This window comes from Oncorhynchus keta, chromosome 31, assembly GCF_023373465.1.
Source record: "Oncorhynchus keta strain PuntledgeMale-10-30-2019 chromosome 31, Oket_V2, whole genome shotgun sequence".
Taxonomy (NCBI): Eukaryota; Metazoa; Chordata; class Actinopteri; order Salmoniformes; family Salmonidae; genus Oncorhynchus; species Oncorhynchus keta.
This window is the reverse complement of record NC_068451.1, coordinates 8,472,668-8,543,997: the sequence shown is the minus strand read 5'-3', so window position 1 is coordinate 8,543,997 and position 71,330 is coordinate 8,472,668. Positions and strand designations below refer to the sequence as shown.

The window sequence follows — 71,330 nt, the reverse complement described above, 5'->3', positions numbered from 1 at the left end:
TAATAATAATATATGCCATTTAGCAGACGCTTTTATCCAAAGCGACTTACAGTCATGTGTGCATACATTCTACGTATGGGTGGTCCCGGGAATCGAACCCACTACCCTGGCGTTACAAGCGCCATGCTCTACCAACTGAGCTCAGTAACATCCCAACACAGATCTAGGATCAGCTTCCACCTCCTCCAATCCACACCTGGCAAAACCCCCAAACGGACCATAAATCAGCATCTAGGGCAACTTTATTCTACATCTGGGTCGTGTTCATTAGGCACCAAATGGAAGGAATATAATTTGATCTCTGAGAAATGAAGCTAATTGATTACACCCAAATTGGCCATTTTAATTTATAGTATTCATGTAATTTCCAATAAATATAGTACCTAACATTCAATTTGGACCATAATTATTTCTGACAATGAGTAAGACAGGAGGAATCCAATAGAATTATCAGCAGTCACCCACAGACCACAGACACCAATCCCACACCAACAAACAGTATACAGTATCATGTCTCTCTATCTCTGACAAGTGGTATGGAGCTGCTGCTTGTGGTATTGCTTCTTCAACCTTTGTGATTATGTTTATGGTTTCATTCCCCATTGAAGTCACTTGTAATTCTTTACCATAAATGATTGTGAAGGTACCAGGTTTTTCCCACTTGATGCCACTATTCCTGCTGCTGCCACCACAACCTTTTCATCTCATCATGAGGAAAAGCTATAGGTTTTCTACACAAAGTTGAAAATAAAATATTGTGATCCATTTGTGACCAACCGGTTCGATTCGGTCTTAAGTAGCAACATTTGAAATGGTGTTCTTTACATCGGAAATGGTATATCATACACTACAGTTGAGGAACAATGGGAAAGTAATGCTGCTTTGAAAGTTGATAAACTTGTAACCCCACTTCTGAGAAAATAGCCCTGGAATGTTGTTGTACACATACTGGAGAGTTCTTCTTTGTCTACACCCATTCAGCATCATTCACACCCTCTTAAGCCTTAGCCCCGCCCATCTCTTTAAGGATTCACATACATGACAACATGACTGGTGTATATTAACACCAATAAACCCATCAGTTTAAAAATGAATATACAAACCAGGCAACTTATAGCAACTTTCTTAACAATATTTTGGTTTGTTTCTAGCTTGTTAGCTAGCGAGCTAACGTTAAGTTACAGAAAAATAAACTCACAACACAATCATCATTTACAAGTTAACGGCCAGCTAATTACAGAAAATAGCTTACGGTTGCGAGTGTGACAAAATAAAAGCAGGGCATTCTACCAGAGAATTTTAGAACTTGGTCATGTCACGTTGGCCCAACGTTATATCCTAATTTTACTTTAATGCAGGTAATGTTGTCCTTCACGTTACCGTCACTGGAAAACACACACTATATCAAATCAAAGTTTATTTGTCACGGGCACAGAATACAGAATGTGTAAACGGTACAGTGATATGGTACCTTGCATAGTGGAGTATTTTGTTTAGACCTGCAGCTAGCTAACTAGCTAAACAATGAACCATAATCCCAACTCATAATGTTACTACGCTACATCAACCTGCAGGTAGCTAACCAACTAGATTCAACGTAAGCTAGCTAGCTAGCTAACATTAGGCTATAACTAGCAATGCAAATGGCTCTGAGATACAAATAATATTAGTACACAGATCATACACGTAATGTTAGCTAGTCGATGGACACAGCAACTCACTCCAGGGTTTTTCTTTATTTTTTTTACTATTTTCTACATTGTAGAATAATAGTGAAGACATCAAAACTATGAAATAACACATATGGAATCATGTATTTAGCAAAAATGTGTTAAACAAATCAAAATCTATTTTATATTTGAGATTCTTTAAAGTAGACACGATCTGCCTTGATGACAGCTTTGCACATTCTCTCAACCAGCATCATGAGGTAGTCACCTCGAATGCATTTCAATTAACAGGTGTGCCTTGTTAAAAGTTCATTTGTGGAATGTCTTTCCTTCTTAATGCGTTTGAGCCAGTTGTGTTGTGACAAGGTAGTGGTGGTACACAGAAGATAGCCCTATTTGGTAAAAGACCAACTCCATATTATGGCAAGAACAGCTCAAATAAGCAAAGAGAAATGACAGTCCATCATTACTTTAAGACATGAAGGTCAGTCAATCCGGAAAATGTCTTTGGTCTGATGAGTCCAACTTTGAGATTTTGCCTTCCAACCGCCATGTCTTTGTGAGACACAGAGTAGGTGAACGGATGATCTCTGCATTTGTGGTTCACACCGTGAAGCATGGAGGAGGAGGTGTGGGGTTGCTTTGTTGGTGACACAATCAGTGATTTATTTAGAATTCAAGGCACACTTAACCAGCATGGCTACAACAGCATTCGGCAGCAATACGCCATCCCATCTCGTTTGCGCTTAGTGGGACTACCATTTATTTTTCAACAGGACAATGACCCAACACACCTCCAGGCTGTGTAAGGGCTATTTGACCAATAAGGAGAGTGATAGAGTGCAGCATCAGATGACCTGGCCTCCACAATCACCCAACCTCAACCCAATTGAGATGGTTTGGGATGAGTTGGACAGCAGAGTGACGGAAAAGCAGCTCAGCATATGTGGAAACTCCTTCATGACTGTTGGAAAAGCATTCCAAGTGAAGCTGGTTGAGAGAATGCCAAGAGTGTGCAAAGCTGTCATCAAGGCAAAGAGTGGCAACTTTGAAGAATGTGTTTAACACTTTGTTGGTTACTACATGATTCCATATGTGTTATTTCATAGTGTTGATGTTTTCAATATTATTTTACGATGTAGAAAATAGTAAAAATAAAGAAAAACCCTTGAATGAGTAGGTGTGTCCAAACTTTTGACTGGTACTGTATATATCTGAAAATGTAGCTAGCTGGACTCTCTTACCCATGTACATGGATGAACGCTTCTCCCTCTCTGTCACAGATGCCATGGTTGCCCATCTCAGCCATTACTTACACTTCCTGGGGTCCAAACATATTAAAGTACTCACATTACATATACAACAAATGATAAAACAGTATATCATATAACATTATTACACCACTACATATCTACAATACAAAATGTTTAATACCACCATAACCAATATCACAATGTATGCATATGCATGTGTTCATACCTTTGTGTCTCTCTTCACAGTCCATTGTTCCATGAGGTGTATTTTTACCTATTTTTAAAATCTGATTCTACTGCTTGCATTAGTTACCTGATGTGGAATTCCATGTAGTCATGGCTCTATGCAGTACTGTGCACCTCCCATAGTCTGTTCTAGACTTGGGTACTGTGAAGAGACCTCTGGTGGCATGTCTTGTGGGGTATGCATGGGTGTTCTATCGTCCGCTATTGTCCTCAGTCATTTTCCATTCAGATTTTCAGACCCCGATAACTTGTCATTGTTGATAGACAACAATAAAGACAAGTATTGTACTTCTGAATTCCACACTGACTTTACGGAATTCAGAAGTACAATTCTTGTCTTTCATAATTTGGTCAGATATGCTTGTATGTGTACTGTTAGTGTTTGTTGCTAGCACGTCATACCTACGTTTGCATATCTTGCCAATGAAAAGTCTTTCAAGTAGTTGGCAAAATCGGTGGGTTTTGTGATGAATGAGCCATCTGATTCAATCAATGATGGAGCCGAGTTTGCCTTTTTTCTGTAGACTGTAGACAGGGGTTTCATACAACAGGCTTGTGTTCTCTTTTCGACTTCCTTCGCATATTTGCAATCAAACTTTAGAATCTCCTTAGCTATCGTACTCTGCTTCCACCGGGCATTACACTGATTTCAAAACTCTGTCCTGCAGAAAGTGGAGCCCAATACTATTGCAGTTATTTGTGATATATTTTTTAAAAAGCTGCGTTAGAATATATGACCTACACATAATGAGCAGCCATTTGTTATAGACAGAAGCATGCTACATGGCAGACCAATCTGAACTCATCTCTTGGCATGTCCAGCCCATCCATTATCGCAGCCAATCATGGCTAGCGGGAAGGTTCCTGACTTTTTCCATGGCTAAATCAACTAGTCTCGCAATTTAACAATTGTATTCGTATTTACAGATGGCATACACGTTTGATATTACTGCACATGAAAGGTCAGATGTTTCAGAATGCACTTCTGCCCCCAAAAATTATGTTTATATGCAAATAACTCTCCTGTGAAGTAGTGACGTGTGACATATGCCTAGTTTCCTGAAACGAGTCACATTTAATAAACACAAGAGACCAGAAAATGTATAAAAGGGTGTGGTGGCAGTATTAGCAACAGTGGCATCTAGTGGGCAAAACCTGGTATTTTCACACTAATTTATTTAATTGACCTTGAACAAATGCACATCCCAGCCTGTGATAACCTCTGGCTTCTATCCTTTGACCCTGTCCTTTGTCCAATCAGATGGTCTAATGAGTGAGGGGGAGTTCCTGGACATAACAGAGATCAAGCGGCATCAGGCGGAGGAGTTTGAGTGCATCACCAACAATGGAGTGACGCAGCCCGACATACGCAAAGTCAAGGTCACTGTCAACTGTGAGTGTCCCTACAAACCAAAAACACATGCATGCACTCACATACACAGACACACAGAAACAGTCACAGACACAGACACCCCACACATAGTATACCTCCCATAAGATAATACTATACTGAACAAAAATATCAAATCAACATGCAACAATTTAAAGTATTTTACTGAGTTACAGTTCAGATGAGGAAATCAGTCAATGGAAATAACTTCATTAGGCCCTAATCTATGGATTTCACATGACTGGTTACAGATACCGTAAAAAAAATGGGCCTCAGGATCTCGTCGCGGTATTTTTGTGCATTCAAATTGACAATCGATAAAATGCAATTGTATTCATTGTCCGTAGATTATGCTTGCCCATACCATAACCCCACTGCATCCATGGGGCACTCTGTTCACGATGTTGACATCAGCAAACCACTCGCCTACTCGACGCCATACACATGGTCTGTGGTTGGGAGGCCGGTTGGACATACTTCCAAAATCTCTATAACGATTTATGGTAGAGAAATGAACAATCGATGATTTGTCAACAACTCTGGTGGACATTCCTGCAATCAGAGTGCCAACTTCACGCTCGCTCAAAACTTGAGATATCTGTGCCATTGTGTTGTATGCCCAAACTGCAAATTTTAGAGGCCTTTTAATGTCCCCAGCACAAGGTGCACATATGTAACGATCGTGCTGTTTAATCAGCTTCTTGATATGCCACACCTGTCAGGTGGATGGGTTATTTTGGCAAAGGAGATATGCTCAATAACAGGGATGTAAACAAATTTGTGCACAAAATTTGAGAGAAATAAGCTTTTTGTGCATATGGAACATTTCTGGGATCTTTTAATTGGAGCTCAAGAAACATGGGACCATCACTTTACATGTTGAATTTATATTTTTATTCAATGTATGTAAAATATCACTGAATATGTAAGATTCAGTTATGTATCAATATGTATGAATGCAATATCTGAAAAGTTTTAGAACACCTACTCATTTTTACTATGTTTTACATTGTAGAATAATGGTGAATACATCAAAACTATGAAAGAACACATATGGAATCATGTAGTAACCAAAAAGTGTTAAACAAATCGAAATATATTTTATATTTGAGATTCTTCAAATAGCCACCCTTTGCCTTGATGACAGCTTTGACACACTCTTGGCATTCTCTCAACCAGCTTTACCTGGAATGCTTTTCCAACAGTATTGAAGGAGTTCCCATATATGCTGAGCACTTGTTGGCTACTGTTTCTTCACTCTGTGGTCCGACTCATCCCAAACCATCTCAATTTGTTTGAGGTCGGGGGATAGTGGAAGCCAGGTCATCTGATGCAGCACTCCATCACTCTCCTTCTTGGTCAAATAGCCCTTACACAGCCTAGAGGTTTGTTGGGTCATTGTCCTGTTGAAAAACAAATGATAGTCCCACTAAGCCCAAACCAGATGGGATGGCGTATCGCTGCAGAATGCTGTTGTAGCCATGCTGGTTAAGTGTGCCTTGAATTCTAAAGAAATCACAGACAGTGTCACCAGCAAAGCACCCCCACACCATAACACCTTCTACTCCATGTTTCACAGTGGGAAATACACATGTGGATATCATCCATTCACCCACACCGTCCCACAAAGACACAGCAGTTGGAACCAGAAATCTCAAATTTGGACAAATTTCCACCGGTCTAATGTCCATTGCTCATGTTTCTTGGCCCAAGCAAGTCTCTTCTAATTATTGGTGTCCTTTAGTAGTGGCCTCTTTGCAGCAATTTCACCATGAAGGCCTGATTGCATTAGCGTCGAATAGCCTACCGATATGCAACTTTTCAGGGAAGTTAGGAACCAATATACACAGGCAGTTAGGAAAGCAAGGGCTAGCTTTTTGAAACAGACATTTTGCATCCTGTAGCACAAACTCCAAAAGTTCATGGAGACGAAGAGCACCTCCTCCCAGCTCCCCACTGCACTGAGGCTGTCACCACCAATAAATTGAGAATTTCAATAAGCATTTTTCTACGGCTGGCCATGCTTTCCACCTGGCTACCCCTACCCCGGTCATCAGTCCTGTAACCCCCACAGCAACTTGCCCAAGCCTCCCCATTTCTCCTTCACCCAAATCCAGATAGCTGACATTCTGAGAGAGCTGCAAAATCTGGACCCCTACAAATCAGCCGGGCTAGACAATCTGGACCCTCTCTTTCTAAAATGATCTGCCAAAATTGTTGCAACCCTTGTCTGAGATCCCAATGATTGGAAAGCTGCCGCGGTCTTCCCCCTCTTCAAAGGGGAGACACTCTAGACCCAAACTGCTACAGACCTATATCTATCCTACCCTGCCTTTGTAAGGTCTTCGGGAGCCAGGTTAACAAACAGATCACCGACCATTTCGAATCCCATTTCAATCTGGTTTTCAGAGCTGGCCATGGGTGCATCTCAGCCACGCTCAAGGTCCTAAACGATATCCAAACCGCCATTGGTAAGAGACAATACTGTGCAGCTGTATTCATCGACCTGGCCAAGGCTTTCGACTGTCAGTCACCACATTCTTATCGGCAGACTCAACAGCCTTGGTTTCTGAAATGACTGCCTCGCCTGCTTCACAAACTACTTCTCAGACAGAGTTCAGTGTGTCAAATCAGAGGGCCTGTTGTCTGGACCTCTGGCAGTCTCTATGGGGGTGCCACAGGGTTCAATTCTCAGGCCGACTCTTTTCTATGTATACATCAATGATGTCGCTCTTGCTGCGGGTGATTCTCTGATCCACCTCTATGCAGACAACACCATTCTGTATACATCTGGCCCTTCTTTGGACACTGTGTTAACTAACCTCCAGATGAACTTCAATGCCATACAACTCTCCTTCCGTGACGTCCATCTGCTCATATATGCAAGTAAAACTAAATGCATGCTCTTCAACCGATCGCCGCCCACACCCACCGCCCGTCCAGCATCACTACTCTGGACGGTTCTGACTTAGAAGATGTGGACAACTACAAATACCTAGGTGTCTGGTTAGACTGTAAACTCTCATTCCAGACTCACAGACTCAGATCTCAATCCAAAATTAAATCTCAAATTGGCTTCCTATTTCAAAACAAAGCATTCTTCACTCATGCTGCCAAACATATCCTTGTAAAACTGACCATCCTACCGATCCTTGACTTCGGCAATATAAAAACAAAATAGCCTCCAACACTCTTCTCAGCAAATTGGATGCAGTTTATCACGGTGCCATCCGTTTTGTCACCAAAGCCCCATATACTACCCACCACTGCGACCTGTATGCTCTTGTTGACTGGCCCTCGCTTAATATTCATCACCAAACCCACTGGCTCCAGGTCATCTATAAGTCTTTGCTAGGTAAAGCCCCGCCTTATCTCAGCTCACTGGTCACCATAGCAGCACCCACCCGTAGCACGCGCTCCAGCAGCTATATTTCACTGGTCACCCCCAAAGCCAATTCCTCCTTTGGCTGCCTTTCCTCCCAGTTCTCTGCTGCCAATGACTGCAACGAACTGCAAAAATCACTGAAGCTAGAGACGCATATCTCCCTCACTAACTTTAAGCACCAGCTGTCAGAGGCAGCTCACAGGTCACCGCACCTGTACACAGCCCATCTGTAAATAGCCCATCCAACTACCTCATCCCCATACTGTTATTTATTTATTTTTGTTCCTTTGCACCCCAGTAGCTGTACTTGCACACTCATCTTCTGCACATCTATCACTCCAGTGTTTAATATCTATATTGTAATTATTTTGCCCCTATGCCTATTTGTGCCTTACCTCCCTTATCGTACCTCATTTGCACACACTGTATATTGACTTGTTCTATTGTATTATTGACTGTATGTTTGTTTATTCCATGTGTAACTCTGTGTTGTTGTTTGTGTCGCACTGCTTTGCTTTATCTTGGCCAGGCTGCAGTTTTAAATGAGAACTTGTTCTCAACTAGCCTACCTGGTTAAATAAAGGTGAAATAAAATTAAATTAAAAACAGTCTCCTCTAAACGTTTGATGTTGAGATGTGTCTGTTACTTGAATTTTATTTGGGTTGCAATCTCTAATAATAAGCATATCCTCTGCAGCAAAGGTAACTCTGGGCCTTCCATTCTTGTGGCGGTCCTCATGAGAGCCAGTTTCATCATAGCGCTTGATGGTTTTTTTGCTACTGTATTTGAAACTTTCAAAGTTCTTGACATTTTTTGTATTGGCTGATCGTCATGTCTTAAATCACATATGTCAGAGTCAAGGCCCGCGGGCCACATCCGGCCCGCGAGAAGGTTTTTACGGCCCCTGGGATGATCTTGATTTATTATTAGAACCGGCCCGCAGACCGCAGCAAGCCGGCAGCCGCAGATCTTTTACACGCACCAATACTACATTTCCCACAATGCAACGGTGGCGCACCGAGCAGTAGGCTGCTTCATTTCAATATTTATTGGCACAGCAGTTGTCAGCATCACAGTAAAATTAACTTTCAGATACCCATCAAAAATGGCAAAACGGAAGGTGGACACTGAGAACCGGGGTTTCAAACAAGGTGGGAGTCGGAGTATTTGTTCACGGAGGTAGCTGGAAAACCTGTGTGTCTTCTGTGTGGAGAAAGTGTGGCGGTACTGAAAGAGTATAATCTGAGGCGACATTATGAAACGAAACACGCGGACAAAAACAAGAATATGGACATGGAACAAAGGCTACAAAGGCAGAGGAATTAAAGCGAGGCCTCAAATCTCGACAGGCTCTGTTCAAAAAAGCCAAATCACAAGGCCAGGCTGCTGTCAAGGCCAGTTTTATTTTGGCAGAAGAGATCGCTAAATCAGCCCGGCCATTTACGGAGGGGATTTCATCAAAAACTGCATGATTAAAGTTTGTGACGAAGTTTGCCCAGAAAAAGGCAACTCTTTTTAAATGTGAGTCTGAGCAGAAACACCATTGCCGAGAGAGTAGACCAGTTGTCCATCAATCTAAAAGAGCAGCTTGTGAAAAAGGGAAAAGATTTCATTGCATATTCCTTGGCTGTGGATGAGAGCACCGACATTTCTGACATTGCCCAGTTGTCAATTTTCATCCGCGGAGTGGACTCCAGCCTAAGCGTGACAGAGGAGTTTTTGGCTTTACGTCCTATGCATGGCACAACTACGGGGCATGATTTGTATGAAGAGGTGTCAAGATGTGTAAATGAGATGGAGCTGCCTTGGGAAAAACTTGTGGGTTTGACAACCGACGGAGCACCTGCGATGTGTGGACACAGGAGCGGACTGGTGGCGAAGATACGGGAAAAGATGCAAGAGGAAAACGCGACAGGTGAGCTGACAGCTTATCATTGTATCATACACCAGGAAGCGTTGTGCGGTAAAGCCTTGAAAATGGAGCATGTAATGAGCATCATCACGCGCACAGTTAACTTTATCAGAGCCAAAGGTTTGAATCACCGCCAGTTCAAGGCATTTCTGACGGAGTTAGAAACGGAGCATGGTGATTTGCCTTATCACACAGAGGTGCGATGGCTAAGCCAGGGAAAGGTGCTTCAAAGATGTTTCGAGCTTCGTGAGGAGATTTGTCTGTTCTTGGACAGCAAAGGGAAAGACACAACACAACTCCGAGACGAAATGTTTCTGTGTGAAATGGCTTTTCTGTGTGACATTACGAGTCATCTGAATGCAATGAACTTGCAGCTGCAGGGTCGGGATCGTGTCATCTCTGATATGTACAGTACAGTGAAGGCATTTAAAACCAAACTGACTCTGTGGGAGACGCAGATGCGGAAAGAAAATTTGAGCCACTTTCCCAGCTGCCAGACCATGAAAGAGAAGCTCTCTACCAGTGCGTTCCCCGAGCGCACAGTTGGCTGATAAAATAGGTATGCTTGCCGCTGACTTTCGACGCCGATTTGCTGACTTTGAAGCACAAAAAGCAGGTTGGAACTGCTCGGTAACCCATTTGCTGTTGACGTGGAAAGCTCACCACCAAACCTCCAAATGGAGTTGATTGACCTCCAATGCAATGATGCACTGAGGGCAAAATATGCGGCAGTGGGTGCTGCGGAGTTCGCCCGTTTCCTCCCGACACAATGCCCCAGCTGCGCATCCAGGCTGCTCAAACGTTGTCTATGTTTGGCAGCACATACCTGTGTGAACAACTGTTTTCTTTGATGAACTTGAACAAAACATCACACAGAAGTCGACTTACTGCTGAACACCTCCACTCAATTCTGAGGATTTCCTCAGCTCAGAGCCTTACCCCGAACATTGATGAACTTGTGGAAAAGATGGGACACCACCAAGTATCACCCTCAACCTCAAACAAGTGAACATTACTGTGCAATCACATATTTAGAGTTTTTACTCAGTTCAAGTTTAAAAGTTAAAGTTTAATATTTGTTTTCACTGCATGTTACTTCTCCTTAAACAAAGTGTTGTTTTTGATTAATAGATTTTTGCACTTTATTTTATTGTATTTCAATCCAATTATATTTTAAAAATATTTCAGTTGAGTGGATGATAGAAAATTGCTATTATTGTTTTTTCTTTGAAGTAAATTTAGCCCACTTTTGCTAAAATAGAAAATATAGGCTACTGATGGTGCCTTGAATACCGGTTTCTTTCATTTAATGTTCATGTTATGGGGATTTTTATATAAAGGAAATTTGTCTTTTGTGTCTGTTGAAAATTAAAGATTACTGACAGAGCCATAAGAAAATATTGCTTTATTTATCTGATCATATTGGAATATATTTGTTAGGTTTTCAGTAGGTTCAATTAGGTTCACTAGACTATATGCGTCATTTAAACATTTTTCAATGAACATTCGAACAGTCCGGCCCTCGGCTTGTAGCTAAATTTTTATTTGGCCCTCCGTCCATTTGACTTTGACACCCCTGTCTTAAATGAATGATAGACTGTCATTTCTCTTTGCTTATTTGAGCTGTTCTTGCCATAATATGGACTTGGTCTTTTACCAAATAAGGATATCTTCTTTATCCCCCCCCCTACCTTGTCACAACACAACTGATTGGCTCAAACACATTAAGAAGTAAATAAATTCACTTTAATAAGGCACACCTGACTACCTCATGAAGCTGGTTGAGAGAATGCCAAGAGTGTGCAAAGCTGTCATCAAGGCAAATGGTGGCTACTTTGAAGAGTCTGAAATATCAAATATATATGGTTACATGATTCCATATGTGTTATTTCATAGTTTTGATGTCTTCACTGTTATTCTACAATGTAGAAAATATTTAGAAAATAAGAAAAACCCTTGAATGAGTAGGTGTTCTAAAACCTTTGGTCGGTAGTGTATGTCTTAAGAAATGTATATGACGTGTATTTATCAACCTCAACCTTTCTCGACCTTGAAGGTAACTGAGCCTTTCTTTGTCTGAGCTTAACTTTTAATCACTATCGTTGTGTACATATGTTAAAGATTTCTCTCTTCTCCCTTGTTCAGACCCTCCCATGATCACAGACGTGAAGAACATGCCAGCCCAGCTGGGCAAAACAGCCATTTTGCGCTGTGAGGCCATGGCAGTACCCACGGCCTCCTTTGAGTGGTACAGAGATGACCGGAGGTAAGAAAAATACCTCCTCCTTTTCCTTCACTTTTCTCTAATAGGACAGTTTTGCTAGCACAGGCTGGAATATGTTCCAGGATTCATCCAGTGGCATTGAGGAGTACACCACCTCAGTCACCGGCTTCATCAATAAGTGCATCGATGATGTCGACCCCACAGTGACCATACGTACATACCCCAACCAAAATGAATAGATTACAGGCAACATCCGCACTGAGCTAAAGGCTAGAGCTGCTGGATGCTTATAAGAAATCCCGCTATGCCCTCAGACGAACCATGAAACAGGCAAAGATTCAATACAGGACAAAGATTTAATCCTACTACACCGGCTCTGATGCTCGTCGGATGTGGTGCGAGCCTACCAGACGGGCCTTCTATGCTCACATCGAGGCAAGCAACAGTGAAGCATGCATTAGAGCACCAGCTGTTCAGGACGACTGTGTGATCACGCTCTCCATAACCGATATGAGCAAGAACTTCAAACTGGTCAACATGTAGGTTGCATCACCACCTTGTATAAAAACTGCTGGGGCCAAACTTCCTGCCATCCAGGACCTATATACTAGGCGGTGTCGGAGGAAGCCCCGAAAAATTAACAAAGACTAACGCAGCACCAAGTCTAGGTCCAAAAGGCTCCTTAACAGCTTCTACCCCCAAGCCATAAGTCTGCCAAACAACTAATCAAATAGCTACCCGTACTATTTGCTTTGATCCCCCACACACTGCTGCTACTCGCTGTTTATTATCTATGCATAGTCACTTTACACCTACCCTAATGTACAAATTGCCTAGTAAAATATTTTCTTTAAACTGCATTGTTGGTTAAGGGCTTGTAAGTAAGCATTTCATGGTAAGGCCTGTTGTATTTGGCGCATGTGATAAATAACATTTGATTTGATTTAATAGGTTAGGTAGATTTTTTTCCTTTATTACTAACACATCCAATGGGGCACACCAGGAAGTATTGTAGGTTTAAGTGCTGTTAGATTTTTATTGGAATTGTCAGGTAAGGTAGTGACAGAGTGGAGGGGGAATGTGTTTTTCTGAGATCTCTGGGGAGAATATAGTAACCATTTCCCGCTAAGAGGTGTGATTTAATATTCTCTCTCTGTCTCTCTCGATGGCAAAGGATTGGATTGTAATGAGTAATATGGTAAAAAGAGAGAGAGAGAGAACACACTCTATTAGGGCACACCAGAGAGTATTTTAGATTTAATTGCTGTTAGATTTTGACTATTAGAATTGTCAGGTGAGGTAGTGACAGAGAGGAGGTCTCTCCGTCTGTCGCTCTCCCACTCTCTCTCTCTCTCTCTCTCTCTCTCTCTCTCTCTCTCTCTCTCTCTCTCTCTCTCTCTCTCTCTCTCTCTCTCTCTCTCTCTCTCTCTCTCTCTCTCTCTCTCTCTCTCTCTCTCTCTCTCTCTCTCTCTCTCTCTCTCTCTCTCTCTCTCTCTCTCTCTCTCTCTCTCTCTCTCTCTCTCTCTCTCTCTCTCTCTCTCTCTCTCTCTCTCTCTCTCTCTCTCTCTCTCTCTCTCTCTCTCTCTCTCTCAGGCCGGTAGAGAACGACAATACTCTGAGGATCAAGAACGAGAAGACGCGCTCACTGCTGCTCTTCACCAACGTGACGGACAAACACTTTGGCAACTACACCTGTTTTGCCTCCAACAGGCTGGGAGCCTCCAACGCCAGCATGCTGCTCTTCCGTGAGTCTCTTAATGCATTCACACAAACACACACACATACTTAAGCATGCATACGTACACACAGCTAGCCACATGCAAACATACACTCATGCATGCATACCACAGGAGGTTGGTGGCACCTGAATTGGGGAGGACGGGCTTGTGGTAATAATTGGAGAAGACTGAGTGGAATGGGTTCAAATACATCAAACACATGGTTTGCAGGTGTTTGATGCCATTCCATTTGCTCCATTCCGGACATTATTATGAGCTGTCCTCCCCTCAGCAGCCTCCTGTGATGCATACACACACAGACGTCCATACATGTGTCTAAGCTCATTCTACTTCACTCAATCACACAAGTAGTCAAATGTGCATGCACACATACATAGAGAAGCAAACCAATGCAAACATACACCTAGTCACACACTGCATTGCCCCATCCCCATCTCTCTTCCTTTCCCTGCTCGCGGTGTTGGATCTCCTAATCCCCCTCCCTCCTTCCCCAATCCCTCCTTCCGTCTTTCCATCTCTTTATTCGCCACCCCATTACACCAAATAGCTTTTCTCCTCCATTTCTCCCTCTGTTCTGTCCTGTTCTGCTACCCCAGGAAGTTGTCGTTTCTCTCCTTCTCGCTCCTCCCGTCTCGCATTAGCCCTCCCCAATGAGCGATTTCCAACACTGTGTTCTCTCTCTCCCTCTATCCCACCCTCTCTCCCGCCTTCCACACTCTGCCATCTTAAGTGAGCCCCTTCATCTCCTCCTTTTCTCCTCTTTTATTCCCTCATTCTGCTGTTCTCTCGGCAAGTCTCCCTCCAATGACTCACCCCCAGCCAGTCAGTCTCATACATCCTTCTGCTCCGCCTTGCTCCATTCCCTCCACTCCGCCTTGCTCCATTCCATCCACTCCGCCTTGCTCCATTCCCTCCACTCTGCCTTGCTCCATTCCCTCCATTCCGCCTTGCTCCATTCCCTCCATTCCGCCTTGCTCCATTCCCTCCACTCCGCCTTGCTCCATTCCCTCCACTCCGCCTTGCTCCATTCCCTCCACTCCGCCTTGCTCCATTCCCTCCACTCCGCCTTGCTCCATTCCCTCCATTCCGCCTTGCTCCATTCCCTCCACTCCGCCTTGCTCCATTCCCTCCACTCCGCCTTGCTCCATTCCCTCCACTCCGCCTTGCTCCATTCCCTCCACTCCGCCTTGCTCCATTCCCTCCACTCCGCCTTGCTCCATTCCCTCCATTCCGCCTTGCTCCATTCCCTCCACTCCGCCTTGCTCCATTCCCTCCACTCCGCCTTGCTCCATTCCCTCCACTCCGCCTTGCTCCATTCCCTCCACTCCGCCTTGCTCCATTCCCTCCACTCCGCCTTGCTCCATTCCCTCCACTCCGCCTTGCTCCATTCCCTCCACTCCGCCTTGCTCCATTCCCTCCATTCCGCCTTGCTCCATTCCCTCCACTCCGCCTGCCTCTGTGTCTTATCTCTCCCATCATTTGTCCTTCTCCTCTCCTCTTTTACCTAATATTCATCATTATAAATCGTTCATCATCAATCTTCCATCATTATAACAAGCTGGGTCTGAACTGTCTATACGAATGGGACACAGACTGAAAATCACACCACTCTGACTAATATCAGATCGCTTCGGGGATGGTTTTACTCTCTGTCCCTGTCATTGCACTCAGACTTAATTTCTATCCCAAAATGTTTGACCTCTTTTTACTTGTAGCTTACGTTTTCTCCGGTTGTTTCCTTTTCCCCTTACAAATTCTTCTCCACTCTTTCCTCCCTCGCTTTCCTCTCTCCTTCCGGTGCCTGTCCTTCTCTCAGGGCCGGGAGCCGTGTACGGGCGAGGCGTGGCCGTCAACGTGGGGGTGAGTGCGGGCGTCGGCTTCTGGCTTTGCCTCTCTGTCTCTCTCCTGATGAAGGTCTAAGAGCTTTTCCTGGAAGTCCCGTACCACCTGCGGAAGGAAGAAGGAATTTCTTTAATTACGAACCCATCACTGTGAAACAAAAATGATATGCATTCTTCCAGGAGCCATTGACGCATCACATCTCACACCCACACCAACTCCCCCCTATTCCTCACCCCACTACCTCCCCCTTGCTACCTATATTGCCACTATCACCATTATTGCCACTATCACCACTTCATGCTGTTTCCAATGAGGGTCACATTGGTGATGTCTATGATGTCTGTGTTTATTAAGAATGATAATTGTGATGATGATGATGATGATGATGATGATGATGATGAAAACAGATATTTAACACCAGAATAATACTATTATAAATCTAAATGATGACTGATCTACACTACTGTTGGTCTCATAGACATTTGAAAACTAGGAGTAACAACACTCCTATTTATGGTTGGAACTACTCTATAATAACAATGATGAGTTATTATGATGAGGGTCACGTGACCTTGTTGAAAGCTGTCCATTGGCCCGTTGGCCCTGTGACATTTGACCCTATGATCACACAAGTACCGTTTTATTTTGTTTTTAACCGTGTGGCAGTGTATAGGACGCGGCTGCTACGATTGATGTCAAAACACACATGAAGGGCGGGCAGTGGGGGGTTCTATATAGTCTTTGCCCTTCTAGTGCATCCTTTTAGGATCGCAACCAAGACGAAGCATGTGAGAAGCCCCCCCCCTCATCGTTAAGGTGGTTTGTGCTCTGTCTTGTGTGTAAATATAATGCAGTACAGAAGCCATGCCGTTACTAGAGGCAGTCTATCCACATCCAACCCTCCCATTGGCAGTGGCTAATGTGGATCCTAATAAAATATCCTCAAAAAAATATCCAGCAAAATGACATTATCCATCAGCCTCTATTACAGTTTTCATAACCAGGAAGCGACTGTAGAAATAACAATCGTGTCTCCTGCTTTGAAGGTGTTGACCAGTCATCCTCCTTCCTTGTCGCTTGTTGATAGCATGTACCGGTTAGAGATGTTCCTGTCGTGAAACCTCCCTCCCACTCCCCCTCCTCCCCTGCACTGTGTCCGTTTTACTCTGCAAGGTTAAACTGCTATAACTTTTTTGGTGTTGATAATAATACTGATGATGTTAATAAGTATTTAAATAAATATGAAAAGTAATTCCATGTGAGAAAAAAAAAAAGAACACATACTACTCCAGAGCTCATGACGAGCCGTGTGTGCTAAAACATATTTTGTACTTAATCCCTCGGAGAAATCGACACACGTTGAACTGAACGACGACGACAAAAGACGAAGTTGTCAGGTTTTCAAGTTGTGCTCTTTTTGACAAGGATTTTAAAAACACATGGAAGTTGATCCCGAGGGAGTCTTTTCATCCAAAAGAGTCCACAGTCAATGAAACGTAATATCGTTTGTAAACGTGTCTGTATTAAAACCTTTGTTTTCATGCTGTTAACTGTATAATACATGTTACACACATTACATATATTCAACCAGCTTCCATAGCGTGTCACTCTCCAGACAGACCAGCTCCATGGATAAATGACTTAAAGCGATGTATGTAAAGCAGCGTCCCTGTAAGTCAGTCAGCCCCTGTATGGCAGGACAGGCGCACCAGGAGATAAAGATGTAATTAGCCATTACCTATGGCTGGATAAGCGACAGGTCCTACACTCTCCACTTCCCCCGGTGTCCTTCCCGCCAGCCATGGACAGGCCCCATAAATCACGTTCAATCCTGGCCCTGACAGCATCCTCCTCAAGGACACCCTCGTCCCTGTAAAGCAGACGCGGCGCGTCCTCACAAACCACCACACCTGGGCCCTGATTGAACCCCCCCCAGGGTTCAATTATCCAGCCACTTTACCTGCACAGATCAACCACTGAGACATGTGCTATGAGGCTCGATGACACCCCAACTACCCATCCGCTGTCTCTCTGTCATGTCCTGCTGTGTCTATGTCTATATGCAAACTTCCCCATAGTGATCCAACCTGAATGGAGAGGTTGGCTCACACTAGCAACTAGCTGACTACCCACAATTCCTGTGACCTTACAGGAATATGCAGCATCCGTATTCAGTATTCTGCGAATAGCTGTCATCTTTTTTTGTTTGATTTCATTTTAACCAACCTGCTAACTAAGATATAGGAGAGGCATCCAATCGGGTTAATCTGTGCTATGATATATAAGGGCGCCCCTAACAATCTATTCAAGAATGGAACTGTTTTAGTAATACTATTGTATGAAGTGTGCTAATATATGACGAGATGTGAAGCCCTAGCCAGAGTGAATGTCCCCTTTAGCAGGAGGCTAGTCAATGAAAACCTGTTTGTCTCACTGAATATAGTGTGAGACGTGTTCTGTTGATGCCCGTTGCTCTATGCAATGTAGTCAGTCACTGGTATGTCTGAAGGGCAACAAACAGACCCACTTGTGTTCATCATGTTTTGCTCAGACTCACAGGACATTGATTGGTATCGATTTTCAAGCACAAGAGCAGGTTGTTTTGGTCAGTGATTCTGTTTTTCCTTCTTTGTCGTTTTCTCTCACTCACGCTGTCTTTCTGTCTGTCTTCTCTCTTTCACATATTCTGTCTCATGTCAGCACCCAGCTCAATTTTATCAGTGGAATAAACTTCTGTATGTACATACTCTGTCCTTGAAGAAAAAACTAAAAGAAAATAACAACAAAAAAATAACAAAAACATACTGTCATGTTTCTCAATGTGGGTTTGAAAAAAAGCATGTAAATGTTCGTTTTGGGGGGACTTTGAAAAAAAAAAAGCTGTATCTTGTGTTTGGGCTTTAGGCTGGGGGAAAGGCTGGGAGATGTGCTTTTAAGTTCATGCAATGGAGGGCGATATGTATGGTGGGCATTTGTAATAACCCCAAATGAGTTTGAGTGTCTCCGTGAGTTAAATGTGAAAGTTAATCAGACTCTGTGTGGTGCAGAGGACTGGAAATGGGAAAAGGAAGGATGCAGCAAATGCACTTCCTTGATGGACAGTGGGAAGAAGCCCAGACTGGTGGGGACAAAGCTCTGAGGCAGAGGGAGATGGGATGACTCTGACCAGACAGTGAACTCTCCATGGGAGAGAACGAGAAAAGACAGGGAAGACACTTGATAGGATAGCAGCTTAGATAGCATTCCTAAAATGACCGCTGCGTCGTCCCTCCTGATCTGCTAGCCTATCAAGCGAGCGCTTTACACTTTAATGAGATGGTGTGGTGTCATGTAGCTTGACCTGTAATTACAGCACAGAGACATACTGTGTGATTCCAATGGTCGTAAGTGGTGCATTCACATGTGGTGGGGGGGGGGATACTAATTCTACGGGCACCACTCGAGCATTGCTAAGCAGCACTTTTTGGCTTATGTTGATGTACATAATATAAACGAACTTGCTTCATTTATATATTAGATTATTTAAATGTTTTGAAGAAAATTATAACCATATTTGGGTGGTGTGTTTTTATTTATTTATGAGTGACAAGTCTAGTAATATATGAAAATACAGTGGTAGAGTAGCAGTAGAAGCTAGATAACTATACAACCAGTCACCATTTGAATGTACTCATTTTTGTGTTAGATCCTGAATCACTATAACCACTATATTCCCACATCGAACACTTCCTCAACACACTTTCAGTTCCAAATGCAATGGTTAATCGATACATTGGACTGGATCGCATGAAATTAGAGCAATTTCTCCCCAGGGTCACTTTACAAGGGCCCAAAGACAGAATTGTCAAGTGTCTATAGCAAGGCCTTAGAATAAAGAGCATAATTTATCATGCCTTGATACAAGACACCCCTAATTGCACATTGATTTTCTCCCCATCTCCGAAACGATTTGGCCGAGCTATATTGTCAACTAAGGTAAACTATGTGTTTAGAGAACATACAATGAAGAATGAGTCATTCGTCTTACTTTCATGTCAGTTGAAAGAGTAGCTAGTCAAGGCACATTTTTGTTATTTCTGATAATGAGATGTCTAACAATTGTCTGTATAATGGCACCTTCTAGTACATTATATTTTATTACTGTACTCAATTAAAAGATTGATACCAAATGTTAATTTTTGGAAATGTCAGTACCTATCGATACTGTGTATCTAGAGGCTTATGTCTGACAAACACAGCCGACTCTTTAGTAGGAGTAGAGTCTAGAACGATAGGATGTACAATAGAACAAGACGAGATAAAGGGGAATAGAACCGTAGCCATGATAGTATTTGGTCAATATTCAACTAACATGATAAATTATCAGAAATATGTCAGATTTTCAGTACCGGTACTATGTATCGGTTATACACAAGAAGATGTGTCTTATTGAGGGACAGACTCATTGATATATAAATGATGTCCTTAGTACCAGCCAGGTCTCTCCAGCTGTTGTCCTTCACACAATAGCCCACTAGTTAGATAACAATGTGTTATCCTAATGATCTATAGTTCACCAGCTATTCTAAAGGCCTGTTCAATTCTTATGAGCAGAGTCAACGTTGCGAGTGTATTTAAGCTCCAGTAGATTTCCATTAGCTGTACTAATGAGTGCATCGATACACAACATGCTGGACTGAGGTGAGCTACATGATGGAAATAGGTCATTATTAGATAAACATGCTGACTACATGTTGCCAAAGCAGAGGAAGTGATATTTGCCTTGACTCACTGAGGGCTAAGCTTGGAAGTTGAATGAGGTAGCTAGGTTATATAGTAAAGTTGGTAGTAGTTGAATTGATAGACAGACAAGGACAGAATTGATTGAGCAAAAAGATACGATTATTTAGATAGGTGGATATTTTGTTAGTTTATTGTTTCTATTCTGAATTCCAATTAGGATATATTATTATTCATGTAAAACATTGACATTATTTGTTTGTGTGGATAGTGGGTTAAAGTAACACTTGTGAGCCACATAGGCAAGAGCAGCAGTCACTTACTCCCACCTCCATCCACACAGACAGGCCGGCACTACAGCTGCTGGTTGCTTGTCAACCACCCTCTCCTCTCTAAGAATGTAGCTAGTGGATAATTAACAGTGTACCAGTGTTAGTCCATCCACAGCTGGAATAACAGAGAGTTTGCACACTACCAGGCAACAATGGAGGCGCCCACCAGCCAGCCTCCTTAGTCATGGGGTGGCAGGTAGCCTAGTGGTTAGGGTGTTGAACTAGTAACCAAAAGGTTGCAAGATTGAATCCCTCAGCTGACAAGGTAAAAATCTGTTGTTCTGCCCCTGAACAAGGCAGTTAACCCACTGTTCCTAGGCTGTCATTGAAAATAAAATGTGTTCTTAACTGACTTGCCTAGTTAAATAAAGGTAATACATAAATAAATTAGAAGCCTGCCTAACATCTCCAATGCTGAGTGCCCCATTACTTGGCCTTTGTGAGTCACCACCACAAACCTGCCATTTGGCCAGTCAATCAGCTGGGTAAATATTGGTTGCCGTGGCGAAAACTGACAATGGAACTATATTTCTTTCTTGTCGAATGACAGCATCAAGTGATGTTCTGGCGTGTGTTCATATGATAAAATTGGAGAGAACCTGTACGGTGTGATTAAGTCGCAAACTGTCTGAGACTGTCCTATTAATGTGAGATGTATAGATTTGAATTTATGACACAATATACGATTGGGTTGTCATGACAGTGTTGTTTCACCAGAGCCATTTTGAAACTTCTGGGGGAAAAATGACAATCAGGTAATAACAATGCACAAAGACAAATGTCATCTTTATCAGTGCGAGAACTAATAACAAATATTAGGGTGTCTTAGGTGTCCAATGCAATCAAGTGGATGAGTCTACTCTAGAATGCTTGGTTAGTGTTTGCAGACATCTTATGGAGATGTCATGCCCATCTCTCTCTCTCTCGTTGCCCCTCTGGCCCACGTCCTTCTCCATCTCCTTTCCCTCTCTGTGGAGAACACCTGGCACCTGTGCCCCCCCCCCCCCCCTCTATGCCAATCCCGCTGCCTGCTGCCTTGCCACCTCTCTGTAGGCCAGGTTCCCACCCTGGTAAATCTGTGTTATTGATTTGTGAATGTGTGTGTCCGTGTGTGTGTGTGTGTGTGTGTGTGTGGATTATCTGACCTTCACATGGCAGGCATGTTGGTTTCAATCTACCCCAGGACCTCAACATTATTATTTCTGTCTGTGTTGACTTTTCAAGATTGCATCGATATAACTTACTGAACAAAGCAAAGGAACACAAGCAGCATCGTCTTCCATCTTGACATATTTTCTGTGCAGTGAAGCGATGTTGATTAGGATGACTCTTTTGGTTCATTTGATCTCCGTTCTGTCTCTGTTTCTGTCATATCTATGTGAGTGGACAATTTTTTCTCTCCAAATCTATAGAAGTGGAGTTTAAAAAAAAAGAAAAGAAAATATATCAGAGGGAGAAAAAAAAATAAACAAATAATGTTGTTTTTAACAGAACTCTGTGTGAGTGGTTGATTGTTGTCGTTGTTTAAACTTTTCACCTGATGCTTGAGGCCAAGTTGTACATTGTCTTTTTTTGAATAGGAGTAAATCAAGAGGATATCTAAATGCAGAGGGAAACAGACAGCTGAAAATATAATACCTTAAGTACCTAATCAATATGACCTTAAAGTTCCATTAGATTGCTGTAAATTATTTACATACTTTCAACGGGAGTAAAGATCAGTGAGAGATGGATGGAAACGGCAGTTTACTAATACATGTCAGAAACGGTTGCCAAATGTTATGCTAATGTTTCTGTTGAGGTGCACAGAGTAGGTCAGTCCCCACTTCTCTTGTTTATGACAATTCAGAACATATTTAATCCAGTGAAAGGGGCTATAAGAGGGTTAGGCTGTTTGTCTCCTTTTCAGTCAAACTGCTTCTGGCTGTGAGTGGTACGGGTTTGGGGGTCAACTTTTGGGTGAGGTCAAAGCTGTGGTTCATACTGGGTGGACAGCGGAGTCAAAGTAACTCGGAGCGTCTTTTTTAAACGATTTACCTAAACATTGATGACGGTGAGTCGCACCCCTCATATCCGAAAGTATCCTAAACATGCGGTATGACATACTGCACTATTCATCAGAATATATGTCAACCATACAAGGACTGCTCTTCTACACACTTCTACAAAAACGTTCAGAATTATAAAATAAACTAAACTTTTTGTACTTGAAACTAATTGCAGCTTTAATGATGGCTTGCTAGTTCTTTTCAAAGTAAACAAATTCATTTGAAATGAGATAGAATCTCAAACCTTGACATTGTATTCTTCACACAGTAACCACTTTGTTGGTAAGTAATTAGCTAGCTGACATTCTGTCCAATGAGCACCTTATCATTGCGAAAGAGACTGAATGGTTTTGGCGTTGCTTGTGACTGTAGACTGCCTTTTGCTTGCTGTTGCATTGCGGTTTGTGCAGACATCAAGAGCGAGGCCTATTTGCCTGTAAGACATAGACTCGTGTGGTCTCTGACGTAACAGGCGCTGAGATTCGTCTTGTTTTGGAGCCTGGGCCTATTAATGAACATTGGAACATAATTAAGCAGCAAAAAACAAGCTGACGTCTCGTTGTCGTTGGAGGGAAGCTTGACATTCAAAGTCACTGTTCGAACAGTCCTTTCACCACTGGAGTTTGTAATGAGAAACAAACGCATGACAAATAACCTGGACCTGTGCGGGCTTCTGTTGATAGCAGGCCCAATACCAGGTTAGTGTCTTCCAATCATACTAGGATGCAAATAATCTCACAAATACATTTTTTATGTTTATGACGTTTCAGCACATTCAGTGTCATAATTAATACTTATTATACAATATCCCTAAGCATATTACAGTGCATATAGATTTACCTAATTGCATAAATTCTGCCTTTCTGTTTTGACTTCCATTCTTGCAATAACAAGACTCCTGTTGACAACACTAATGATCTAATTACTTTCAGAAGTGTGTAGAGTCATGAGTTGTTTGTTTGTCAAGATAAGAGGACAAAATCTCATTAGTCAGGGAGAAAGTCACTCCAACTCTCTCATTTTGACTTTAATAAAATACTGTGAACATCTCCAAATACACCTCAACATCATGGGCAAGCTTTGGGGCAAATGCCTTTGAACTGAAGGTCTTGCTGTTTTCGTTTTGTTTTGTTACCTTGATAAGGAAGCATTCACTGGCTGCACCCTCACTCAGCCCCGTTAAGGATGGTAGCGGCAGAGAGGTTAAAGGTGAGAGCGAGGGGACAGCACAAAGCTCATTGTCCTGGGTAAGACAGAAACACATTTGCATGGTTTCCAAATCTGTTTGTGCTATCTTGACAACTCATATGGCTGTTGCTTGGCATGGTAATGACCATAGGATTAAGCATTAAAGTCTAAGAACTTGCTCTGATAAGAAATGAACACATCTGCCTTTATTCTTGGAATGTCTTATTGTAACTCATTAGAGTTTCTCGTCATTTTTTCTGTCTTTGTTGGTATTGTTGTTGTTGTTGTCATTGTTGTAATTGTCTCTCATTTGTATCCTTTGAGAATTTGTTTGAACCCAAATGGTTAGCAGGGAGGCAATTCAATTTAAACTAGTGGGCTATGCATCACCATAAAGAAGACTAACCAAGCTCAAATCTAAAAAAATTCTAGCCACATGGAAATTTCCTTTCAGTTCATCTTTTTGCCTGAGTGGTTTCGTGACAGATCCAGATATAATCACCCCGGCACAATGCATTGTGGATTCTATTGATCTTTGCAGGGAATTGAAACTCACCACAGAACAAGGCAAAGAGGGAACGTGAAATGATTATGTGCAAACCCCTCATGCGAAAGAGAAGGTTTCTCCCAGCGTTTCTCCAGTGGGGTGCACGTTACAAAGTCCTGCATCATTTACAGAACCATGAGTGTGTTATTTTGCCACAACTGCATTACCAACATGGCCTGAATATGTCGAAATAGTGAAATATGACATGCAGTATAACTACTATGGTTAAATGTCAAAATCTGACATATTTCTAATGAGCGGCAGGTAGCCTAGTGGTTAAGAGCATTGGGCCAGTAACCGAAAGGTTGCCGGTTTGAATCCCTGAGCCAACAAAAAATATACTGTTGTGCCCTTGAGCAAAGCACTTAATCCTAATTTATCCTGTAAATCGCTCTGGATAAGAGTGTCTGCTAAATTACTAAAATGTAAATGTCATGAGATAGATGGTATTGCATCTCCTCCTGCCCCTACTAGCACCCCCCTCTGTGCCCCAACTCCTCCTCCATGTCCCCTCACACGGACCAGTGGGTTCTCCTCTGTATCACTAGTGGGTTCCACCCACACCACCTCACCCTAACCTGGACACACCAGAGTGGGGAAGATAGCCCCTACCACTTTGTTGGCAGCAACTGCACCCTTCACCCTGCTTACCCTCACACCAACCAATCGCACAGCCTGATTCCAAAGATCTCAACTCCTAATTGGATGGGAGTTGAGTTTACTGTTTACAGGTGACGGACAGCTCCAGAAATGAAGTGTACGTAATCAGTGTGCTGTCCCTCCCCCTGCGGGGGTCTGTGGATGCTGGGATCTCCTACACCTGTAGTGTGCAGGATCACCCTGCACTGGACTGACCCCTGTCTGCCTCCTTTTCCTGGGGTGAGCTTTAGTTAACACTACCGTATATTTCACTAGACTAGTTCTCATATGGCTCAAATATCTAGTCTCAGCCAACAGCTTGCATGGCAGCCGAGCGGAAATGGAGGAAAACTCGCCTCCCTGCGGACCTGGCATCCTTTCACTCCCTCCTCTCTACATTTTCCTCCTCTGTCTCTGCTGCTAAAGCCACTTTCTACCATTCTAAGTTCCAAGCATCTGCCTCTAACCCTAGGAAGCTCTTTGCCACCTTCTCCTCCCTCCTGAATCCTCCCCCTCCCTCCTCCTCTCTGCAGATGACTTCTCGTCAACCATTTTGAAAAGAAGGTCGATGACATCCGATCCTCGTTTGCTAAGTCAAACGACACCGCTGGTTCTGCTCACACTGCCCTACCCTATGCTCTGACCTCTTTCTCCCCTCTCTCTCCAGATGAAATCTCGCGTCTTGTGACGGCCGGCCGCCCAACAACCTGCCCGCTTGACCCTATCCCCTCCTCTCTTCTCCAGACCATTTCCGGAGACCTTCTCCCTACCTCACCTCGCTCATCAACTCATCCCTGACCGCTGGCACGTCCCTTCCGTCTTCAAGAGAGCGAGAGTTGCACCCCTTCTGAAAAAACCTACACTCGATCCCTCCGACGTCAACAACTACAGACCAGTATCCCTTCTCTCTTTTCTCTCCAAAACTCTTGAGCGTGCCGTCCTTGGCCAGCTCTACCGCTATCTCTCTCAGAATGACCTTCTTGATCCAAATCAGTCAGGTTTCAAGACTAGTCATTCAACTGAGACTGCTCTTCTCTGTATCACGGAGGCGCTCCGCACTGCTAAAGCTAACTCTCTCTCCTCTGCTCTCATCCTTCTAGACCTATCGGCTGCCTTCGATACTGTGAACCATCAGATCCTCCTCTCCACCCTCTCCGAGTTGGGCATCTCCGGCGCGGCCCACGCTTGATTGCGTCCTACCTGACAGGTCGCTCCTACCAGGTGGCGTGGCGAGAATCTGTCTCCTCACCAGCTCTCACCACTGGTGTCCCCCAGGGCTCTGTTCTAGGCCCTCTCTTATTCTCGCTATACACCAAGTCACTTGGCTCTGTCATAACCTCACATGGTCTCTCCTATCATTGCTATGCAGACGACACACAATTAATCTTCTCCTTTCCCCTTCTGATGACCAGGTGGCGAATCGCATCTCTGCATGTCTGGCAGACATATCAGTGTGGATGACGGATCACCACCTCAAGCTGAACCTCAGCAAGACGGAGCTCCTCTTCCTCCCGGGGAAGGACTGCCCGTTCCATGATCTCGCCATCACGGTTGACAACTCCATTGTGTCCTCCTCCCAGAGCGCTAAGAACCTTGGCGTGATCCTGGACAACACCCTGACGTTCTCAACTAACATCAAGGCGGTGTCCCGTTCCTGTAGGTTCATGCTCTACAACATCCGCAGAGTACGACCCTGCCTCACACAGGAAGCGGCGCAGGTCCTAATCCAGGCACTTGTCATCTCCCGTCTTGATTACTGCAACTCGCTGTTGGCTGGGCTCCCTGCCTGTGCCATTAAACCCCTACAACTCATCCAGAACGCCGCAGCCCGTCTGGTGTTCAACCTTCCCAAGTTCTCTCACGTCACCCCGCTCCTCCGCTCTCTCCACTGGCTTCCAGTTGAAGCTCGCATCCGCTACAAGACCATGGTGCTCGCCACGGAGCTGTGAGGGGAACGGCACCTCAGTACCTCCAGGCTCTGATCAGGCCCTACACCCAAACAAGGGCACTGCGTTCATCCACCTCTGGCCTGCTCGCCTCCCTACCACTGAGGAAGTACAGTTCCCGCTCAGCCCAGTCAAAACTGTTCGCTGCTCTGGCCCCCAATGGTGGAACAAACTCCCTCACGACGCCAGGACAGCGGAGTCAATCACCACCTTCCGGAGACACCTGAAACCCCACCTCTTCAAGGAATACCTAGGATAGGGTAAGTAAGGGTAGGTAATCCTTCTCCCCCCCAACAAGATTTAGATGCAAGTGGCTGTTCCACTGGTTGTCATAAGGTGTATGCACCAATTTGTAAGTCGCTCTGGATAAGAGCGTCCGCTAAATGACTTAAATGTAAATGTAAATGTAAATACCTGAGTGGAATCAAGGTTTTCCTTATCAACTTTTATACATGTGTGCTTCCACTAGACACAGATTCAGTCAATCATGGGCCTTCAACGACTGTAAATTGAATTCACCCTCAGGTCTGTCCTCATTGTGTGAGGTCCATAACTGTATAACTCTGCAATTGCCATTTTGTCTACGCTCACAGACGCAGCCCCCGATGAGGTGATTGGATGCTTGAATATCCTTAAGATCTGTGTCTTCTGTGGAGTGACTGTGGCGTTTTCCATTGCAGGTAAGTACTGTATGGTCGCACTCACAAGATCACACAAGGATCATGGGAAATGGAGTCGTGTAAATAATTGTGCGGTCCATGTCTTGAGCATCAGTCAATTGGTTTGTTTAAGATATCGTCTTTTTCTCCGCAGCACTGACAAGTGTGGGGGAAAAAAACTCTTGTGTCCTATGTACGGTAAGTACATGCATGCACACACACATTCTGTTATACAGCTCTATCTGTTTAGCTATCCAACATTGTGAGAAAAAGTCCAAGAGAATCTGATTTTCTGTAATTAATAGGCTACCCACAACAGCCTCTATACAGATTTTTACTGCATGATACATTTCCTGATCAAATGGCACACTTTTTATGTCAGAGAGTATGCTGGGTTTTTACTGGGGGACTTTTTTGGGGGGGGGGACCAGTAGTTTTATCTATACTGTAAGCACATGCCTCAGCACGGTTTTAAAAACGAGCTCTACACTCTCTCACTTGTCCTCCTTGATGTATATTCTACCCAGCTCACACATTCTGTAGCATCCCCAAATCATGATACAACACTGATGCTATGTGAAGCTTTAGGTCTATGTTGCGTGTCGAACGGAAGCCATTTTGCAATCGTGTCAAGTGCTACTGTGCTGCTGAATGCTTTTATTAGTCATATTGTACTCTAGTGTCAAAATGAATGTCTCATGGATGGTGTGGCTGTCAAATAGATATATGCAATAATCAACTCAACCTCTGTTGGAGCGTAATCCCTGTATAACCGGATTAAATAAAGTCAAGGCACTTCCTGGCGTGAAAGTATTGAATCTATGGGTTTATGTTGGTGGTGTGGGCTTTCCTTGCTCGTGTTACAGGTACTGTACAGCAGCTGGCTGTATAGTATACATGCACCACCCATGATACCTTATCAGTGACTATAGTCTCTGTGTAAATATTTGAGAGGCTCATCAATTATCATGAGTTACACGGTATTGGGAAGTATCTCTGAAGGGATGGCTGTCATATTGTACATGTTATGACTCCAAAACAGTAGCAAGAACCAGGGTTCCACAACAACCTGATTATGTTCAACTATGCCATTGCCAAACGTTTTGCTTGTAATTGTGTAACCTATTCAATCCTGTTCAACTATTATAGTATTTTTGTTCCCGTAATTCATGAAATGAACATGCTTTTATTTCAACATCAATATTTTTATTTGGTCCCAGAATCAAACAATGGAGGTCCCAGATGTTAGAGGTGTATACAAAATGGGACAGTGAGTCCACATTCATTTTACAAAGCCAATAGTATCTATGAATCACAAGTACACACAAAATCCCTCACTTACGCATGTGTGCTCATGCTTACACAAGAAAACACACACACACACACACACACACACACACACACACACACACACTGCTCAGATTCAATTGAATAGCTAGCACACACAGTGCATACTGTATCATCGTTCCTTTTCAACCATATGCGATACTACTGTGACACTTGTTTGAGATGCTTATCTCTCAGTGCTGAGAGATGTTGTTCTGATGTGTCTCTCAGATGTTAGAGCTGATGTTCTCCACAGTTGACATCACCATAAACTGCTCCTAGTTGTGTAAATGGGCTTCAACCTTGTGAAATACAATTTTCAACAATGTTGAAATAAACACTTCATCTGCTAATCAATGATACTTTTCTGTTCTGTTTTACAATCTTATCAGGCAACCCTATACAACAAATATACTCTCAAACGTATTTCATGTCACAGTAGGTGTGTACTTATAATACATAATTGGCAATGACTGCACTTGATTCCAGCTATCTGCAGCAACGCAGTAACTCCCTATTGTGAGCACTTGTTTTGTGTCTCTCAGGAGGAAGGCAGGCTCCGTATCTCCCATATCCTGTCTCTAATCTAAGTAGGAAGTTTGCCCGCCAATGATCAAACAGAGACGCATATACAGTAAATGACAGTCTCTCCCGTCTCACATGTAAAAAACATAAACATCAGAGCACTCATATCTTGCCTCTAGGCATGGAGAGCACAACATCTCATTTCAGTTAATACAGGCCCTATTCAATTAGCTTCAGATAGCATTCATCTCTGCTTGTTTGGCTCCCTTATCTATCTGAGGCTCGCTCATTCCCTTCCAAGGGGACCAGTGAATGTGACACTTGGCCAGCTTGATTCTGGCCCCCTGCAGCATACTCCCTATGGTCCCTCTGACGGCCGAGGAGGAGAAGTAGAAGATAAAGGGGTCCAGGCAGGCGTTGAAGGTGCTGCAGAGCAAGGCCATGTCCCTCCAGTCGGGGTTCTTCCTGGTTATAAAGCCCACAATATGGGAGACGTTGTAGGGGCCGAAGCAGAAGGCAAACACCAGCAGTGTCCCCAGAGCCAGGCCGATAGCACGGAGGCGTCTGCGACGCCCAATGTGGGGCAGGCCGGAGAGGATACGGATGAAGTTGATGTAGCAGAAGCTGCAGATGAGGAAAGGTACACAGAATAGAACCAGGCAGAGCTCCAGACGCACAGGCAGGAGGATCGCCAGTTGCTTCTTGCTGAAGTCCTCATAGCACACATTCCTGGAAGACACAATGTTGTCGCTGTCACTAATGAGCACGTTGGAGACGTTGGAGAATTCGTAGATGTTGGAAGAGTTGGTTGTGGAACTGAGGGAGTCTTGCGGTGGGTTGTAGTAGGGCATGATGACGACAATGCTGAGGTGGAGGATGGAGAAGACCCAGATAAATACACTGGCCACCACGGCATACAGGGGCCGGCGCTTCAGCGAGTGCTGGATGGGGAAGGCCACGCCCAGGTAGCGCTCCACACTGACCGCTGTCAGGAATAAGGTGCTGACGTAGATGGTCATGTAGAAGAAGAAGCCAGATAAAGGACAGAGGATGTAGGGTAGACTCCAGGTCATATCGTCCGTGACTTCCTGCATCTTGAAGGGCAGGAAGAGCAGGAAGAGGAGGTCCGAGATGGTCAGGTTGAGGAGCAGGATGTCGATGGGTGTGGGTTTTTGCCTTACCTTCTTGCTGAAGGTGTAGAAGGCCACAGCATTGGCCGGGAGGCCCGTCAAAAAGGTGACAAGGTAGACGGACAGACACAGCGCAGTGTGGCACTCCTGCATGGTGGCCTTGGAGGTGGGTACAGTCACTGGAAGGCACAGGGAGCAAGATCTGTCACATCATCTCAGTGCAGTCTGGGGGGATGAAAACGTTGCAGTGCAAAGGGCTTGATCTGTCAGACAGTCTGAGGCTTCAGAGGTGAAGGCTGCTTATTGGGTCAACAGCCTGGAACAAACCCGGTTAGACAGCGTGGTTTTCCTGTCCCTGACAATAAAACCAACTCATCGTCTCTTCATGGGCTCCAAGACTCTGATGGCAAGAGAGGATAGAAAGAGATTACCACACGGCACAATACGGTTTATGCCTTTTGTTACTCACTACTCACCCCTTTTAAGTATGCCAAGTGGAGGGTGTAATTGAAACAACATCCATGTGCTCAATAATCACAATACAATACCAGCAGTTGAAATAGGGTTCACATTAACCTCTCTTGGGTAGGGGGCAGTATTTTGAATATTGGATGAATGAGGTGCCCAATGTAAACTGCCTGTTACTCAGGCCCAGAAGCTAGGATAAGCATATGCATGGTAGTATTGGATAGAAAACACTCTAAAGTTTCCAAAACTATTAAAATAATGTCTGTTAGTATAACAGAACTGATATGGCAGGCGAAAACCGGAGGAAAATCCATCCAGGAAGTGGGATATTTTTGATGTGGGTACTTTTCTATTGAATGCCTATACAGTATCTGTTGGGTTAGGACATAGATTTCAGTTCCTATGGCTTCCACTAGATGTCAACAGTCTTCAGACATTGTTTCAGGCTTGTATTCTGAAAAACGAGGAAGAATGAGACCTTTCTTTCAGTGCTGTAGAAAGAAGCAGAGCTGGTTTGCGCCGATTGTGCGCCGTTTCGTTGTTTTTCCTTTCTATTGAAGACGCTATTGCCCGGTTGAAATATTATCAATTATTTAGACAATAGACAATCTGAGGATTAATTTTTTAACATTGTTTGACATATTTTGACGAACTTTACTGGTACTATTAGGATGTTTTCTTCTGCATGGCGTGACCGCCTTTAAGCCAGTGGATTACTGAACAAAACGCACCAACAAAATGAGTTTTTGGGACATAAAGAGGGACTTGATCGAACAAAACAAACATTTATTGTGTAACATGGACTCTTGTGACTGCAACCATATGAAGAAAAAATGAATCAGGTAAGTGATTTATTTTTATAGCCATTTCTGACTTTTGAAATTCCTTTACTTGGTTGTAAAATGTTTGTATGCTTTTGCAAGCGGGGCGCTGTCCTCAGAGAATCGCATGGTCTGCTTTTGCCGTAAAGCCTTTTTGAAATCTGACACAGCAGCTGGATTAACAAGAAGTTCATCTTTAAGCGATGTATAACACTTGTATTTTTATGAATGCTTAATTGGACTATTTCTGTATTTTGAATTTGGCGCTCTGCAATTTCACCGGATGTTGAGCAGGTGGGAAGCTACCATTGCACCTGCCCATAAAAAAGTTTTAATGTGAATTTCATGCAAAATAACTACAATAAAACCAAACACTCGGAGAGACAATATGGTCAGTATCTGTTGGGAACTTACTGTATACCTTTAGATTTGATGGGCATCTGGGTTTTGTTTAATGTGATGACTCAGGATGTGTGTGTCTGGCACATGGTTCTGTATACAAACAGTCTCAACACGACATTATTGCTTCCTGTGTCGTAGTTATAATATTGTCTTATCATTGGATGGACACCTGTACGTCTTATACACACAAACACAGAACAGCTTGTAAATATATTGGCGCGTACGTCCACAAAGGGGTAATGCATGGTCTTAGCTGCTACCATTCTTTATCCTTGTTAGTACAACAGTGTTTTAATTTCCTGTTCTTAAACATCTCCAATAGGTCAACAATGGATGAAACCATCTCTGACATCATCAAAGGGAAGTCCTAAACACAACACTCACAATTAAGAAAGAGCTATAACTCATTCTGCCACAACCAAGTAGCCCTTACTATAGTCTTGTTCACCAGCCTTGTGCCGAGAGGCTGTCGCTACTCAGGTCAAGCATTCGAGAGAGTTATCATAGCGTGTCTGCACTGAACTGAATTGTATTATCTTACCCTCTATGTACTTCCAGCATCATATAAAGGGCTGTGTAATAAGGCATATACTGTAGGTAAGGCATGAGTGTAGGAGACAATTAAACCAACATTACCTCCTTGTATGGACCAACGACTAGCTAATATACTGTACGTATGGGAAATTCCTCACTGACACTTTTACTGGCAGATATGATGACAGTCGAGGATTGCCAGCAAGTCCAATCAACTCACTGACCTCTTTACCAACTCTTCACGTTGTTTTGTACATTTTCTACCATAGATAGCTACAGTATTCCATTCCACTGTGACCGGGACTGACTGCTAGAACACCAACGGTCTCTTGCACGGACTCTCTGCACCTCACCACACATGCTTACACACTCACACGTAAGCTCAAACTCACACACATACAGTACTATTTAAGGGTTTTTCTATATTTGTACTATTTAATACATTGTAGATTAGTAGTGACAACATCAAAACTACAAATTAACACATATGGAAGAATCATGTAGTAAGCAAATAAAAGTGTTCAAATCAAAATATATTTCATATTTGAGATTCTTCAAAGTAGCCAACCTTTGCCTTAATGACAGCTTGGTACACTCTTGGCATGCTCTCAACCAGCTTTATGAGGTAGTCACCTGAAATGCTTTTCCAGCAGTCTTGAAGGAGTTCCCACGTATGCTGAGCACTTGTTAGCTGCTTTTCCTTAACTCTGCAGTCCAACTCATCCCAAATCATCTCAATTGGGTTGAAGTAGGGTGATTGTGGTCAGGTCATCTGATGCATTCATTCTCCTTCTTGGTTAAATAGCCCTTACACAGCCTGGAGGTGTGTTAAGGGTCATTGTTCTGTTGAAAAACATATGGTAGTCCCACTAAGCGCAAACCAGATGGGATGGCTTATCGGTGCAGAATGATGTGGTAGCCATGCTGGTTAAGTGTGCCTTGAATCACATCATAACACCACCTCCTCCATGCTCCATACGGTGGGAACCATGCGGAGATCATCCATTCACCTACTCTGCGTCTCACAAAAACACGGCGGTTGGAACCAAAAATCTAAAATTTGGACACATCAGACCAAAGGACAGATTTCCACCGGTCTAATGTCCATTGCTCATGTTTTTTGGCCCAAGCAAGTCTCTTCTTATTGGTATCCTTTAGTAGTGGTTTCTTTGCAGCAATTAGACTATGAAGGCCTGATTCACTCAGTCTCCTCTGAAAAGTTGAGATGTGTCTGTTATCTTATCCTCTGCAGCAGAGGTAACTCTTGGTCTTCCTTTCATGTGGCGGTCCGCATTGATTGTCCTTCATATCTTAAAGAAATGATGGACTGTTATTCCCCTTTGCTTATTTGATCTGTTCTTGACATAATATTTTACCAAATAGGGCTACCTTCCGTATACCAACACTACCTTGTCACAGCGCAACTGATTGGCTCCTACTCATTAAGGAAAGAAATTCAACAAATACACTTTTAACAGGGCAAACCTATTAATTGAAATGCATTCCAGCCAAGAGTGTGCGAAGCTGTCATCAAGGTGGCTACTTTGAAGAGTCTGAAATCATTTGTTTTTTGGTCACTACATTATTCCATATGTGTTATTTCATAGTTTTGATGTCTTCACTATTATTCTACAATGTGGAAAATATAAAACATTAAATAAACCCCTTGAATGAGTAAGTGTGGTCAAACTTCTGAATGGTAATGTACATAGTCGTGGGAAGTAGGGGTGCTGAGGGTGCCCCCTGAAAATCGGAATTGAAGTTTTTAAATCATTTTTTAAATATAATTTAAAATCTCAGCACCCTCACCCCCAAACTACTTTCAACGGCCACACACACACACACACACACACACACACAATGACTGCTGCTACTGGAATACTATTTATTATTACTGCACAATGTCTATTTATTATTGACATTGCGTATCTATTGCACAATTTCCCAGTCTTGTAAATATCCAACTTCAATTTGTGAGTGCTTTCTGTATTATATTTTTGCTAAAATACTATTCTTTATTTTATTTTTATTTGTCCTACTCTTTGTATTCACTTGTGTTTTCCATTGATGTTGCATTGTCGAGAGGTGAACCTGCAAGTAAGCATTTCATTCACTGTGTACTCCATGTAGGCTTACAATATATCATGTGTACATGACGGAAAAACTAACTTGACTAGAATTTTTTGTAGATACTTTTTGAAGTAGCCAAAATAGAAGTAGAGTATTAAAGCTTACATTATTCCACCGTGGATATCCTGCCAGGTCTGACAATTGAGTCTGGATCTTCTTTACTTCATTCCTCCCTCTGTAGCTCCGACCGCTTATCGACTACAGCCAGCCACGCTGTTTACAGCCGAATCTAAACATTCAGCGCAGTTAACGGCAAATTATTATTAGATAAACACCGCTGATATATATCACCAGCGCACTCCAAACATGGTTTCCGTAGTAACACTGTCCTGCGATAGAAGCTGGATGGTCTTAGGGCTTTGAGGAACCAGCCTGTCTGCTCTATTGCTTAATAGATGTAGACTGTTATCTGGCCTCTTGATTAAGAGAGAAAGAGAGGAGGAGGGAGAAAACACTGCACGAGGAAGAAAAGTGACTCACGTCTATTATAAGCCGCCTATAACTGCTCCTCCCTCGCTACCATACCAGTTTGACTAATTTAACATTGACTGCGGGGTGAGAGTTCATTCTTTCATTCTGTAGGCTAACTGCAGTGGGAAATCCCACAACAGAATACACACTCATACTAGCAAATGTGTTCAAAATATTTATTTAGTTGTCCTACTTGTGTATCATAATTGTCAGTGTGATTGGTGGTGGGAAATGTCAAATTCAGGCTGTAATAACAAAATGTGGAATAAGTCCAGGTGTATGAATACTTTCTGGAGGCATTGTATCTTTACTTTAGATATTCAGAGGCAATCATTAGGTAGGGAAAAGCATGTGGTAAAATAATAAATATATTCCATTTTGATATACAGTGAACTCGAAAAGTATTGGGACATTGACATTTTTCTTTCTTTGGGGGGGATGGATTTGAAATGATATAATGACTATGAGGTTAAAGTGCAGACTGTCATCTTTAATTTTAGGGTGTTTTCATTCATATGTACATTGCCCCCCCCCCCCCAATTCTAGGGGACCAAAAGTATTGGGACGAATTCACTTATACAGTATGTGTAGTCAAAAGTTAAGTATTTGGTCCCATATTCCAAGCACACAATGATTACATCAAGATTGTGACTCTACAAACTTGTCGGAAGCATTTGCTGTTGGTTTTGATTGTTTCAAATTATTTAATGCCCAATAGAAATTAATGGTAAATTATGTATTGTGTCATTTTGGATGAACTTTTATTGTAAATGAGAATGGAATATGTTTCTCAACACTTCTACATTAACGTGGATGCTACCATGATTACGGATAGTCCTTAATGAATCATGAATAAGGATGAGTGAGAAAGTTACACACTTTTGGTGCCCACTGTAAATACGCCTGAAACTCAACTTCCTGTTTTACATTGTTTTGATGACTGGAAGAACCCTTCAAAGTATTACGAAATCACACATCTATAAAACCCAAGAGCTACAGCCGACACAGACAATCAGAGTGTATTATGCAAGTTTGTGTATCCCATTTTGTGAAACATTTTCATGGGGGGCAAGGCATCACTTCAAATATTCCCAGAAGTATGATGTAAAAAGAGATTTTAATGTCATCACTAAAAAAAAGTCATAAAATAAAGGGGAACAGAAATAATATAAAACCTTCAAAAGCTTATAAATACACATATAAATGCATACTACACATACATTAATGTCAGTGAAGGCTCCTCAGATGAGGAAGGGGAGGACCATGCTCCTCAGTACATTTCATAAAATGATAATAGTGGAACATTTAAAAAGTTTGTATGTTTAGATAAAACTTTACTAAATATATTCAAGTTACCAAATAATTCATTAAAACACACAATGAAGTTCTACAGTAGCCTCAGCAGCACTCTGTAGTGCACCATGGTGTAGCTGGAGGACAGCCAGCTTCCTTGACGTCAATGCAAAACCTAGGAGTCTCTTGGTTCTCACCCTGTCCATGGACTGACACAGTAATTAGGACAACTTCCGGAGGACATCCTCCAACCTATCAGAGCTCTTGCAGCATGAACTGACATGTTGTCCACCCAATCAAGAGATCAGATAATTAATCTAGTACTGAGAGCATAAGATACAGCTAGCTAGCACAGCAGTGCATAACATGTGGTGAATAGTTGACTCTAAGAGAGAATAGTTTAACCGTTTTGAAAATATGTATTGATTGAAATATTAAAGAGAAGCAAGAGAGAGAGAACTAGCTAGCTATATTTGTTCATATTTTTTTAACTTCACATTCACTTAAGCTAGCTGGATGCAGCTAGCTAGATTAGCATACTCAAACACCTGGCTCAAACAGAGAGTGATGCTATGTTAGCTTGCTGGCTTTGGCTATTCAACACTGGAACTCTTCCAAATCTAGGTAAGCTTTTGGTTTGAATAATTTATTAACACCAGCACCCGCAGTGGAACTGTTAAACTGCTTTGTGACTGTACACTGTACTGCATGATTGTACCGGGTTTACTAACTCGTTAGTTCTAGTACTATAGCTATATTGACTATGAGGTGACAATGATGTAGTCTGTATGTAGCGGTTAGTAGTCATGATATGAAGGTTTGGCTTGAAAACTATTTTTTCCCCCTGGTCACAGACAGGTGTTATGCACTGAAGTCCACAAGCAAAGGTAAAAGGTGAGAGGAGGAAAGCGCATGGATAGTTGGGAATGATATAAACAACGAGCAACGTGAGTGATCATGCTGTGACATAAGGCTGCTTTGAAAGTGAACTGTTTTCGTATGATCAGGGGTGTATTCATTCCGCCGATTCTGTTGAAAAATGTTTCTTAATTAAACAGAAGCAAATGGAACAAAAAGGGGATAAACATACCTGAATTTGTCCAATAGAAACTCTCATTTGCAAATGTTGGACTAATGATTACACCCTTGGTCAGCTAGATGAAAGTAAGAGTGTGCAAGGCAGTAATCACCTTGGTTACTCAAAATTCTCTCAACCCTTTGCACCTACGTTGTAGATTTTCATTCATAGGCTAGTTTGTTGCAAACTCATGATGGGTATAGGTCAAATTTGACTATCATACAGTAGCCCAAAACTATCGATGTTACATTGGGCTGGGGGAATGGAAAATGAAGGACAGTCATCCAATATTCTGTAATAGAAATAAGGCTATGCTCATAAAAAGAAGTAGCATCCTCCCTCATCCTAATTGGCACCGACTGGCACTGATTAATGTATAGGCTACTTATAAAGACAGATAGCAAAGTCCTCAGTCTTTTCAATAAGAACCTAAGTGCAATAAATACATTGAACAGGCTAGCATTTAGCATGTGTAGCATATGGCTTGACTACACACTATAATAGGGGTGTCAAACGCATTCCATGGAGGAGCTAGTGTCTGCAGGTTTTATTTTTTAATTAAGAACTAGACAACCAGGTGAGGGGAGCTATTTACTAATTAGTGAGCTTAATTCATCCATCAAGTACAAGGGAGGAGCGAAAACCCGCAGACATTCAGTCCTCTGTGGTATGAGTTTGACACGTACACTATAAGGAGCTGTCATTGGTGCTTGGTGTGCTGTCCTTCTGAGTTCTGGAGCAGAACAACAGGGGGCAGTAGAGGACCTTATTGCAGAAGAACAACCGCTGTATCCTCTCCACCAGGTTCTTCATGAAGAGGTGGAAGGTAGACCTGAGGGCCGCTGAGGAGAAGTAGAAGATGATGGGGTCCAAGCTGGCGTTGACGGTACTGGACAAGAGTGCTTCCACCCGCCAAGTGGGACTCTCCCACTTTACAAAGCCCACTACGTGTGACAAGTTGTAGGGTGCGAAGCAGACGATAAACACCAGCAGGGTCCCCAGAGACAGGCCGATGGCCCGCTGACGCTTCTTGCGGTTGATGCTGGGCAGCTGAGAGAGGATTCGGATGAAGTTGATGTAGCAGAAGCAGCAGATAAAGAAAGGTACACAGAATAGAACCAGGAAGAGCTCCAGACGGACAGGTATCAGGACTTGCAGCTGCTCCGGGGTGAAATCCTCGTAACACATGTCCAGGTTCAAAGGGTCTGCCCGGGTGGTGTTGGAATAGTCGAAATATTGAATGATGTAGACAATACTAATGTGCGCCATGGAGATTGCCCAGAAGAAGACGCTAGCCACCGTGGCGTACAAAGGCCGTCTTTTTAGTTTGTACTTGATGGGAAAGGCCACTCCCAGGTAGCGTTCGACACTGATTGCGGTCAGAAAGAAGGTGCTGTTGTAGATGGTGGTGTAGAAGACGAAGCTGGTCAATGGACACAGAAAGTGGGGCATGATCCATTTCATGTTGTCCGCCACCTCTTTGATCTTGAAGGGCAGGAAGAGCAGGAAGATGAGGTCCGAGATGGTCAGGTTGAGGAGCAGGATGTCGACGGGCATGGCTTTCTGCCTCACCTTCTTGCTGAAGGTGTAAAAGGCCACGACATTGGCGGGGAAGCCAATCAGCAAGGTGATGATGTAGACCACAAGCACCAGGCTGCTGTGGCCGTATCTTTCCATGACTTCCTTCTCAGACATCGTTCTGCAAAAGAGGAAGGATATAGACAATGAGCTAACGTTTGTGTTAGCTAATGCAGGTACTCAATCTGGGGTCATTTCAGGATACGCAGAGTTAGTCAGTGAAGGTGTGAAGCAATAAAATAAGAGTCAGTGTCACTAGTTTGTATGCAAAATTTCACACGAAGGCTGAATTCAGTCACAAGGATAGCTGTGATGCAGTTGGTTAACAAAGCCATGTCATTCTGTCTAACAAGAGTTTATTTGAGTCTATGTCTATGGTTGGACTCTCTACAGTAGACAAACGTCAATGTCATAATGGTCCTCAAGCAGGGGACTAAGCAAACCCTTCCCCCTTTCCAAACTAGGAAGACCATGCCGATGTAGGCACAATGGCATGCTTTGGAGTGAAGCCCTTAATTGTGGCAAACAAGGTACCCATCACAACAATAAAAGGGAGCAGTCTGTTTGTGCTTCCCAGCCTCGAGTTTTCCAGATGCCTCTCGGCTAATCCCAGTGTTAATATCCAGCGCACGCATGAACCCCTAAGCTTCCTTCTATTCATGGTGGAGCAAACTAACAACATAATACTCCCATCATGACACAAGTGTTCAGTGGCTGGTAAGCCATGAGGATGGTATTTGAAGAATGATCTTAATTTCTACAGAGTAAGGTTTATTTGGTTCCCTATAAACCCTTACAGTCACATATTTTGGGGCTAGCAGTGTTATGAAGGATGACCTCTGCATGTGTAATTACCATCAGCCACAGGTGTCTTGAACAGGTATTGCCCCAGGGGATTGCCCCTGGAACTCGTTGTAAAAAAAAATAACTTAAAACTTGAATATTTCATTACATTTGTGGATTTTAATCTCTGGTCGAATTACTGTTGACTTGTATTCCTTTGACATAAAACATTTATAAAAAAAGAGAAATATTACAAGGGGCTATAGCTTTGTGTGTAACTTACTAGCCACTGGATTATATATCTGTATACATTTAAAGGAATCAGTGGCCCTCCTTGTGAAGCTTGATATATCTCACTAGTAAATTTGAGTTAAAAAAAATCTGATGATCATTTGATATTATAGAGGGAGGCTAGCGCTTGGGGGTTGACGCTTATTCAGTGAAGGAAATGTCTGTGTCTTGCAAACAGCAGCGCCACTCCTTCTGACTGTCTACTACAGTGACAGGCAGCTGGACAACAGAACAACACTTCAGGTGTCATTTATAAAGCCTGAATTGTGCATTGGATTTGAACAGACGACATTCACGCGAATACTGGAAAGAGGTCTCAGACACTATTAACGTTTGTACTATTTCTGTTATGGTCATTAATGCGGCCGTTATGGTTTTGAAATGTTGGGTGCAGCATTTTAAGGTGTATGTTCATGTGTCCCCAGGTGTTGATATTTGTTAAATGAGTTGTATTTGGGAACACATTTCAGATAATGATAGCATCTAATTAAAATTGAATTGTAGATATTGTCAAGTTCATCTAGGCTACATTTACTTTAGTGTGTCAGGTGTAGGCTACATCTACATGTGCACAAATATCAACCTAATCAGCTCATAAGCTCTTTACACTTCATACATTTCCATTGGTCAGTATTTTTTAAATGCAACCTTTATTTAACTAGGAAAATCAGTTAAGAACAAAATCTTATTTACAATGACGGCCTATCCCGGACGGCACTGGGCCAATTGTGAGGCGCCCTATGGGACTCCCAATCACTGTCGGATGTGATACAGCCTGGAATCAAACCAGGGACTTTAGTGATGCCTCTTGCACTGAGATGCAGTGCCGTAGACCACTGCACCACTCAGGAGCCCAATGACTTGTGAGAACTGGATCCTATTTTTCTATTCCTTGGGCGATACTGATTAACACAAACATCAACACGATCATCTACTTCTCGTTTTCTTTCCCAACACTGACTCAACACTTACTATTTTTGCAATCAATTTGTGCTAAAACGCACCCTTGGAGGAAGGGTATAATTATTCAAAACTGGGTCATGTGAAGCCTAAGTTCTCCAGAAGGGTATATGGTATCTAAATTACAATAAACAAGAGAAGAAACATGGCTTCAGATGTTCAAAACACACCTCAGTCATCTAGGGAATGGTGCCAAGACATACACGTGCAGGAAGGAGGTAGCCGGCTTTTATCAGTTTATCTGGTGTAGCTGGGGAGTCGTCAAGGTGTTGTTAACCCTCAACTGATAAAAACGGCTGTCTAGCGGATGCGTTTTGGTCTGCGGAAGTACAGTAGCTCGTTATGAGAAAACACCACGCACTGGACATGTGGCTGTTCATGGCCAGGGTAAATGTTTGAGGTTCCACATTCACTTGACAGCTTATTTCTTTAGTAAGATAAGAAAAGTAACATGACGCGCAGTGTAGTATACAGAGCGAGAGGTGGTCTAGTGTGCTCGTGCAGTGGTCACCAACCCTGGTTTTGGGGTACTACTGTGTCCACAACCTTTTTTTCCTGCCAGCAAACCCTAACACCGTAATTTAACATATCAACTACTCACCAAGACCTTGATTAGTTGAGTAAGGTGTGTTAGTGCAGGGTTGGAACAGAGAGTTTCACCTGGTCAATGATGATAAACAATGCTCACCTAAAACAACCCATCACTTTAAATGCAGCCCATTGTTTCAGAGGTACTATAACAACATTTTACTGAGAGTGATTGGTGAGACAGAGATGCCCATTGGGATAGCAGCCATTAGACTGGAACATCACACCCTCATTCCCAAAGGACAAAAAAAACTAAAGAGTTTGCAGTAACCATGACAATTTAGACAGAGTGTAGTACAGACACAGAACATACCTATACCATCTCATTCCTGAAATGGATATGTAAAAAGGTTGATTACTCAGCAAATTTGTATATTATATATATTCCTAATGCAAAAATTCAACTTTTAACTTCCACTTAAATAAATCATAAAAAGTACTATCTTCTCAACGGAAATCAGTACTGTATGAGTGCACTAACACATTGCCGTGACAACTGTTTTTACCCAAATATGTTCAAATATATATATTCCAGATCCATGGTAAGTATTTTATATTTACCTTAGATTGAACAGATTTCAAAAGGTTTACAGGTAGTTTGTGTTTTAGTATGTCTTCCTTGTGAAATATATAAAAGCGTAGTCTGTCTACTTTGCCAACATTTACATAAAAGCTCCTGATAATAGCACAAGGAGCATGACATCAAGAGTTCCACTGTACATACCTCAGTCAGCAAACACGCACACAAACGTCCCCTGGTCAAATGGTGAGTAAACGCTTGGCTTCAAATAAACGGTGCTTTTAATGGTAATGTCTCAATGTAACGTACTTCATGTCACGTACTAAACAGGAAAGAAGTTGCACATGTTCCTTTTTTGGAGGGCGGGGGACTCTCCATTTTGATCACACTTCATTTGGATAGTCCACAACAGATCTGTCTGTAGACGCTCAAACTATTGAAAGAAAGAAAAAAAAACGTTCAACTGCAACTCTGTTGATATGCAACAGTTTACTCAGATTACAGTTCGGTTTAGGGTTCGGTTTAGGGTTCGGTTTGGGGTTCGGTTTGGGGTTAGAGTTAAGATGTGAGGCCTGGAAGCTGAGGCTAGGGTTATGGTTTATGTGTTAGGTGTGTAGTCACAGTGAGGTTTAAAGTTGGGGTTAGTATGAGGGTTATGGAGGAATACCAGTTCTTGTTAAATAATCTAAAAATAAAAAAAAATACAAACCTCTCACCCAACCTTTTACATGGATCATTTGGCATGTGGAGAATATTAATTACATATGGGAAATATCAAGCTCTCTGATATACTGTCCCCTCTAATTCATTTTAACATAGCCTATCTGACTATAGGAAAATGTTCAATGTTTTCATACAAGAACTCACACAAACCCTGTGAAATCACAGTTCATGCCATTGAGTTTATTCAGTCTTTACAGACATTTCTTTGACTTTTCAGCATAACAATTCAAACCACCCTGTACAACAAAATGGCTAAAACCTTGTGCTATTTGAGTACAATGCCAACTGAACATGTGTAGTAGTTGAGTCTAATTTGAGAAATTCTGGATTTTTGAATAAAAGGACATTTCTATTTGTTGCTTGAGCAAGGAGTTTATGTGTACTGTGGAGTGCATACGCAAACTGTATGACGAAATTAAGGAATGAGTACTTAGTGGACACTAAGTTACAATGTATCGTCCCTAGTAACTACACAGTTACTATAATCAAAAACAAAAAAACACATGCACACTTCTCCGTTCAAAAGCAGGTTTCATATTGCACAAATCAAGATAGAGCCTAGAGAAGAGGGATTCATAGTAGTGAGGAAATATTTGTTTACATCCAACAATACTAAGTATGAGTCCCAAATAGCACCCTATTCCCTACAGTACATATACAGTGCAATGGAAAAGCATTTAGGTCCTTACTGATTTCCTCTATTTTCGCATATTTTTTATATTGACCTTCAATCAAAACCTAATATTAGATTAAGGGAAATTGAGTGAACAAATAATTAACAAAGTCACGCAACATCCAATTCCACTGTGTGGAAAAAGTACCCGTACACTCAATAACTGGTTGTGCCGCTTTTTTCAGCATGAACTGCTCGTTTCAAGTCCTGCCACAACATCTGCATTGGGATTAGGTCTGGACTTTGACTCGGCCATTGTTGCTTTCATAGCCATTTTCATGTAGACGTGATTGTGTTTAGGATAGTTGTCTTGCCGCATGTCCCAGCTGCGCTTAGCTTCAGCTCACAGACGGATAACCCCGACATTCTCCTGTAGAATTATCTGATACAGAGCAGAATTCATGGTTCCTTCTATTAAGATAAATTGTCCAGGTCCTGAGGCAGCAAAGAACCCCGAAACCATCACACTACCACCACCATGCTTGACCGTTGGTATAAGGGACCCATGTCGTCCAAAACGTTTTTGTTTTAACTCATCTGCTCCATAGAACATTCTTCAAAGAGTCTTGATGATCATCCAGGTGATTTTTTTGTTGTTGAAAACTTGAGTCAACTTTTTGGATGAGAAGGGTCCCATTATGCCTGGCGAAAACCAAACACTGCATTTCACAGTAAGAACCTTATACCAATGGCAAGAATGGTGGTGGTAGTGTGATGGTTTGGGGATGCTTTGCTGCCTCAGGACCTGGACGACTTGCCTTCATATATCGGAGGAGCCCTTCATCTAATATTAGGTTTTGGTTGAAAATCTGATAACGTTCAGTGTCAAAATATGCAAAAATGTTGAAAATCAGAAATGGGGCAAACACTTTTTCACAGCTCTGTAAGGCACCTACTTTTGAACCGAGGGTTATGGTGCCATTTGGGACACAGACTATGTTTTTGTGTGTGCCACCCATCCAGGCTCCAATCCAACACTAATTGTATAGTGAAAAGCCAGGTATAATATACGTGTCGTCCGTTTGACATAATGACACAGCATTTCACAGCAGTGACAAAGTCCTCTATCTAGCAGGGCATTTAGAACACCCTGGTTGTACTGATGAAGGTAAGATAGGGGGGCAATCAGGGGAGCGCACACCATGTCAGATGAAAAGCTGCCATCTTGGAGGGTGTTTAATCAGGGACTGTCACGACGAGCGCTGCCTTCCCTGACATTTGTGCTTACAGTGTGTGTGTGTGTGTGTGTGTGTGCTGATAGATGGAGCCATGTGATAATTAGAATGCTTTATTCTTAGTCTCTCCCCGTAATTACCCGAAAACCTCAGCGTGGTCCGTGTGCGGCGTGAACAAGTCGAGCGCTGTTTATCAAAACGGTACGATCTGACTGGCTGGCGTCTCGTGCTTGGCACTGCACCATGGTTGACTGTCTACAGCGGCCGATTCATGCATTGATTGCCACTGTGTGTTCTCTCGCCAGACCTGGGTATACAATGTGACTATTGTGACCCTCCTGCTGTCAGTGTGTATGTGCTTGCATGCCCTGAGTCATTGTCCGATCATCCAATGAGTTCCCGCAAGACCTTGGAGATGTCGCAATTAACCATCAGGCTTTTGGCTGAATGACATCAGGTTTATCTTTTCGATGCGAAAAGATTTCAGCTGTTGCCCTCAAGAAACCTCAGGTTAATGTGATATTACGTGTCAATTCTTGACATTGACAATTATGAAGATTACATTCTGTTTAGAGGCCCTTAAAGAAATGGAGGAGCATTTACCGTCATCTCTAAGACAACATGGTTGAACAGTAGTTGAATTCCTTTTCATGCCTCCCAAGGCCTTACTGTGGTAGAGCTATAGAAATACCACTAAGTACAGTAGCAGTGCAATGGATGGGGGAGATCACACATTAGCTCTACTGCTTATTGTTGAAGATACGTTTTGTTCTTATGAGCTCATAACAGCTGATAGGCCTCTGCCCAACCCCTCCCCGGTAATAAATAAATGCACGACGGTAATACACAAATAGAATACATATAAATCTATTTCCTTTAAAAGGGGCAATCTGCAGTTGCTTCGTCCATTTCTGGACTTGTGAATTAATGATACTGTATGTACCCATTGACGGTTGAAGAATGTAACTTGTAAAAGCCCAAAATATAAACGTGTTTTACTCCAATGTTTATAAACAAAGCAAATGTAAACAAACACTATATATAGCCTCAAAGCATGGTTCTGACTATAATTTGACACCATGGATGATCAGTCTTTGCATCCATAGCTCTGTCTATGAATAGGAGAGTGGTTACATTTCTCCAGGCCCATCCCTCGGCTTTTTTTGCCGAAACAGGGGTGGGGGAGGAACACTGTCTTGTTTTGATTGCTGATGGCCACTTAAAGATAAGACTTGATGACCAGAGCAAAAACAACTCAACCAGTACTCTGTGTCTATGCTGGTGGTACAGTATGGTCGCAAATGGATCGCAAAAATAAAATAAAAGATGTACAATTCAGCAAAAATACAGCAGGAAAGTATCTATTGAAAACACAAGCCTATTTTTTAATGTTCGTATTTCAGTGGATGCTCTTCTGCTACAGTATGTCTGGCATTATAAAAATAACCATCTGTGCATCAACGCAAGAGAAAATGGCAGTTGTAGGATGTTGACGTTGTCTGTAGCCAGGAAATAGTCCAAGCATGCACTGTCTAGGGTTTCTGTTCTCTCTGTTGTGGTTTACATCAATATCTGACTGTGATCATTTTTTTAGACGAGCTAAACATGACTGTGGGTTTCCTTGTTGCTATTCAACACAGTTTTATCTGTGTTCAGTATATTTATTGAATTGCAGCCAAGGGATTCCTTGCCGATGGCGCAAGTCTATTGTTTTAATTTTGTGATATTGAACAAGCAGTGTCGTAAAATCCTATCTAATAGAAAAGACCTTGGAGGCAAAAAAATAAATAAAAATAAGTACATTTGCTCTCATCGATGAGGCCCCTGAAGTCTCTCTTGCATGCTTGGCTCCCCCTAGTGGAGTTACAATATATAAAAACTCCTGTCTGATTTTGCTGCTCAAAATGTTTATTGCAGACAGACTGATGTTATACTTAACTCCAGACTCTGTTGAAATTATGGTTGTGTTAGAAATGGCACCCTATTCCCTTTATAGTACACTCATTTTGACCAGGACTCTGGTCAAAATAGTTTCACTAAATAGGGAATAGGGTGCCATTTGGAATACGTTGCTACTGGGCTTCAGCCAATACATTTGCATGCAGATGCACATCCTGTGCAGACAAACACGCCAATGTTCCAGCCAGCCCCTGCAAAGAGAGACATGATGCATCAAAATAGAATTGAAATAGAAAACAACAGATAGGTGTTCAAAATGAGAAGCATTTAAGCCTTTTACTTCAGGACTCGTCCTCATGGACCCATGTCTCCTGGTGACGTCAGTTCTGTTTTTCTTAGCACTGATGGAAACAAAGAGGAGACTTACCACCATGTCACATCTGCGCAGTGAGTGAATACCTCTAAAATGGATGCTTTCTTTCCTCCCTTCCCTGAGGTAATCACTGATCAGTACAAGAGTGAAAACGTGCGTTCCCCATTGCTTTAATCAAAGTGGATTTCCTCAATGGAAAGAAGGAGCAACACATGTATTTGAATAGGTCCATTGACTGTCCTGTGTGTGAGACACCCTCTAGGGTTTATACCTGTGGCGTTGGAAGCCATAGTAGATCCCCAGAAAAACCACCAGCGAAACCACAGCAAGGGTTACACACACGATGAGCAGCACTGGCTCGTCTGGGTCAGGAGGGCTGGGTGGAGCCACTGTGTGATAAAGAGGAGACACACACACCATTATGAAATGTAATCACAACAGAAATGCAGATTCTGCACATACCTTCTTGTTGTTTTGTACGCTAATATATGCTCTAATGTGAACCAGAAACAATTACAATTTGCTGCAGTAAACACAGTATATCATGGAAGGAGAGTAAAACAACCACATTAAATGTATATGCAAATTGAGTTCTGGAAAGGAGCCGTATCAGCATCTACAGTCGGTCTTCCTACGTGACATATTCCTATCATTTTGGAAGAACAGACAGTCATTTAGCTTTGGAGGATAACTATAAGATGTTTTCTACCATTACTCAACAGTACAAAGTCATTCTACCTTAGCAGTTGTGGAGCAGGGCTGTATTTGATGTACTCACAAGTGGGAGCTGTGCTGAGGGACTGATAGAACAGCAAGCCAGAAACTCCTAATTCCTCCATAACAAGCTGAGGAAACAGACATACATTTCACTAATGTGAAAAATCAACAACTCCCTAAGGGATACTCACAAAAACATAACAGTATTTTATTCAATTCAACCTTTCTCACTCACCAAGTGTCAGCACATACAAAACAGGATTCAAAAGTTCAACGCAGCTACTCATTTCTCGAAAGGACTTTCTCCTACTCGTAGTCCTGAATGCAGAGGTCAACATATCTTCCTTATTGTTATTGCTTTAAGATATGGCTTGAGATTCAGTGGGCATATTCACTCTATCAATCAACCATGACACATCCACTGAATTCTGCCATGGAATCAGGTGCCCACATTTACAGCAGGAATACTGTAACATGTTTTACAGGAAGGAAAATCTCTGCTGTAAAAGCTATATTACAGTATTAATCTGGCAACTCTGCAAATAATTGTGCTGTAATTATGAAGGGACATTTTTACAGTGCAGATTCTTCAACTCAAAAACTGTTAAGTAAATACAATATTCTGGGAATATTTGTAACAGCTGAAGATCAGAATGCCCGGAGGGCAAGATTATTTCAAAAGCAGTTAAGATGATGCCATTAGGTAGGTAACATTATATCAACATGAATGTCATGTAATACACTGACATACAGTATTTTACTGTAAATCAAAATACTTTATTATCATCAACAAAACATATGGGGGCGGCCTAGTCCTGGGAAAAGTATGTTCAATGGAGACCCCTAATCTTTAAAAAACATATTTATCCTCTTTTCTGTATTTTAATGGAACATATATTTTAGTATAAAACAGCCTCCCTGAGTCACAAAGACACATGTTGCAATAGCAGTCCAACATATTTAGCACGTAACAGAAAAATAAAAACATTAAATATACATTTTGTTCAAAAGAAAACTAAGATTCTTTCCAATAGAGATCCCTTTTAATGTGCTAATCCCCCACACAAACGAGCATCGTAGTCCCAGAGCAAATTGTTTTGCTTTGCTTTAGTCGGGGAAAACGTGGCAGCTCAGCAGCCTCTTTGTGCTGACCTCCTCCACGCATGGGCGTTATTATTTTCCGAGTCATTTAAGTCGCATAAAAGCACTTAATTAATAAGCGGCCCATCCATTTGTGGGGTCTCCTTCATAGTTAGTTGAGCATTGCTTCTGAAGCCCAGGCGCCGAGGCGAATCCCATTAATTGAGCGGTGTCAAGAGAAGCATCTGTAAACAGAAAGTCACCACATAAATACTTCCATGGAAATATTAAATAAAGCAAGTCGCAGAGGGGCTTTTTTCCTTCTGAATTTTCACACAGTAGTTCCCAGGGGCCAAGTCCATTCAATTGGAATCAGTCCAGAAAGGGGTCTCTTTTTCTGTCCTTTTTGCTGTTTATTCTAGTCACAAGGAGCAACACACACACAGACACGAATGGAAACATTTCAAGTCCTCATTGTTGTGGTCGTGCCTCATTCTCGCTCTGAACACGCTGAATGGGAGAGGCCACGTACACACGGCCTGGAGTGTCTCGCCTCAAACAGGCCTTTTTCTCATTACTACTATTTGGTTATATGGTGCTTCAGAAATAACACATCTGTGTGTGTTTTCCAGTGAGTCATTGTCGGTACTGTTGAAAATCAACTGATAACATTCACTTGACAGGCAAGGGGAGTCGACTGCGGGAAGTGTGTGTGTGTATGTGTGTGTGCGCACGCGCATATGTGTGTTTTTGCTTGGTCTCCATTGCTTTAGAGTGGGGCTCCCATAGTCATCCATGCTTGTGTTTCTCCTCATCAGTTGCTGGTGTGTGTGTATCCGTTGGCATCTCTCAGTGTCTAGGCCTCCCTTGGTGGGTCTGGTGTTGGAGAGAAAGAACAAGCCCTTAATTATATACAAGTCATGTTCAACATAGCCACTGACACAATTCTGACACTGAAACACTGGTAAGGTATAGGCAGACAAACACCCAGCCAAACTACCCTGGCTGTATCCCTGCCAAATACTCTTGTCATTACTCCAGTAGACAGATACTTGTCACTCAACAGAAAGTGCAGGCCTGCTATAAAAGCTGCTTGGCAAGCTTCCCTGTGACTAGGGTTGCAAAAGGGAGAGTGTCTTACTGGAAACTTTTGAAGTTTCAACAATTTTATGTAGTTCTTTTGGGTACATCAGATTATCACAGGTGTCTGTCATTATCTCTGTCCCTATCACAGATAGAAATGTATAAAATAATCAAATAAGATTTTAAAATACTAAATAAATGACAAAGTAAAACTAGATCCTAAATATAAACCATCATCTCAGTGAAGACCACTGATGTTTAGTATGACTTTCAACATGAAAGATCCTTTATATATTTATTTGACCATGTCAATGTGTCTTTGTTGTTATTTAATGTTGTGGCGGCAAACTGGTGAAAAAAGTTAATCGTTGGAAGAGTTGCAGAGTTAATTGAAAATAATGCCATAGTTGATTAGATGCTTTTTTCATTAATTGGGCAATTTTCTCTTGTACCATATGGTCCATCCACTAGAAACTCATGGACAATATGGACACAGATATAAAAAAAATAAATACTACATATTAATAAATATTTTTAAAATGACTCAAGTATAAATTACCAAAGTTACCATAGATTACCTGTTACTTACCAAAATTACAGAAGATTACAGTAACTTGGGTAAATTACCGGTAACTCCACACGTGACACACACATTACATTGTGCGTCCCAAATTGCATCCTATTCCCTATGGGCTCTAGTCAAACATAGTGCACTATAAAGGGAATAGGGTTCCATTTGGGACGCTGACTAACTGTCAGTGAGAATGAGAGGTGGTGAAACCAAAGAAACTAAATGCACAGAGAATGACATGACAGGATGAGACAGGCATAATGACCACACATCTGAGACAGAGAGCCATGTGGCGATTAATGAAACATGAAATGGCTAATGAACATATATCAAACATATGGGAACGGTTGGCTCTGATATCAAACACTACTTTGGTGTCTACTTACCTGGCGTGGGTGGGCAGTGTTCCTGTGGGCATGATGAGTATGTTGACCGTGCCTGTGTGTGTTATCAGCGTGCACATGGTGGGCATTTCCCGAGTGCAGGTTGGCCGGCATGCTAGCACCGGGGTGTCTGCGGGGCGGGTGGGCATTGGAGTGTCTCTGTGCGTTGTGTACGTTGACCGGGGGCCTGAGAGGGCCAGTGGGGCCCCGGTTTGGGGACTGGTGCTGGGTGCGTTCTCTGGGAATAGTCTGGAACTGAGCCAGAGGGATCACGGGAGGGGGCGTGGGGGGCCGCTGGTGCCCAGGGTTAGGGACTCGAGCTTGGGTGTTGAGCAGGGCGGCCTGTGTCTGGTGGTTACGGTTGTGAAAAGGGTTCGGGGTCGTCAGTGTGTGCATCTCCAGGGCCGTCTGAGTGAGGCTACTGGGGTTCTGTGTAACAGGCTGTGTTAGTGCACCCCAACCTTGTGTTGCTGTCTGTCTCTGGTCTTGTGTGGGCTGCGGTATCATGTGTGTGTTTCCCCTACCATACTGAATCCCGGTTTGTGTCTGTGGGATGTGATTTGGATTGGCGAGAGCTCGAATGTCGAGTGTGGTGCCTTGGGGCATAGTGGTTATTAGTCCCTGTGGGGCGCCTGGTCCCCATTGTTGTGTCTGGGGGTTGTGGTAGCTGCGGGAGGCATTTTGTTGCCTGGGGCCAGTCTGGCTTTGAGAAGCGGTCTGAGCTGTGATCTGGGATTGAGCTCTGACATCCTGCTGGGCTCTCTGCCTTGGTGTACCGTGTGCATGGGGACTGATATGCAACTGTGTGTGGCTTGGAGCCCCAGGCTCAGTGTTCATCCCATGAGTGTGGGGGAGGTTCTGGGTCTGTCTGCCCGCCGTCGGTGCAGCCTTCCTGGGTGTAGATCGGCTCTGTGGGGGACTCTGGGTCTGTGCTCCTGGCCCACTCTTCCTGGTGTGTGGTCTGGATCGTCTAGCCTGGGACGGGGACTCAGAGGTGCCCTCAGAGGTGTAGCTGCTGTCGGGGGAAGCCTGTACCCTTCTGGGGGGCTCGTTGGGGTACGCCGGGGTGCCCCTCAGACGGTCCCAAGGCATTTGTTGGCGGTGTGAGCTGGCACTTGGTGTGGTATGGCTGGCATCACGTGGCACAGAACTGGCCGCTGCTGGGTTGGAGTGTCTAGGCTGGGTATCAGTAGCCTGGTCCATCTGGTAGGTCTGCATGTTGGAGTTTCGCTGGAGAGTGTGACTTCGAACCCTGTGTGTGTAACCAGTAGGAATAGGACCAGTAGAGACATGAGGACCAGTGTCTAAGTTACTGTGGTCAACCTGTGAAGGATCACCAGGATATGACAAGCCAATTTGCATCCTGGGATTGGAGTATGACTGTCCAGTCTGTGTGAACGTTTGTGGGTTGATATTTTGAACTTGAAGAGCACTAGCACTGTTGGCTACATTGGTGGCGCTCCTCTGCATTGTACTGTCCTGTGGGCTTGTAAATGGTTGCTGTGACTGTTGGTTGGGTTGTTGACCATTAGTTGGATAGGAATTGAGATTGACGTGAACCGTGGCCACCTGTGCGTTGCTATTTTGCTGGTTGTGTGGCAGTGTGTTAAGGTTAACACCGACCTGAGTAGAACCCGCTTGTATGAGTATGTTTGGATTGTTCGGGTGATTTTGAGTCATCTGTGGGAAGGTGTCGAGTGTGTTGGCATTCTGAGGTGCAGCAGTGTGTGTTAAAGTGTCGTGGTCCTGCGTGGTGCCATTCTGTGGAAATGAATTGGCATTCGGATGTTGCGCATTGTGTGGGAACCTATTTCTGTTGGCGTGGCCATTGTGTTGGAGTGTGTTAGTGTTGCGTGGCGGTGTGTGTGTGTTATCGTGGCCATCGGGTGGGACAGTGTAGAAGTTGTGAGGGTTTGTGTGTAGCGGTGGGTCTGAGTGACGGCCTCTGCCTAAAGTCCGGGTACCATGTGGAGGGGGTTCAGTGGGCTGAAAGAGAGGGAGAAAGAGAAGAGAAGGAAATACATGAATGGGTTAATTGCTTTCAGAATCCTAATATTCTGGGGAAAAGAAGAGTGTCTTACTGTAAGCATGAGTTCTGGGTGTCTCTTTTGTCCTGTGGCCTCCTTCAGTCTTCGGTCAACTGCAATAAGCAACATTGTCACATACTGTATTCAAACACAGAAACATATGTTTACATGAGCATAGTGTACACAGGTCAATGTGAATGCTTTCAAAGAGTTTACAAGATATTACTGAGACAGACAGACACTCACCTCTCTTCCAGCGCACCAGGAGTACGATGGCTATGACGATTAAGATCAGAGCGACCACACAGCCAATCACTATGCCTGCGACTGCCCCTGCACTGAGGCATGTGCCTGAAAGAGAGAGGGAAGGGGGAGGGATGAGGGGGAGGGAGGCCGAGACAGAAAAAGTGATGAGCAGGGGGATAATTAATAATGATAATGAGTCTGAGACACGGAGCCCAGACAGACAAATGGAAAAGAAAGAGTGATGTCAGGGGAAGAGAGGTGAGAGAGAACGAGTGGTGGAAATGAAGGGAGCATCAGTGAAGACAGCTGAAAGTCATAGAAAAAGAGTTAGATTCTCATTGTGAGAGCATTTGGATTGATCAATCTTTTGCTGATGGGCTGGGCTGGGCTGGGCTGGGCTGGGCTGGGCTGGGCTAGGCTGGGCTGGGCTGGGCTGGGCTAGGCTGGGCTGGGCTGGGCCAAAATGTTCCCCTCTCTTCACTCGAAGATGGATGCCGCTGCGCTGTCCAAAACTAACAGTCATCAGAATGAGTCACGTCAGTGTCCGTCCTGCATAACTCACCCACGATGGCCAGATCCGTCCCCTGCGCCGACGTGGCGCCCGTGATGGCATTGCTAGCCACGCACTTGTATTGGCCGCTCTGGTTGGTGGAGAAGGTCTGGAGGCTGAACACGCCACTGTCCAGTTGGCCAGACGCCACGGGTTCATTGTTGTATTTCCAGGAGAAAGTGGCGGGGGGCAGGGAGTCAGACACGCAGGTGAGTCGGATCGTCTGGCCTACCACTGCATCCGCTCCTCCCACACAGTCTGCCGGGGAAGCCTTGCTCAGCACGGGGGTGTCGGGACCATCTGGAGGGGATGGGAGGGGGGCGGGGGACATCAACAGACAGACTCACAGACTGTCATAGTAAAGTTTCACCTCAAAATGCATGGGGTCAATATTACTGGGGTTGGGTATGACTAGTGGCTTCACGAGTCGTTATTGCTAATGCGAATTAGCCCTGTAGCCCTTATAGTGATGTGCTTCTGTGGCTAACAGGCAGTTCCATTACTTGGTGTAATGCTAGCTAGTAAAACAACTAACTCATAGTATTAGCATTAGCATTTTAGCTGAAGGGTCGTGTACATTAGGCACCAAACAAAAGAAAACAGACTAAAACAAGGAAAGACAACTGACTTCTCAAATCAGACACCATTTTTTTATGTGTGCCCTAATTAACACAACCCTGGACCACCACATCTGGGGCCACAGTTTCCCCTGCGATTCTAAGGGTGTGGTCTTACAGCTAACCTCATGCTATTCTACACATTCAGCAATTTTCTTACGTATTTTTTGTAACTCTTATTTTACCAGGTAAGTTGACCGGGGTTTAACAACCCTACTCTTACATTAAGTGCCATGAGATCTTTAGTGACCACAGAGAGTCAGGACACCCATTTAACATACCATCCGAAAGACTACACCCTACACAGGGCAATGTCCCCAATCACTGCCCGGGTGCATTGGGGTATTATTATACTGAACAAAAATATAAATGCAACGTGTAAAGTGTCGGTCCCATGTTTCATTAGATTAAATAAATACAAAATCGACGCATTTTTCATACTCCGCTCAAATGTTGTGCTCAAATGTGTTTACATCCCTGTTAGTGAACATTTCTCCTTTGCCAAGATAATCCATCCACCTGATTAAAGCTGATTAAACAGCATGATCATTACACAGGTGCACTTTTTTTCTGGGGACAATAAAAGGCCACTCAAAAATGTGCAGTTTTGTCACAACACAATACCACAGATGTCTCAAGTTGAGGGTGCAAGTTTTGGCATGCTGACTGCAGGAATGTCCACCAGAGCTGTTGCCAGAGAATTGTGCCAGATAATTGAATGTTCATTTCTCTATCATAAGCCGCCTCCAACATCGTTTTAGAGATTTTGGCAGTACGTCAACTGGCCTCACAACCGCAGACCACGTGTAACCATGCCAACCCAGGACCTCCACATCCAGGGGAAAACGTATTCTGATTGGCTGGACCTGGCTCCCCACTGGATGGGTCTGGCTCCCAAGTGGGTGTCCTATGCCCACCCATGGCTGCGACCCTGCCCAGTCATGTGAAATCCATAGATTAGAGCCTAATTTCTTAATTTAAATGGACTGGTTTCCTTAAATGAACTGTAACTCAGTAAAATTGTTTGAATTGTTGCATTTACATTTTTGTTCATTATATCTTTCTTTTTTTATACCAGATGAAAGGGTGCCTCATACTGGCCCTCCAACACCACTTCCAGCAGCATCTGGTCTCCCATCCAGGGACTGACCAGGACCAACCCTGCTTAGCTTCAGAAGCAAGACAGCAGTGGGATGAGGCTTAGAGGAAATTGTGCAGTTACAGTATATAGCTAGTTACAGTATATAGCTAATCCCATGCCATTATGAGGCTGAGAGAAAATGTTGCAGTTTTAAAGCTAATTTCAGGTTAATTACAATTCTACATATTTTGCAATAGTTTATCACGTGCTCATATGCTATCTAATTGCCCCTGGATTACCCCTGCGTGCCAAATCGGTAATCCAGCCCTGCTCACTTGTGAGAATGTGTGGGAGTCTAATTAGCTTATGTTATTAGCATTAGCAGCTGAGCATGCAATTACTCACAGTAAACTGTGAGGGTCTTTGAGGCGGTCTGAGCGCTGACGAGGTTAGAGACGGTGCAGGAGTAGAGCCCAGCATCTTCCCTCCTGGCCGGGTTGATCACCATGTCGCCCCCTTTGATTGTGACCCTGGAGTTCGAGGTGAGAGCAGAGCCCCCTTTACCCCACAGCACACTGGTCTCTGTCCCCTTGGTCCAGGTACAGCGCACAGACACATTGCCCCCCTCCAGAGCCACAGACGGCACAAACATAGTCACGCCATCCACTGCATCTAGGGTGGGGAGAGAAGAGAAGCAGGGAGACTATAGACTGGGCCTAGATCTGTTTGTGGTGTCTTGCCAACTCCTACAGCCATTGACAACTCTTATGGACATACCAACTCCTATGGTAATTGTCAACTCCTAGTATGGTCATTGACAACTCCTATATTCATTATCATGCCACAAACTATTCTGGGACCAGGCTTGTGAGATTAATGTAAATACTGGAGTAGTAGACTGATTGGGAGATACACACACAGGGAGAGCTTTTGTATGAGCCATTACTGGGCTTTCACAATGTGATCACAGACAGAGGGGGAATCAATTCAAGCTTCAAAATACACTGAAAAATAGAGGGACGCTTAGTGTTTTCTGCCTAAACTAATTTTGTTTAATGAAAATAATGGAGGGTTGGGAGAAGAAACCATATCCAGACATGGGAGCAGATGGTAAAGGGGCAGACAAAATGCCAATAAGCGCTAAGCCTGGACTGAGAAAATAAAGATAGAAGTGCCATCTGTAACTAAAAACAATAGTAATTACAAACACTAACAGGTCTGGGCAAACAAGTGGCTATAATCACATTACACTTACATGCTCGATTTTACACCACTGCTAGTCACTTTCTTCTGTAATATTCCCTCCCATCCTCCTTTATCTCCCTCACTCCATCCCACCCTCCCTCATTCCTTTCCTCCTTCATTATATCACTCCTTTCTTCCCTCCCTCCCTCCTTCCTTTCCTTTCCTCCCTCATTACATCACTCACTACATATCTCCTTCCTTCCTCCCTCATTACATCCCTCCTTCCTTTCCTCCCTCATTACATATCTCCTTCCTTCCTCCCTCATTACATCTCTCACTACATCCCTCCTCCCTTTCCTCCCACCCTCCTTACCGAACACCCTGAGCTGTATGGACCTGGTGTTTTGGGCCAGGCCCGTGGTGGGCAAGGGGTCCACCATCACTGTGTAGTTCCCCGCGTCTCTGAGCTGGGCACTGCTGATACGGAGCTGGGTGGCTGTGATGGTGACCCTGCCCTGGTACTGGGTCACAGTGTTGAGCACCGCACTGCCCCCCACCCACAGCCCCAGGGGGGTCACCCCACCTGGGTACCCCCATGTGATGGAAAACACCTGGAACACTGTGACCACCGTGAAGACCGCATCAGTGCCAGTCTGCACCAGGACTGGATCTGATTTAAACTGGATTGAGACCAGGTCCTGGGAGAGAGCGACGGAGAGGAAGACTAGAGGGTAGGAGAGGGGGGAGAAGAAAGGAATACACTACTTATCACTCATTTACCTGCTTACTTTCTTATAGTGATTATGACAGGTTGTTATAACACTGGTATGAGAGCGTTTGAGGGGTATATAGTTGGGGGAATTATCTAAACACTTTACAAGCATATAAAAGGCCCCACAAGTCTTCAGCAGATGAATTATACTAAATCAAATGAATAAGCTCCTATTCAGTCATGGTGAATTGACTTTACAAGGTGTGCATGAGAAGGACAAAAATTGAGATGAATTACACCGAGGTTCCCTCGTTGATCATTTGCCGTAAAACAGCAGCACACGTTTAAAGCATTGTTAAAAACCCTACAGTGCTTAACTGACTTCAGTAGAGGTGGCCACTGGAAAGAGTAAGTATGTATGGGATTCAGAGACTGTGTCCCAAATGGCACCCTGTTCCCTTTGTAGTGCACTACATAGCACTCCGACCAGGGCCCATAGGGCTCAGCAGGGCTGATAAGCCATTGGACATTGTGTATTAGGATATCACACACCCTGACAAAGGTTGTTAAGCCAAAACTTTGGTTGAATAAATTCACAAGAAGGAGAGATGAGTGTGTGACTTTATTTTTCATTTATGCAACAGAACACACGGACTAAGAATGCAGCCGAGCTGGGGGAGGAGTCATTGTTTCTGTCACCTTGGAATTTCCAAAATAAAAATGTAGAGCTACTCCTCCAACATTTTAAAAGTACACAGCATCAGCATTCTTTTCAGCTTGAGGTAGGGTACTCACTGAAGTCAACATTGAAGCCCCTGTCAGCAAATTGAGGGAGGAGAGATGCCTTACCTGCCAATGACAGAACTACGGGAAGCAGGTGTAGGTTCATCACATCAGTCAGGATAGCCTGTGGAGTATTTTTGACTCAGACTCAAATCACAACTAAATTAAAGTGAATGAAATGTGTCTGTTTAAGAAAGAACACAGAAAGAAAGAAACCCAGGCTGTGTTCTTCTGAAAACACAAATAGGATATGCTAGTAGCTTAGCGTGCTAGCATTCTAAACCAGACAGAGTACATAGAGTTAATCTATTGTGAATAAACTCACTTTCACTTAATTAAAAACATGTCTTGAAATATTTTCAATGTCAACACTTACGACAGACTTCTCTCATGTTTCAGTTGTAAAAGCCATAAGCAGATTTTTGGCAAAACCAGTTTGTTTATGTGTGAAAGGTTTCATTTCCTGTTTCTCCACTCTCACCTGTCTCCACAGGTGTATCCATTAGTTGACACCTCAGTAAAACCTCTTGCAACGGAAAACGTTGAGCAATAAAAACAAACGTTTCTTATAGGACAAATTCAGATAGGTCCCTCCCTGTTTCACCCTTTTTCTTCTGTGTGGTTCCTAGTGAATACACCCCTGTCTTGCAGACACACCTGTCCTCTTAAAGGGATCGTTCGCCTCAATTACTTGAAAGCAGCATTGTGAGCCTATGGGCCGAGAGAGCACGCAATCCATGCTGGGTTTGTTTATTTAGGCACACCAGCTACAAACATTAGTAGCCGATGACACCAATTAGTTTCCATTCAAAATCACAACTATATCCTGCTGTTCTTTCAGTTGATGCTTGTGGGAAAACTTAACATTTTTTAATTCAAGAGCAAGTTGTATCTGTGTTGAATATTTTACACATGCTCCACTTATAAAAGTGGGGAGCTGAATTTCTTTTGAGATGATTTGATTGTGAAAATACGAATGTGCTAGTGCTGCCCTTTTGCAGAGACAAGGAATGATCAAACTCGCAAACGCATATTGTAGGCTGTGTGGAAAATGTATTTACCTATTAAAGCTCAAAATGATTAATAAAATAAAAACATAAATTGTATAAAAAGCTTCAGTTCTATCAATTATATCTATTTAAAAACATCCAGAGAAATTAGCTCTCAAAATAATGAACTGAAGTAAAAAGTGTATTTTTTTCTTTGTTTTTCTTTTCTTCCAGTGGAATGTTACTTGGTGGAACTATACAGTATGTTGACCTTATGGTCAAGAATGCATTGTAGTCCCATGAGAAAGATACATTCATTAACAAGCACTATAAGTGAGAGCTGGAAGAGGAAAACAGCCGGCTGTAAAAGCAGCATGCACATGTTCGCATCCCAAGGGAGCCAAAGCCAGGGCGGGACACAAAGCATCATTACGATTATAGGTGCATCAGTGAAATTAACACAGTCTGACACAGCAAAGTGAAAAGGTTTTCTTCCTGAATAAATGAAAGAATGGAGCTCTTAATTATGCCTAGTAGCAAAGTCTTACTTATTGTTTCCATGCATTATTTTTGCACCAATCTACTGGTAGTAGATACACAACTTCAGGCCCGTAGCTACTATACATATGACACAGGCAAGTCAGTTAAGAACAAATTCTTATTTACAATGACGGCCTTCCCCCGGCCAAACCGTAAATGTGCGCCACCCTATGGGACCCCGAATCACGTCCGGTTGTGGTACAGCCTGGAATCGAACCAGGGTCTGTAGTGATGCCTCTAGCACTGAGATTCGGTGCTTTAGACCGATGCACCACTCGGGAGCTTGTGAAATGCCCAGATAGCTGCTCAACTAGTGGCAGTAGTCACTGCCCAGCTCCCTGAACCGACACTACATGGTCAAAAGTATCTTGAACATCTAACATCTGCTTGTTGAACATTAATTCCAAAATCACTGGCATTAATATGGAGTTGGTCAACCCTTTGCTGATATAACAGCCTACACTCATCTGAGGATGCTTTCCATTAGATGTTGGAACATTGCTGCAGGGACTTGCTTCCATTCAGCCACAAGAGCATTAGTGAGGTCGGGCACTGATGTTGAGCAATTAGGACTGACTCGCAGTCGGCGTTCCAATTCATCCCAAAGGTGTTCGAGGGGGTTGAGGTCAGGGCTTTGCGTGGGCCAGTCAAGTTCTTCCACACCGATCTCAACAAACCATTTATGTTTGGACCTCGGCTTTGTGCATTTCGTACTGAAACAAGAAAGGGCCATCCCCAAACTGTTACCACAAAGTTGGAAGCACAGAATAGTCTAGAATGCCATTGTATGCTGTAGCGTTAAGATTTCCCTTCACTGGAACTAAGGGGCCTAGCCCGAACTATGAAAAACAGCCGAGGACCATTATTTCTCCTCCACCGAACTTTACAGTTGGCACTATGCATTCAGGCGGGTAGCGTTCACCTGGCATCCTCCAAAACCAGATTTGTCCATCGGACAGAAAGAGGGTGAAGCACGAGTCAACACTCCAGATAACGCGTTTCCATTTCTGGACATGGAAACCCATTTAATGAAGCTCCCAGCGAACAGTTATTGTGCTGAAGTTGCTTGTAGAGGTAGTTTTGGAACTAGTGAGTGTTGCAACCGAGGACAGACGCTACACGCTGCAGTCTCGTTCTGTGAGCTTCTGTGGCCTACCACTTCGCAGCTGAGCCGCTGTTGCTCACACAGTGGGCTCAAAGTGGGCTCAGAGAGTGTTGAAGACCAGGATAAATCTATCCTGAGTTGCACCTCTTCCACCATGCCCGTAATCCCATATGACCAGCCAACATCCCCCCATTATTAGCCTCACAATTAAGCCAGGGAAAGCTAGTGTTGGACTTTGTGACAGCACAATGAGTAGAGAGAGCCTGGACAAGGAGCTGAAAGCTATCCAGAGCACCTCCTCATCTGCAAGTATCACTGATTTTCCCACATCTAAGGGAACACCCTCCCTCACGGACAGAACCCTTCGGGTCATTAAAGCACTGTAGGAAAGAGCTATAAGTGGCACAACCAGCCTTGTCTCACAGTCAGAGGTGTTCGATAAGGTCACCATGGCAATATGTTGGCAGCGTGGGAGGATGCAGCTTCAGCTGAGAGAAAGCTTCAAGGCCCCTCTCTCCACAACCATCCTCTGGCCATTCATAGACTACCTGGTGGAGCAGATCTGCAGCTTCCTTCTGCAGAACAGCACCCCGGTGTCTTCTGTGGCCTGAATCTGCTCTCATGAGCAGAAGGCAGACAGGTGAGCTCCAGAGGGAGCCATCAGCAGAGGGATACTGGGGGATGGTCTATGCCTTCACAGAGCAGTCTCTTAAATCCCTTCGAGAGCACTTCCTCAAATACCTCCTTCCTCCACTAGGAGATACTGATGTGGCCTTCTGCTTTCGAAGGTGGGACCACCCACTTCTCCTTCATATACAGGCCAGCTCAGCTCAGGGTGTTCTAAACCACTCTCCAAGATCCGCCAAGGATTAGTCAATCTCTTCAGACGAGTGATGGCAAAAAAAAATGGCAGAAACTCTGCCTCAGACTTCCGGGCTCCTGATTCCTGTTGCAAGGCCGACTGGTGAATCGTAGCTCTCTTCCATCAATGAGAGCTAAAAAAGGAAACTGTTAATTGCACTAACCCAGTTTGCGCTCAAAAAGGATCCCCAGGAGAAGAAACTTGATCCCAATCAGAGACGAGCGGTCCAGTGGTTCCAGGCCGTCACCAATCCTAACCTCCCCACAGACAAACCAGGGACAATTGAGGAGAGCAAGAAGATGTACTTTCTTCAAAGGCTTCAGGAAAATTAGCATCAAGAGAAAGGTAGAGCGTAGTGTCTTTAGGAAATGCAGAATGAGTTCATGTGTGCATGTAATCTGTGTGGGTAACGGATGATGTGACAATTCATTAAGACGAGAGGAAAAAATACATTCCTGAAAATAGCAGAATAAATTGTCAGGTTATATTATATGTTAATTGTCTTCCTCTGTTTACATGTACAGTAAACAATCAAGAGTGGCATCAAAGTGGATCCATCTCAGTCCATTCATGTTGAGGCAGTCCCCATGCCCCTGCTGCGGACTATAACAGTGAATATCAGTATTGACCTCTCTCTCTCTCTCTTTGTGACAATATTCTCTACATACACAAACAATAGGGACCTTATTCAAAATGTCTTACCAACCTGTGGTGTGGTGGTGAAGTTGAATGAAATGAATACTGAAAATAACACAACGAGTGGTCGTGTTAATATTTGCTTTCATTTTCATTTCAAACCTTAAAGCAATTACCACATTAATCTGATCATCTGTCCATGCGCAATACATACAATATTTGCTTGACTGATATTCTAAAAGGAATATTCCGTTTTCATTCTCCAGTGCTACAACACCACAGACGACACCAGCACTTGAAGAAAGTGTTTCCCGTGCGTATCAAAAAATGGTTCACCACCCAAAAGGACAGCCAGCCGACTTGACACAACTAAGGGAAGCATTGGAGTCAATATGGGCCAGCATCCCTTTGGAACACTTGACACATTCTAGTCCATGCACCGACCAATTAAGGCTGTTCTAAAGGCAATGGAGGAGGGGTCAGTATTAAGGTGTTCCTAATGTTTTGTCCACTCAGCGTATATATGCGTGAGATTCTTTATTGAGGGGGGTGTACTTTGCTAACAAACCTTCCCCTTGGGAAACGATTTAAATGGGAAAGTGTTGGGGTAAATAGTGTTGGGGTGAGAGTTACTGACTATACCGGCTGGGGGTCACGACATGCGAGCGGGTCGGGCTGGCTGAGCGGTCTGGCCGATCTATAGGTCACTCTGTATTTAAAACAAAGGATCTTTGTGGTGGCTGGATGGGCGGCTCGGATGGCTCAGGCTGGTGTTACGTTTTGGACCCTACCATTATTTGTCAGTGTCATATCGATGCATTTGTAAATGCGTGCACAAGGAGGTGTGTACGGGGGATGGACATGTGTCTTGGCGGGAGGATGTGCGTCTGCTTGTCCGCACGCATGGACATGGGCTCAGTAGGCCCGAGGGTAACGTGGCTCCTTATTTAGGTATCTGAACATCTTTGATAATATAGATCATTGTTTGTGAGTGGATCTCTATGTATTTGAAGGGATGCTGTTGTTATGAATGTGACTTGGGTATCTGCTCTCGATCCAGCATTGATGTTGACTGATATGCATGAATTTCAATATATTTCCTGCAACAACAAAAAAGTACCCTATCGTTATACTTGAGTAAAAAGTAATGATTTCGTAATAGAATAACTCAAGTAAAAGTGAAAGTCAACCAGTAGAATACTACTTGAGTAAAAGTCTAAAAGTATTTGGTTTTAAATATACTTAAGTATCAAAAGTAAATGTAATCGCTAAAATATACTTAAGTATCAAAAGTATAAGTCATTTCTAATTCCTTATATTAAGCAAACCAGATAGCACCATTTCTTTTATTTTTTTCCACGGATAGAGAAGCATGTGTTTAGGGAGTGTCAGATCAGGCAGTAGGGATGACCTCTTCATAAGTGTGTGCATTGGAGTATATTCCTGTCCCACTAAGAATTCAAAATTTAACGAGAGCGTTTGGGTGTCAGGGAAAATGTGCAGAGTAAAAAGTTCATTATTTTCCTTAGGAATGTAGTGAAGTAAAAAGTAAATGTTGTCAAAAAATAAATAGTAAAATAAAGATACCAATACAGATACTTTAAAGTATTTTTACAACACTGAACATGATTTTTTTTTTTACCTTTATTTAACTAGGCAAGTCAGTTAAGAACAAATTCTTATTTTCAATGACGGCCTAGGAACAGTGGGTTGACTACCTGATACAAGCAGACATTCTAAACATGGTCAAAGCCATGGTAACAAGATAATATGCTCAGTTGGCTAGTTAAACCTTGAGCTCACGGTTACTGTTGACTATAACACTTGCCTGGGTTTCAGTGATTCTGTTATAGCACCCCTTTCAACTTGTCATGCCAAAGAATGTAGGAATTGACAATTGAAAACAGGGATAGTCTTGAATCTACTGTTTCATCCAATGTAGGGTTCTAACAAAAGTCTGGAATGTGGAATTGTCTCCTTTTTTAAGGGCATTTGTGTGCATTGCACCGCATCCGTAACTAGGATGAATTCAAATGTATGACTCTTCAGTCAGGAGTACAAGCTGGTACAAGGGAGACACTGTACAGTAGGAGTCACGTTCTGTTCCTCCCCTAGATACTGTCAGAGTCACTCCCTTATCACCAGGCTAAACTTCATTCCTGCCATACTGGATTGTGGGAAGGGAAGAAAAACAGGTACACACTTACATACAGTAGCTATTTTAAGTGCCAGTAGGCATCGAGTTTGATGTCCTTTAAATCAGGAAACATTAGGCAAGAAAATAGAAACACAGCAAGCTTGACCTGTACGTTCACCCTACAGAATATCCAAATGAAAAAGGTAAGCTATGAAGACCGGTCTTTTGTGTTACTGAATAACCTGGATGCTGCTGCTTTTAGTTGTCATATTTGGCATTCTTTGGCATGACAAGTTGAGAGGGGTGCTATAACAGAATCACTGAAACCCAGGCAAGTGTTATAGTCAACAGTAACCGTGAGCTCAAGGTTTAACTAGCCAACTGAGCATATTATCTTGTTACCATGGCCTTTGACCATGTTTAGAATGTCTGCTTGTATCAGGTACAAAATAATGAACGGAAGGGATTGACAGGAAAAGGAAACAGTATTATATAATATAGGATGACGCCACATAAATAGATGTGGTGTCTCATTGTACAGTAATACAGAGCAGGTTAAAAATACGCAAGAAAAGTTTGAAAATTTGAATAGCAATTCAAAATGCTCTGAAACTGCTCTGAATGCGTAGTATTGTTTTATATATTTTGTGGTGGTTAATTTCTTGCACTATCAAATGAGGAGAGACAAACTCACCACACAAGTCAGAGGTATACTTAAGCTAAATCTTTGATCACTTATAAATAAGGGAGCAGGTCAATACAACACACACACATAAAGTGAATAGATTGAGTGCTTTACGATAATGATGGCTGGTCGACGAATCACCCTCAGATGATTTGTTGAGACCCCCGAGACAAAAGTAGAAAGGCATTTTATAGCCAAGATACATCCCTTTCAACCTACATGACGAATAACAGATGTATAGAATGGGTCACAAGGTTACGATTTGTATGAAAGATACTTATAATTCACAGCAGACAGTATTTGCTACAAAAAAAAACGTTTTTATTGTGTAGAGAGTAGTGTCTGGCCCCCCACCTCCGTACTGGAGCCATGTCTCCCTGGTACCGTATAAAACAGAAACATTAACTCATGCTCTGGAATGAGGTCTCTTTAGGTTTTATCACCCAAAAGACGACATAAATCTCCCACCAGTGTTATCTCCCAGAGGCCCATCCTCAGTAGAACACACACAGATGACACAACAACCCCTTATTCTGTTGCAAAAAACAACCATTTGATGCAATAATAGAGTTATAACATAATCTTGTAATTTTCACCATATTCTGGTGCCACAGAACCATCTCTAAGGTGAAAAAAAAATATTGAAACACATTTTATGCATATACAGTAGCTAACAAAGATCAAAACACAGCTTGCTGTTTGATTTGAAGAGCATTTTGCCATCAAAGCCCCTCCAAATACATTAGGGGGATATGCCTCTGCCCCTGACAACGGGAGTGATAGAGTGCACGTTTAAATGCTGTTGCAAACTCTTTCGCTCTTTGTCCTCAGGATTGTAAAATCTAAATAGCTCTGCAGATGTGATGGAAACACAGCACATCCTGGTCTGGCGTATTTGTCTGAACCTGGCCCTCTGTGAGTTATTGTTTTTTATAATACTGCCCTGCAAAAATCACTATGGTACAGTAGTAACGTGTACATAAAACGTACAGTAATTCCTTGTCTATCTTTCCTCAGTGCCCCACCTGCACCAATGCCTGTCAGTGCAATTCCAGAAAAAGGGTCTCCTTTATGTGGCTCTGGGGAGAGACCTGGTCCTGCGGACCCAGTTCCAGATTACACCAACAGAGAAGATCATCATGGTGATTTGGGACCGCCAGACTGAGAATGGTCAGGGACAGGTCAGGCTGGCCGATCACCAAGATGCACCTGGCAATCCTCTAGACCAGAAGGGGGCCTTATTTAGGGTGGAGAATATAAGATCATCTAACTATGGAGTCTACACCGTCACTGTGACTGACCAGACGGGGAACGAGCAATCAGCAAATATAGTTGTTCGAGAGATTGGTGAGAAACAGCTACACCAATAATTCTGGTCACTACCTAGATTTAGTTTGGGTCAAATACTGTGCAAACTAAAAAGTCAAATAACCTTGACATTAGCCTCAGTCACAGGCTTTCACCTCACCTTCCGAACAATGTGAGTGTCGTCTGGGTTCCGAGGCTACCCTTATGGGCAGAACTATGTAAGGATGCAAAAACCAATATAACTATATTTGGACTATTTGTTCTGCCTAACTTTTTCTCTCTCTCCCTCTCGCCTAGTTGCTGCTCCAGTGGCGTCTTTGTCGCTCCAGTGTGAGGTGGCCAATGACAGGGCACAGTGGGACAGCCCAGTGTTTTCCTGGTTGGTGGATGGGGTAGAGCTGTCCAATCAGACAGCCAATATCTCTGCAGATGGCAAGAGACTCGACTTGTCCGGAATGAAGGGCCACAACTACACCTGTGTTGTCAATAGCAGTCTGGGGACGAGTGTCACACACTACGTCACTGGTATACATGCGTTATGATTATTCATTATGACTATTGAGTCTTTTTTTGTGTCTTTCATGCTTCTTTGCTGTTGCCTAGATTGTCCAACACCATCCCAAAGTAACCAATCCTGTAAGACTCTATGTGGTGTACTATTGGGCATCGTCATAGTGCTTCTAATCACATGTGGAACTCTCTACTGGTAAGATTACAGAACATCTCCCTGGCTTGTCCTTTACAGTACTACATTCATTTGGCACATGAATAAACTCCTGGTATTGTTTTTTGGTACATGCACTCTTTTGACATTGCTGTGTGTTATTAACAGGAAATGCGTACAGCGGAGGACGAATGGGAATACATGACCTTTAGGAGGTCCATCGCGTTCCGTTATCAGTCTCATCTATGACACTGTTACACACTACACAAGACTTTGGCACATATGGACACAGTGATATGAGACGGTAATATTCTGTTGCAACAAGTCACAATACCAGACCAAATATCATTCCAATCAAGAGCTGTGGCCCTATTCCCCATCAATACAATATATTGACATGCCTATTTATCAAATTAAGTTGGTCACATACACATATTTAGCAGATGTTATTGCAGGTATAGCGAAATGCTTGTTATTGGTGTATTTGTGGTATTTATTGTTGCGAAGTCCACACATATATTTTCACTAATTATGTCTATCTTTAAAAAAAAAGTACTGTATGCCATCACATTTACATTGTGCACATGTACAAATATGTTCAAATGAACCTAAACCTACTTTTGTGATGCCTATGTATGATATAAAGCAAATGGGATTTTTTTTTTTACATTATTGTGACTGTGCATGTGTGCATTTAACCCATTTCATAACCTGTAAGGAAATCTTTGTAAGCATCCACTTTGCTACACTTCCATAGGAGACAGTGAAGAGACATGGAAACACAGCAGTCTGGATGAGTGAGGAAAAGCACAGCACCACCTATTTAATAGCGCCATCCACTGGCTGGTTTTAGAAATTCCTCTATTCATAATATCACTTCAAATTGGAACTGGTTTGAGAAGGGGGGGATTTTTTTTATTTTTAATCCAGTTGTATAAATAAAATCCAAACATCCTACCTGACCATTTGGAGGCGTCTGCATGGTCCTAAAGAACACTGTTGCCTCGTTTTGTATGACATTCTAATGATAAAACTGAGGAGGGGGGGACAAAAAAGCTAATTCAGAATGTGGGGGACAATTTCGCTCCTCTGCATTTGTTCTCTATTGTTTCTGCAAGCATGGGGGGAGACCTATGACATTAGAGGGCACTATCAGACCAACTCCTTGAATGGCCTACTCCAAGCACGTACCACCACATTTAACCTTGGCAAGGTGACGGGGAATATGGTAGAATTCAAATAGAGTAGTAGTTCCCTTTAATTCCTGTAACAACAAGGCAATCAAACATGCAAATCGTCAATATCTAGACAAAGTTGAGTCGCAATTCAACAGCTCAGACATGACACGTGGCAGGGTTTTTCAGACAATCACGGACGACAAAAGGAAAACCAGCCACGTCGCCGAGACCGCCATCTTGCTGCCAGACAAGCTAAACACACTCTTTGCCCACTTTGAGGACAACACAGTGCCACTGAGTTGGCACGTGAGTAAGACATTTAAACGTGTTAATCCTCGCAAGGCTGCCAGCCCCAGACGGCATCCCTAGCTGCGTCCTCAGAGCATGCGCAGACCAGCTGGCTGCAATTGCCGTCACACTACCCTATCCCATCTGGACAAGAGGAATACCTATGTAAGAATGCTGTTCATTAACTATAGCTCAGCATTCAACACCATAGTACCTCCAAGATCATCATTAAGCTTGAGCCCATGGGTCTCAACCCCACTCTGTGCAATTGGGTCCTGGACTTCCTGACGGGCTGCCCCCAGGTGGTGAAGGTAGGAAACAACATCTCCACTTCGCTGATCGTCCACACTACGGCCTCACAAGGGTGTGTGCTCAGCCTCCTTCCTGTACTCACTTTTCACACATGACTGTGTGGCCATGCATGCCTCCGACTCAATCATCAAGTTTGCAGATGACACAACAGTAGTAGACTTGATTACCAATGTTATGTTCTGTTAATTACTGATGTCCCCTTTAAGGATGGAGTACTCTTGGTCATGCACAGTGTTGTTCTATGTTATTCTGGTACTAACTCGTTTGAGTAAATGTGAAGCTCCAGTTCAATTGCTTCAGAGTCTTTCTTATTATATAAATAAGTACTAAGTGTTAAGACACTACAACCAACAACGACGAGACGGCCTACAGGGAGGAGGTGAGGGCTCTCAGAGTGTGGTGTCAGGAAAATAACCTCTCACTCAATGTCAACAAAACAAAGGAGATGATAGTAGAATTTAGGAAAGAGCAGAAGGAGTACCCACCCATCCACATCAATGGGACAGCAGTGGAGAGTTTTAAATTCCTCGGCGTACATATCACTGACAAACTGAAATGGTACACCCACACAGACAGTGTGGTGAAGAAGGCACAAAAGCACCTCAGGAGGTTGAAGAAAAAAAGCACCTCAGGAGGTTAAAGAAATGTGGTTTGTCACCTAAAACCCTCACACACTTTTACAGATGCACAATTGAGAGAATCCTGTCGGGCTGTATCACTGCATGGTACAGCAACTCTACCACCCACAACCGCAGGGCTCGCCAGAGGGTGGTGCGGTCTGCGCAACGCATCATCGGGGGCAAACTAGGACAAAAAGGCTTCTCAACAGTGTTCACCCCCAAGCCATAAGACTCCTGAACAGGTAATCAAATGGCTACCCGGACTATTTGCATTGTGCCCCCCAACCCCTCTTTTTACACTGCTGCTACTCTCTGTTCATCATATATGCATAGTCACTAACTATACAGTGTCGTGGTAGGAGATTTTGCTAGAAGACCATTAAGGTAGCCCCGTCGAGAGTGATACAAGTCGTCTCACTCAAGTTCTTATGTCACCCGGCTAACAGGTGACTCACAGGCCCGCCGGACTGGCCTGGTTATGTATCCTGCCCTTTAATTCGGAGATTAGCCTTTGTGGTGCCGTTAGGTGTGTTTCGGGATCTTAGATAATATAAATCAGACTTAGAGTACCTCTCCCCTGTGGTACCTTTACCAGGCATCTTTAGTTCTCAAAGAGTAGACTTTTCAACTCTCCATTGCTCTATAGGATTCCCAAAGACTCTTGTATCCAGACATAAACCATATAAAATCGGTGGCCAGACGATTTACGATTGAATCCCTATTTACATTTTATAGAGTAGACTCAACTCGCAGGTTGCTCTATAGGGTTCCCAAAGAGTAGACTCTTCAACTCACCATTGCTCTTATAGGGTTCCCAAAGAGTAGACTCTTCAACTCGCCATTGCTCTATAGGGTTCCCAAAGAGTAGACTCTTCAACTCACCATTGCTCTTATAGGGTTCCCAAAGAGTAGACTCTTCAACTCGCCATTGCTCTATAGGGTTCCCAAAGAGTAGACTCTTCAACTCGCAGGTTGCTCTATAGAGTTCCCAAAGAGTAGACTCTTCAACTCGCCATTGCTCTTATAGGGTTCCCAAAGAGTAGACTCTTCAACTCACCATTGCTCTATAGGGTTCCCAAAGAGTAGACTCTTCAACTCGCAGGTTGCTCTATAGAGTTCCCAAAGAGTAGACTCTTCAACTTGCCATTGCTCTTATAGGGTTCCCAAAGAGCAGACTCTTCAACTCACCGTTGCTCTATAGGGTTCCCAAAGAGTAGACTCTTCAACTCGCCATTGCTCTTATAGGGTTCCCAAAGAGCAGACTCTTCAACTCACCGTTGCTCTTATAGGGTTCCCAAAGAGTAGACTCTTCAACTCACCATTGCTCTATAGGGTTCCCAAAGAGTAGACTCTTCAACTCACCTTTGCTCTATAGGGTTCCCAAAGAGTAGACTCTTCAACTCACCGTTGCTCTATAGGGTTCCCAAAGAGTAGACTCTTCAACTCACCATTGCTCTATAGGGTTCCCAAAGAGCAGACTCTTCAACTCA

General features: G+C 43.2%; 5 protein-coding genes across 8 annotated transcripts in view; 2 read left to right on the top strand and 3 right to left on the bottom strand.

Moving 5' to 3' along the window:
• LOC118364315 (igLON family member 5) overlaps positions 1-20,108 on the top strand; it is a 165,754-nt gene extending 145,646 nt beyond the window's left edge. For both annotated transcript variants that reach the window (XM_035745764.2, XM_052489451.1), the window contains exons 5-8: positions 4,431-4,562; positions 12,003-12,123; positions 13,675-13,826; positions 15,637-20,108. In XM_035745764.2, the coding sequence (XP_035601657.1) occupies positions 4,431-4,562; positions 12,003-12,123; positions 13,675-13,826; positions 15,637-15,740 (509 nt within the window). In that variant the 3' untranslated portion in view covers positions 15,741-20,108. The remainder of the gene's footprint in view (positions 1-4,430; positions 4,563-12,002; positions 12,124-13,674; positions 13,827-15,636) is intronic.
• Positions 20,109-28,961: 8,853 nt separating this feature from the next.
• LOC118364121 (free fatty acid receptor 2-like) lies at positions 28,962-35,452 on the bottom strand. Its single transcript, XM_035745351.1, has 2 exons — positions 35,182-35,452; positions 28,962-31,121 (listed from the first exon to the last, which is right to left on the bottom strand). Exon 2 carries the CDS (start codon positions 30,872-30,874, stop codon positions 29,825-29,827), a length of 1,050 nt encoding a protein of 349 aa, XP_035601244.1. The 5' UTR covers positions 30,875-31,121; positions 35,182-35,452; the 3' UTR covers positions 28,962-29,824.
• A 1,193-nt stretch (positions 35,453-36,645) lies between these two features.
• Positions 36,646-42,953, bottom strand: LOC118364314 (free fatty acid receptor 2-like). Its single transcript, XM_035745763.1, has 2 exons — positions 42,843-42,953; positions 36,646-39,617 (listed from the first exon to the last, which is right to left on the bottom strand). Exon 2 carries the CDS (start codon positions 39,611-39,613, stop codon positions 38,606-38,608), a length of 1,008 nt encoding a protein of 335 aa, XP_035601656.1. The 5' UTR covers positions 39,614-39,617; positions 42,843-42,953; the 3' UTR covers positions 36,646-38,605.
• A 3,618-nt stretch (positions 42,954-46,571) lies between these two features.
• LOC118364313 (uncharacterized) lies at positions 46,572-59,075 on the bottom strand. 2 transcript variants are annotated; one of them, XM_035745762.2, is made up of 13 exons: positions 58,893-59,075; positions 58,583-58,640; positions 57,395-57,745; positions 56,242-56,508; positions 54,151-54,438; positions 53,589-53,693; positions 53,397-53,455; positions 51,319-53,301; positions 48,434-50,154; positions 48,260-48,326; positions 47,753-47,870; positions 47,449-47,509; positions 46,572-47,359 (listed from the first exon to the last, which is right to left on the bottom strand). In XM_035745762.2, exons 2-9 carry the CDS (start codon positions 58,620-58,622, stop codon positions 50,128-50,130), a joined length of 3,120 nt encoding a protein of 1,039 aa, XP_035601655.1. In that variant the 5' UTR covers positions 58,623-58,640; positions 58,893-59,075; the 3' UTR covers positions 46,572-47,359; positions 47,449-47,509; positions 47,753-47,870; positions 48,260-48,326; positions 48,434-50,127. The 2 variants fall into 2 exon arrangements, with proteins under 2 accessions (XP_035601655.1, XP_035601654.1); XM_035745761.2 differs by having other exon boundaries at positions 46,572-47,509.
• A 5,722-nt stretch (positions 59,076-64,797) lies between these two features.
• Positions 64,798-69,511, top strand: LOC118364312 (uncharacterized). Of its 2 annotated transcripts, XR_004821557.2 has the most exons (7): positions 64,798-64,988; positions 66,302-66,385; positions 66,488-66,817; positions 67,076-67,303; positions 67,382-67,484; positions 67,611-67,746; positions 68,200-69,511. XR_004821557.2 is itself a non-coding variant. In XM_035745760.2 (6 exons), exons 2-6 carry the CDS (start codon positions 66,334-66,336, stop codon positions 67,645-67,647), a joined length of 750 nt encoding a protein of 249 aa, XP_035601653.1. In that variant the 5' UTR covers positions 64,798-64,988; positions 66,302-66,333; the 3' UTR covers positions 67,648-69,511. The 2 variants fall into 2 exon arrangements, 1 of the variants encoding a protein (XP_035601653.1); XM_035745760.2 differs by having other exon boundaries at positions 67,611-69,511.
• Positions 69,512-71,330: the final 1,819 nt, after the last annotated feature.

Excerpts from the sequence above, each read along its gene's own strand:
- LOC118364121 (XM_035745351.1), bottom strand. The coding sequence starts at position 30,874 with ATGCAGGAGTGCCACACTGCGCTGTGTCTGTCCGTCTACCTTGTCACC.
- LOC118364314 (XM_035745763.1), bottom strand. The coding sequence starts at position 39,613 with ATGTCTGAGAAGGAAGTCATGGAAAGATACGGCCACAGCAGCCTGGTG.
- LOC118364313 (XM_035745761.2), bottom strand. The coding sequence starts at position 58,622 with ATGAACCTACACCTGCTTCCCGTAGTTCTGTCATTGGCAG. Across the intron at positions 57,746-58,582 it reads CGTAGTTCTGTCATTGGCAG|TCTTCCTCTCCGTCGCTCTC; the intron begins GTAAGGCATCTC and ends CCTACCCTCTAG. Across the intron at positions 56,509-57,394 it reads CATACAGCTCAGGGTGTTCG|ATGCAGTGGATGGCGTGACT; the intron begins GTAAGGAGGGTG and ends TCCCCACCCTAG.
- LOC118364312 (XM_035745760.2), top strand. The coding sequence starts at position 66,334 with ATGGAAACACAGCACATCCTGGTCTGGCGTATTTGTCTGAACCTGGCC. Across the intron at positions 66,818-67,075 it reads TATAGTTGTTCGAGAGATTG|TTGCTGCTCCAGTGGCGTCT; the intron begins GTGAGAAACAGC and ends CCTCTCGCCTAG. Across the intron at positions 67,485-67,610 it reads ACATGTGGAACTCTCTACTG|GAAATGCGTACAGCGGAGGA; the intron begins GTAAGATTACAG and ends TGTTATTAACAG.